Below are 61,598 nucleotides of genomic sequence, written 5' to 3'. Positions count from 1 at the left end.
ACATAATATTTTTATTGGCACTCTTGCAGGTCGGTGGTAGTGTTGCTGGGCTCTTCCAGATGATCTTGGCAGGGTCCAACAGAGCCTCATTAATTGGCAAGGCAATTCAAACAGAGGAAGTTGACTGAAGAATGTTCAGGAGCTTATGCTATCCTCTAAGGGGATCTGTAAAGAGTCTGCATACATTTCATTCAGCCCTGAAATTGTCTGAAATCAGCAGCCAGAGAAGCTGGAGGAGGCATTACCATCTCATCTGGAGATGATGATGAGATATTTGCAGAAAAGCTTCCTTATCTGCTTTAGCCTCTTGCCCTTCAAAAGATTCCTGCACTTGAGGTAATGGAAGAGGGATAGATGGGGTAGGAGAATGTCTCCGTATGTGGTCGCCACATGAAAGACAAGGGACTTGTGAAAATTGGTGTCAACATGCAGCCTAAGGACCCCAATATGGCCAGAGAGTTCATAAGGCATGGGAGTGGCACCCAATGATGATTGAAACAATGTGAAAGGATGTGGGTTAGTCCTTGGTATAACTCCTCTTTCCCCAAAAGTGTCAGGAGGGAGGTCCCTTTGGTGAATATGGGAATCCTGCACTGAGATTTGGAAGTCAGAAGAGAACTCCTCATCTGAAGGAACAACTCTGCTACTCTCAGAGGGCTGGAGAATCGAATGGTACTGAGGAAAGGTCCAGTCTTGGTGACTGCGTCACTCGCAGTACCAATAGACATTCAGTAACCACTAGCAGGGAAGACTCCAGCTCATTTAATATGAATAAGTCCCTGGAGTATCTGAATTCCTGTGGTATTGGGTTTGTGGCACAATGCAAGGTTCCACAGTTGGTACCACAGTTGGTACCACAGGCATAGACTGCTCTGATAAGTCTCATACGATAGAAGTAGCTGGCTCTGACGAAGATAGCTTGGAAGGATTTGCGACAGTATGAGAAGTGTGACGTCTTCCCAGTACTGAGGATGTCTTGGTGGCTGACTTAGTTATGAAGGGTAATAAGGGACCTGTAAGTTTCACGCTTTTAGAAGTAGAGGGCTTAAACTCCTTTGCTGCAGTGTCCTGCTTCTGCAATATGGTGCAGGATATCAATACTGAGGCACGTTTGGTGCATTTAGCCTTAGAAAAGCTTGGAGCTCCATGCATAGGGTCAACACTGACGGAACCTGGAGCCTCAGTGGTACCCAGAGCAGGTCTTGAGGTCTCCAGTATGGTCTTACTTTGAGAAGACTGAGGCTCTCTCAAAGCAGACTCTTTAAAAATGAGAATGAGTCCAAGGCTCTCCTGAGTAAGTCTGAGTGAGTACAGATGTTGACAGGGCACTATAGTTCTCTCAGAGCCTGACGCTTGGATCCAAGGCCAGATGGAGATAACACTACATTATTAAGAGTTTAAGTGTTACTTCAGTTCTTCCTGGCTCTGTTTCTAAAAGCTGAACAGATGGTATGCTTCTGAGGGATATAAGTTTTCCCCAAACTACAGATACACCAAGAGTGCCAGTGACTGATCAGGACAGCTTCCTGGAAAGTCAGGCAATGATTGAAACTCACGACAATGGATCTCAAAAGAAAAAGTCCCCCTAGAGGTGAAGGGATTATAGAACAAATCCCTCTACACAATTTAATGTTATGCTTATTTAAGGAAAACAAAGAGAACAATTAGACTAAGGAAAAGCTTGGAATAGGAAAGCAGACACATTAACACTCTCTCTCTCAGACTGTGAAGGTAGGTTTGCCTGGGCAACCCTATATGTCCTCAGTGCCGGGCATGAGGATGTGTAGGACACAATGGGCACTACCACCAAGTTTTCAATCAAGGTGTAAACACACCTTAACTGGAGCACTCATACGGACACTACTGGAAGAACAACTCTGGGACATGTATCAAGACAGCAATCTATTGATATTACATAATAGACTTTTCTAACACGGACAGGGCCTTACTACTTATATAGCACCAATCCTTGTCATATATAAGTGCTGGTAGCCAAGCTCTGGGACAATGGAAGGTTTGGATGTGTTTACAGGTACAAGGAGTTATTCTTTTGCATACATTGAAAAACACAGGCTCACTGCTTAATCACGAGTTGTCCAACTGAAGTCTGTAGGACTGCTTTTTTAGCTCTAGCCTTCATGCTGTATACTTAGAAATATTGCACAACACATTTCTGTCAAGCCCCATTCAAGAGTATATTGAGGGCACTTTTCTTAGTGACATCTAAGAAACTATTATTCACAGTAGCCACTAAATACTTAAACTGTTTCCAAAGAGCAGCTAAATTGCCTTATATATATTGTTCTTAAGCCTTTTTGCTATATTAAAACTCTTGCAAAATACCGGTTAGAGCTTTTTCTCATGATAAATGAATGGATTACAGAATTTACATTTTGCCAATTCAATCCTCTCCTCACTCTTCCCTGCACCTCATCCCACCCCAAAGAATATTCTTAACACCTAGCGTGTAACACAGTATTTTCACATTGTTCAGAACCATGATAAAAATTCAGATCTTTTAACATACATAGAAAACAATTTAAATGTATTGGATTCTACACTGCGAATATGTGGAAAAGGTATTTAATTGTAAAATAGAAAAAGTAGGCCAGAGTACAGTTTTAAGGGCAATGCCTTTGAATACAGTATAGGCAAACTAGACTTTGTTTAAGTTTACAAACAATATCATAAAAGCAGTGAAACATGGAAAGACAAAGCAAAGCACAAATAAAAGACAAGTTACGTTTTACAAAAAAGGAATCTGCACAATAGTTCAAAGTTGAATGTAACACGGCATCAAACAGTCTTAAGGCAGCCTGACGTAAGGACGGGACTAGGAGCCGAGAACTCTTGAGTTCTATTCCCAGGTCTGCCACTGACTTAATGTGGCCTTGGGCAAATCACTTAACCTCTCTATATCACGCTTACATCAGTTGTAAAATGGGGGCAATAATGTCCATACCATAGGGGACAGTGATGATTAATTTTTTACTGATTATACAACACTTTGAAGATGAAAAGCACTATATAAATGCTAAGTATTTATACAGATCACTGCACAGAGACACATTTATCACAGTGAAGCACAATGATGGTAGGTAACAAGAGCACCAAAACAACATTAAACTTTCAGGTCCACGTGCATAATTTAAATGCAAAAGTCTGTTTATAAAATGTGTCCTTGAGATAATCTGAGGATTACTGGGGAAACAGCTTAATAAGAATATTTAAAAGGAATTGCTAAGTGGGTTCCTGTGGAGACAGTCTTTCATACTTCTGTACTTTAAAAATGTTTGCACATGAAAGTTATAAGACACACAGAAAAGTGAAGTTTCAATGCCCCCCCACTGTCAGCATTTTCAAATAATGTCCGTTAAGTAAATTAAGGTTTTTTTTATTTTTACAAATTACATTCTTCCAAGAAATATACCATTCACAATAAAACTGGCTGCTAGCTTACTTCAAATGACATTTAGGCTAAACATTTTTTCCTCATAATTTTCCTCATCTTTGCTGAAAAACATCTATGCAAGATGTATGTAGAAATTATAAAAACATGCAGCATATGTACAAACTGAAAAGTTTAAAAAATATTAGCTTCATATACATGTAAATCTACTTGGATATATTGGAAATTAAATATAAAATTTTTACTTTCTAAAACAAGGGTTTTCAGAAAATCTAAGACAACTACTTAAAGTTGTACAAAGATTTCCATCAGGACATGTCTTATTCAATAACTATTAATTTATTTTGTCACATAAATCATTTTCAAACTGTCAATCTTTATCAGCAACATCACCCTTAAAACTGTTCTGTTTTTCAGAAATTAGATTTATACTAAAATCGAAACTTTCACAAAAACATTGGCTTCTTGTGTTTCTGGATCCCTTCAAAAAGATTTATCAACTCACTTTGGAACTGTAAAAAAACAACTATTTACAGTATTTCATTTTAAATACTTTTCACAATTTCTAAATTCAGCTTTTATGTTACAAGAAATTCATCAGAGCTCATGGCTTAAGTCCAGTTATCAACCTGTAGCATCTTTGCTATTATGTAATCCCATTTCTGTACCTATACAGTGTACAGTTCAAGATTGTACTGCAGTTTTCTTGACTGAAAGTAACAGACTTTGCAATATGTCCATTTCAATATTTAAACAGCTTCTTTATTAGTCTGGAGCCGGGTCATTGCCTCTAATTTCTGCCGATACGCCTCTGCTTCTTGCTCTTTCTTTAGAAGCTGCTGTCGATACTTTTGTGCTTCTCGATTTGCCTCATCCAGCTGTTTCTGCAGAGTTTCTCTCTCCTATTAAAAACAAAACAGCAATGTTTTGTCAAATGCATGTTAAGTGCAAGATAAAATGGCAGTTTTTGGAGAGCCAAGGTATAAGGCATCATACACGGAATGAGAAGCTAGGAGGTCCAGTCCTGCAGTTTACTCAGGCAAAACTCTCTCTTAAATACTTGTGTGTAAGTAAACAATGAAAGATCGGGTCAGACAATTGCTCACAAGATTTAAAGTGCAAATATACCAAAAAAAATTCGCTCTTTAAGAGTATGCTCTTATGACATTTTCTCAGGGGAAAAAAGCAATCTTTGGAAAATATGTTGAATATTCAGGCACAGATGTCTGACTCAGTTTCCAGAATCTGAATTATTTTTTAAAAAAGTTCAGAATCCCGTGGCACCTTATAGACTAACAGACATTTTGGAGCATGAGCTTTCGTAAGTGAATACCAACTTCGTCGGATGCACCTACAAAAGCTCATGCTCCAAAACGTCTGTTAGTCTATAAGGTGCCACAGGATTCTTTGCTGCTTTTACAGATCCAGACTAACACGGTTACCCCTCTGATACTTAAAAAAGTTCAAACTTCTTCCAAAAAAAATTAAATACACAGCTCATATCCAAGCAAGTTTCCTGTTACGAGTGTGTATATAATTAAAAATAGACACATCAGCATAGAAAGAGAACTTCTAATAGGGACCAATTCTCCTATATCATGATAAAAGTAACTTCTGCCAAGGAGATAGATAGATATATAGATATATCTATATATTAAAAACATGGTTTTTCTCCTACAAAATGATAGAAGCAATTAGACTGGCAACCTATTCTTTCCCCCGGTGAGGTGAAATAGGGGTTTTCCACCTTACAACACACACATCTCTAACTGGAGGGAGAAAAAGCTTGCTCATCAATGAAATTCTTAACTAAGGGCCAATTATGCATCTGCATCCATGCAGGCATAGGGGTTTTCCCACACAGATGCAGCTGTAAGGACAGAGGCTAAGTTACATTTGCAGAATCTTTATTTCTGGCAACAATGCAGAAACCAGAAGAGACACATCTGACTTTCAGATTCACAGCTAATGGGAAAAAAACCAATTTTACTTGTAAAGGGAGCAATCTGATTTAGAAATTAATGAGACGCAACAAACATGGAAATTCACAAGATTACTTCCAGTCATATTTCAGACTACAATAGGTGATCAAATAAAATACTGTGCTGGCTGGGTGTGTACACTGAACAATTAATGAACACTGCATTCTAATGAGGTAACTGTTTTTCAGCCCATCAGAAGTACATTTTTAATCTACTAAATAATTTAAAAGGGACTCTGACACCTTAAATCTTGTTTGAATTTTTTTTTCAAATCTAGTATAGTTACAAGAAAGTTTTGCCTAGAATTCTCTCTTAAGATTACTGTAACTAAAAGGAATTAGAGAAAAATATTTTCTTCTTTCCTCCTCCCCACACCCACCAGCTTGTGCATTTGACAGTGCTTACTATATACAGTTAGTCTGATCAGAATTTAATGTCAACAGCTAACAGTAGCTTGCTGCTCCTCACTATAAATGACAACCAGGCTTTTATGGAAAATAAACTAGGGAGACAAAAGCAGAAGCATGCCAATCAAATACTATTATAATACAACAAAGCTCCTTTACAATTACTTTGAGTGTGATCTGCTTCCCATTGATGACAAAATTCTTACTGACTCTTCAATGGGAGTAAGACCATGCTCTTTATTTCTATTCAGCCAATTGGATAGTATACTTTTAATATTTTAACTAATGGTTCTCCATGCTGTAAAGCGATGGCTGCTCACAATACAATTATCTAACTTCTATATTCTCATTCATTTAGAAAAAAAGACTTGTGTTTCAGTCACTGACTACCTAATCTATAAGAATATTTTGGATTTTTTTCCAAAAGGACACTGTACTTTTATGAATTAACAAGTGTTTGACTAGATTTATTTTTTAAAATTTGTGCAAAGTGAATTATAGTTGGCCATCCTACAAACCAATTGTCTGGCATACCTTGCATCTGCTGTATTTAAATATGATGTCACAGAATGGTTTCAAGGCAAAGTGAGACACTTCATTTCAAAGCAGGAGACATTTCCTGTGTCCTAGGAAACATAGCTGAACGTATTTCTATTGTACTCAGCTATTAATGTAGACGCTGCCATGTTGTTTGATGCAGAAGAGCCACCGTGACAAACTGCATTCTATTGAAAAATGACTGCCTTGAGAAATAGCTTTGTTTTGATCTTCACTCAAGCAGAAGCCATCTTATTAAAATAAGTGCACCATACTTTTATGGATAAGCCAATTTCTGATTCAATCACTCTTTTCACTTTAATCACCAAGTAGTAGTTGTGGAAGTAAGACTCTCAGAAGATTAAGCTGCCAAGCTATCCCTCAGGAAAATGTTGGTCTATCAAATAAGACAAAGACATTATCACCATACGGCCTCATGCTTTCTCCATCACTCTAGCAGCTCAAAACTGTATAACCATTTTAGACTTCAAGCAGGTCTGAAATACTTTTCTTTATACTTAATAAAATACTTCTCTCTCAGCTCAGTAACCCTACTCCTCACCTGTTTGCATGATTAGTACCTAAATGTTAAATAAACACAATACACATAGTATGCCTTCTGCTTCCTATTGTCTCCAATGCTAGAGCTACCTTTAGCTGTCACATGTGGTACTGAATATGTCAGAGTATAATGACAAAGCTAATTGATCAGTGCTAATGTTAGCATCTGTGCAGCAGAAACAATGGGTGAATGAGAGATTTTATTAAGTTTCATAAACATCAGTCATCAAAATAGAGAGGGGAATAAACTACATATACAGTAGTTGCTTTATATGGGGCTTTACACGGTTTTGAACACTGGGCTGAAAGGGAAGATAAAAATCAATAGATTTCAGAGGGGTAGCCATGTTAGTCTGTGTCAGCAAAAACAATGAGGAGTCCTTGTGGCACCTTAGAGACTCACACATTTATTTGGGCATAAGCTTTCGTGGGCTATAACCCACTTCACCAGCATCTGATGAAGTGGGTTATAGCCCACAAAAGCTTATGTCCAAATAAATTTGTTAGTCTCTAACGTGCCACAAGGACTCCTCGCTGTTAAAATCAACAGGTTTGTCTCAGCTGGAGTATGCATGAATAAAATGAGTGCTCCATCTTAAAAGGTGATGATCTGGATCATTCACTTGACAAGATAATTTGGCATTCAACTTCTAAGTTCATCCTCTTTGGAACCAGAACAATGCCTTGTAAGACATCACGTGAACGGTTTAATAGTACATCAACCCATCCAACAATTGGACTGAATAACTATAATTGCCTTTTGCAAAATAAATATTTAAATTCACGTCACAATACATGCAAACAGAAAGGGAAGGTGCTGGAAAAGAAATACTATATACACATGAAATATAAACAAACAGAGCAGACAGCTTGAAGAAAACCTATGGCATGAGAATGAAGCAGGCCCTAAAGGAGGATCTTCACAGATGTCTTCATTGGCAGATCTTTTCTTCCCTGCTATGAAGATGCTAGAGATCTTGTAGCATGCACATGGATTCTTGATACATGAGACTTCTTAAACCTATGCAGGATTTATTATGGCAGTCTTGACTCCTCTGCAAACAGATGCTTTAAAAACTTTCCCGGTGCAGTCCTAAATCAAAAAGACAGCATCAGACTTCTGCCATGGCTATACAGTACTTAAAAGGAGAGAAGAATCATTTCTTTGAGAAGAATGGATTTCTTGATTACAAGAAAATAGAGAATATATGTTGGATTTGAATTCCACTCGTCTTCTTTTAGAAGAAACAGAGAAAAAACATATCTACCTTGCATAGCTATTGTTCTTCAAGATGGGTTGTTCATGTTCATTCCATTCTAGGTGTGCAAATGCACCCATGTGCACAGTCATCGGAGATTTTTGCCTTAGCGGTATTGGTGTGGTCTGCTATGGTGCCCCCTTGAGTGCTGCTCTCATGCGCTAGTATATTAGGTGCCACCGGCCCTATGCCCTCTCAGATCCTTCTTGCCCGACAGAGGGATAGGAGGGCGAGTATTGGAATAAACATGAGCAACACATTTAGGAGAACAACAGTTACGAAAGGTAGATTACTGTTTTTTCTTCTTCCAGTGCCTGCTCATGTTGATTCTATTCTAGGTAACTCACAAGCAGCATCCTTGGAGGTGGGCTTGGTGTTCGCAGACTAGCGGCTTGGAGTACCGCTTTACCGAAGCCAGCATCGTCTCAGGACTGTTGGGTAAGTGTGTAATAGGATGTGAATGTGTGGATGGATGACCAGGTGGCCGCCCTACAGATGTCCTGGATAGGCACTTGGGCTAAGAAAGCTGCCAAATAGACTTGAGTGGGTGATTACAGTCGCTGGAGATGGCACCTTTGCCTGATTGTAGCAGCAATGAATGCAGGCAGTGATCCAAGAAGAAATTCTTTGAGCAGACACTGGATGACCTTTCATCCTGTTGGCCACCACCACGAACAATTATGTTGACTTGCAGAATGGCTTGGTCCTTTCAATACAGAAGGGTAGTGCCCTCCTGACATCAAGGGAATGCAACCTACACTCTTCCTTCAACTTTTACGGCTTTGGAAAAAAGACAGGTAAGTAAATGTCCTGGCCCATATGAAACTGTGAGACCACCTTGGGCAGGAAAGAAAGGGGCAGCTGCAGCTGGACCTTGTCTTTGTAAGAGACAGTATAGGGCGGTTCCGAGGTGAGCACCCTAATCTCAGAGACCGGTGGGAAGATGTTACTGGAACCAAGAATGTGACCTTCCAAGAAAGGAGAACGGAAGAGAAGGAAGCCAGAGGCTCGAGGGGGGAAGGGATCCCCGCAAGCTACACCACCACAAGATTCAGGTCCCATAGAGCAAAGGGGTCCCTGATGTGCAGGTAGAGGCACCTGAGGCCCTTGAAAAACCTGGCAGTCATGTTCTGGATGAAAACTGACCTACCCTTGAGTGGTGGATAGAAGGCTGAGATAGCAGTCAAGTGGACCTTGATAGATGAAAGCTGGACAGGCATTGGAGCTTGAGATGCAGAAGGTAGTCCAGTGTTAACTGCAACAAGGCGCACTTGGGACAAATGCCTTTATCTAAGGTCCAACAAGCAAACCGCTTCCATTTGGCCAGATAGATTGCTCTGGTGGCGGGCTTTCTGCTGGCCAACAGGACCTGTTGGACATTGGCCAAGCACTCCTGATCCTTTGCATTTAACCTTGCAACAACCAAGCTGTCAGGTGCAGTGTTGTCAGGTTTGGATGCAGAAGACTGCAGTGGTTTTGGGACAGCAGGTTTAGCCTGAGCAGTAGCTGTAATGGAGCAGTCACCGAAAGGACAGATGCATGCCGAACCAGTGCTAGCATGGCCAACCTGGAGCTATGAAGATTACCTTTGCCCTGTCCTGCTTGATCTTCATGAGGACCCTGTGAATTAACAGCACTGGGGGGGAAGGTGTACAACAGAGACCCCAACCACGGGAGCAGAAAAGCGTCTGACAGGGAGCCTCTGTTGATCCCCCGAATTGAGCAGAAAATGTGGCATTTCCTGTTCTGCCTGGACACGAACACGTTCACCTGGGGAGTCCCTCACCTCTGGATGATGATGCTGACCACTTCCAGATGGAAGGACCACTCGTGGCAAGATAAGAAGGTCCTGCTGAGGCAATCTGCCAAAGCATTCCTGGCCCCGGGGAGGTGTGTGGCTATGAGATGGATGTCACGTTGTACACAGCAAAGAGTCCTGTGGCACCTTATAGCTTCGCAGACATATTGGAGCATGAGCTTTCATGGCTGAATACCCACTTCCTTGGATCCATGTAGTGGAAATTTCCAGAGGCAGTTATAAATATGCAAGCAAGAATCAAGCTAGAGATAACGAGGTTAGTTCAATCAGAGAGGATGAGGCCCTCTTCTAGCAGTTGAGGTGTGAACACCAAGGGAGGAGAAACTGTTTTTGTAGTTGGCTAGCCATTCAGTCTTTGTTTAATTCTGAGCTGATGGTGTCAAATTTGCAGATGAACTGAAGCTCAGCAGTTTCTCTTTGAAGTCTGGTCCTGAAGTTTTTTTGCTGCAGGATGGCTATTTTTACACAGAAGTCCAAGAGCCTGAAGGCTTCTTGGCAAAGGGCAGACGATCTGGCTCCGCCTTGCTTGTTGATATAGAACATAGCTGCTGTATTGTCTGTCAGGACCTGGTCCACCAGGCTTTCTATGTGAGGTAGGAAGGCTTAGCAGGCCAGGTGAACCGCTCTGAGCTTCCTGACACTGATGTGTAAGGAGCGATCGTGACTTTACCAACGATCTTGCATGCTAAGATCGCCACACCAGGTCCGTGGCACCAGAGATGAGTGTCATCAATGGGGACAGAGCCGCGAAGGGAACTCGAACACCAATGCAGGATTCTGTCACCAGATGAGTGACATCAGTAAGTCATCCGGGACCCTGAACACACAATCCAAGCTGTCTGTTGGTGATGTAGACCGACGCCAGCCACGCCTGCAGGGGCCTGAGGCGGAGCCGCATGTGCTGGACCATGTAAGTGCAGGGCGCCACATGACCCAACAACCGCAGGCATGTGTGGGCAGTGCCAAGAGGGTGGGCTTGCATGCATGAGATGAAGTCTGCCTTGGGTTGGAACCAAGCCTCAAGGAGAAAGGCTCTGGCCTCAGTAGAGTCGAGGACTGCTCCAATGAACTCTATGTGTTGCACTGGAACTACGGTCGACTTTTTCTCATTTATTAATAGCCCCAGGTCACGACAGGTGGAGCAAACCAGATCGAGATGCCGCTGCACCTGATCCTGGGATTGGTCCTTCATTAGCCACTCGTTGAGGAACTGGTAAATCTAAACACCCCAGCGCCTCAGGTAAGCGGCCACTGGCACTATGCACTTTGTGAATACTCTTGGGGCTGACGAGAGACCGAATGGCAACACTGTGAAGCGGAAATGGCGCTGGCCCAGCACAAAACACAGGAAGTGCCTGTGCCCTGGGAAAATGGAAATGTATGTCCTTCACGTCAAGGGCGACGTACCAGTCTCCTGCATCTAGGAAGGGGATGATAAAGGCTAGGGACACCAAGCGAAACTTCAACTTCTTGAGAGACTTGTTGGGGCGACGTAATTCCAAAACGGATCTGAGGCTCCCTTTTGCTTTCAGGATTAGATAGTAGCAGAAGTAGAACCCATTTCCTTTCATGTCCCAAAGGACCTCCTCCTCTGCCCTCAGGTGTAGGAGATTCTCGACCTCTTGGAGAAGAAGCTGCTCATGAGATTGGTCTCTGAAGAGGGATGGGGAAAGGAAGGTCGGCCACAAACTGCAGGGTGTAACCTGAAGATATTACATTGAGCACCCAATGGTCTCAGGTCAGATGAGACAAGGCCGACCAGAAGGGGTTCAGGCAGTTGAGGAAAGAGTGGGAGGGTGGATCCTGGAAAGTAACTGGGGTGCCGTCCTCAAGCACGCCCTCAGAACGTCTCCTTCTGGCCTCCTTAGTTCCTGGAAGGGCCAGGCCAAGCAGACAAATGGGAAAACAACAGATGTCTCCACTTAGATCTCTTGTCTCTATCCTTTCTCCTGTGGATGCTCAGCTGAGTAGTTCCCCGGGACTTTGACTGAGTAGGTGGAGGATGGAACAGCCTCCTGGCCTGCTGAGGCGTATGAAGGCCCAAGGGGCGGAGGATGGCATGGGAGTCTTTAAGGCCATGGAGCTTTGAGTCCATGAGCTCAGAGAAGAGCTCAACTCCCTCAAACGGGAGGTCCTGAATGGTGGCCTGCATCTCCTGGAAAACCCAGAGACCAGGAGCTGCGCCTCATGGCCACCACAGAGGTGATCACCCTGGCCACTGAGTCCATAGCGTCCCAGGCTCGGTCCTGTGAGAGGGCCTGGGCTCGGTCCTAAGGTAGGGACTCCTTGAATTTGCTAAGAGAGTCCCAAAGATTAAAACTGTACCTGCCTAACAGGGCCTGGTGGTTAGACACCTGAAATTGCAGGCTGGACGCAGAATTAACTTTTCTGCCAAACAAATCCAGTCTCTTGATGTCTTTTGTTTTTCGGCGTACCACTGACTTAATTCTGCCTGTTTCTTTCATTAACAGTGGACACAACCAGTGATGCTGCTGGAGAGTGTGTACACAAATATTCAAACCCTTTTGCACGGATGTAGTACTTCTTTTCCACTTTCTTAGAAGTAGACGGAATGGAAGAGGGGGTCTGCCACAGCCTTTTGGCAATTTTAAATTCAAATTGGTAGCCTTTTAAGAGGGCCTGGTGCTCCTTTAAGTCATCGGGGGGACTGCCCATTTGGGAGGGACCTGCCATCGCTTTGTCCAGAGATGACGACGACGGCGGCACTGCTGGGGAAGGGACGGCTCCATAGGTGTTGGAGCCTGCTGTGCTGCGTTGGATTCAGTGCTGTGTTTCAATTCTGGTGCCGACCAGGGCTTGTCCAAGGCAGACAAGGAAGGCTGGTGGGAATATGGGACCGGAATTATGGGTATGCCCGACAGGTTCCAGTATGGATATTGAGTGGACTACTGTCACTACTGCCATGCCGCCACTGCAGATGCCACCCTGGTCTCATGGGTTGGTGGCGAATCACCCCCTCGGGCTGAACTCCCAGTCCAACTCGGACCACTGCACTTCCGGCGACCAGAGCAAAGCCATTGAGGCCTGACTCTGCCAACTGACCCTGGTTGGTGACCAATGAGAAGAGGGAGAGGACTGGTGCCTGATCGATGAGCAGTACTATGAAGGTGGAGATCGGTGCCATGATAGGGAGCGATCCCACCGCGGTGGGGACTGACATCTGGGAGAACGTCTAGGCGAAGGTAACCTGAGATCTTTGGCGGGAAGCTTGCCGGTACCGGAGGTATTGGAACTAGTGCTTCAACTCATGTCCCATGCCTCATAGGGAGAGTGTGCGGCATTGGGGACCTGGGCCTTCTGATCGGAGAGAGGGTGCGATGCCAGGGTCCTAGGCTGCAGAGATGGGGACCAAGAGTTCTCCACTGCACCCCATGGGGTGGTCCCATGACCAGCTTGCCCTCAGGTGTTCAGGTTTTAGCTGAGTCTGGAGCCTGGCACAGTGTTTGCAATGCTGGTCAGCCTGCTTGTTCTTTAGCTGCTGGGGCTGCTTCAGGCAACGAGGGCCCTAGGAAAAGCTAGAGCCCCCTGACAGTCCCAAGAGTCCGATCCCTGGCCAGGCTAGGGGGTCTGACCTCAGTAGTACTCCCATGAAGCCCCGGGGTGGGCACATGGCCTGACACGAGTCCTTTGCCTGAAGCCCCTTTACCTCTGGTGCCAGGGGGCTCTTCTTCTTTTGCCGCTTCTTAGGCATTGGTCAGGGGGAAAGGCGCCAGGCGGAGCATGGTGCCAATGATGTGTTCCGCACAGATGCCGAGGTGCTTGGTGTGGGGTCTGAGCAAGAGGGCTCCGATGCAAGACGAAGCACAACCTCCAACAGGAGGGCACTCAAGCAGATATCCCGCTCCTTTCAGGTGCTAGGGCAAAAGTTTTTACAGATTCTGCACTTGATCTTTTATGGGACTCCTCTAACCACTTCAAACAACAGTCATGGGGGTCTGTAGTAGGCATCGGCCTGTTGCATGACGAGTATGGTTTGAAGCCAAGAGAACGTGGCATGCCCCACTCCAGAGCAAAGTCCCAGCTGGGACTCTAACTACCAAACTATCCCAACATTTTACTTAACAGCTAATTACGTACCTACAAACTATATACAAAGATGATAAACAACAAGTTGTCAAAAACTGCTAATGTTCTTGCAATGCTAGACAAGGCGCTCTGACCATCATGGGCGGTAAGATGGAACTTTGAGGTCATAGGGTTGGCAGTGCCTGATATACCAGTGCATGAGCGCGGCACTCAAGGGGGTGCCACAGCTGACCCTACCAATACCGCTAAGGCAAAAATCTCCGAAGACTATGCATGTGAGCATGCACACACCTAGAATGGAATCAACATGAGCAAGCACTCAAAGAATAGCTCCTTGCAGGAAAGAACTCAGACCATCTCACACTTCTAAACAGGATGATTTCCACAAGAAAGATAACGTGGATTGCTATGAAATATAAACAAGTTTCACTCCTGGGTTTAAAAAGAGCTTTGGTATGAGCACAGAGGTTCAAAAGTAAAGCACCAACAAGCCATCAGATACTTCCTGATACATGATCTTAAACAACTGACAGCTCTGTGGAAGTAGGAGACATGAGGATGTACAGGAAGGGTATATCAACAGTTTATCAGGTTTAGGGCTCCAACAGCTGACATTTGAACCTACAAATAACTGTAGGTAAGTAAGGACTCAAGGATGCTTTGAGTGGCTGGAATTTCTAAAACTTGCACCAAGTACAGTGGCTAAAGGACTGTAGCTTCAATCTTCTGGCTGTTAACTTTAACCTTGACAGGTTCAGGTGAAGAACTAGATAGAGATACAGCTGATCCTTGAAGAATGAGAGAGGCTATGGGCTGAAGATGGATTTTGGCAGCACATTGGAGAACCAAGACCTTCAGATTCAGAAGAGGGCAGTTGGAATAATCTTTGCTTGAAACCTCTTGATATATTCCTGGACATCTTGCTATAAGTAGGGGGAATCCAATACCTACATCCAGGCCCCCAGATAGTTGAATGAGAGGGCATTCACTCTCCAAACACGGGGGTCCCAGTACTTGGTACAACAGAGAGAGAATTGCTGAACTCTAATCCCAACAAACAAATCCACCTGATGAAGAATCCAGTTTTAGAATACTTCCCTTAAGTGTAGATGGCTGAAGTGAACAGGAGAGCCTTTTCTAATTTGGATAGACTACAGAGCAACTTGCTCCTGACTGAGGAACTCACATCACCACCCTGTATGCTGCATATATGCAACTGAAGCACAGTGGTTACATTTTTTCTGAGACAGAACACAGGCCGAGCGGGTGGAGAGGGAAAATCTCATCAGCCAAAATGAAGAGATAGATAGCTTTATGCAGTTTACCAGAGACAGAAGGACCGAGGACTGAAAGGAACTACATCAGTGCTAGGAATCGCTACAGAAGATATGGATGGGTAGTGGTTTTGAGTAGGCAGGTAGTTCATTCTCACAGTTTCCCTGAGATAAAGTGTTTTTCTTACTGTACAATATTTTACATGAGTAGTCATCTGAAGTCTGGCTGTATTTTAAAAAGAGAGACTTAAATTTAAAAGAAAAAAGTGAGTTAGAGGTAGTTTCACTAACTACAAATGCCCCACAACCCCCATCGACAATTTTTATATTTTTACAGAGAGAATTTTGTTCAGTTATAGTTATATTAGGTGTTATTATGGGCAGCACAGATAGTGCTGTGTATAATTAGAAATAATGGAAAATATCAGGTAATATGTAACAGTTGATAAAAAGAAGAAATGTGATCCTTTAAGATGAACTTACAACAAAATTCAATTAAAAAGACTTATGAAATGATAATTCCATTTGCTTGGTGTTTCTAATATGTGTGTCACACTTTTCCCAAGCGACTCTGGGAAAAGTGGAAGTCAAACTCAACGATGAATATGAATCATTGTAAATTAATATATTAAGTTATGGATGGAAGTCAGTATTTAACTCAAGCTATCAAAAAATAAAAGTTTGTGTGAGTTAAATTTTGCCACTTATTAAGTACATTGAAAATGTTTGTGATTTCTGAAATTTTTGACATTCTTCACAAAACTGCAGTTAAGTGAGTTGTATTCTTAGCAATTCAGACTTCGATTAATACACTCTTATTAGAGATCAGAAGTCAAACTGAAAAAATTACCAAAGTCCTCATCCTGCAACCACTAAACAGGAATGCTTCTCATTGAAGTCAAAGGGAGTTTGGTTTACATAAAGATTTCAGAAATAAAGCCAGAGTATATAGATTTGCTAAGAACTTAAAATGGTGAAGAAAGCTGTTATTAGCCTTAAATAATGTTACCCCTTTTTATTTAAAAATCAGATAACTGAAGGCAACGATAAAGATGTTTGCAACATTAAAATCAAGAAGAGATGAAAGTTTTGCTCTTCAGATATTAGGTTATTTTCTTTTCTTGTTTCAAGCATTTATCAGCTTCTGATCTAAAGCTAAGACAACAGCATGAAGTAGCTTAAAGAGGGTCTGACCACTAATTTCCCAATCCTGCAATAAAATGGATGCAATCAAACAACCCCTGTGGTCCTGTCCCCCAAAATCATAGTTCTGTGCAGGTGCAGAGATCTGCCTGTACAACTCTCATTTCATAATCAAGGCCTACTTTTATCCTGATACTTAATTTTTTTGAAAAGATAAGTGAAACACTTAAAAAAATCTAAGTATTTTTAGTAACAGTTAAAAAGGCTTGTTTAAAATATGTAACTTAAGCTAACGGTGTCACTTTAAAAAAGTATTTATATTACCATGATGACCTACTGTATTTAGAAATGAATTGGTTCATTTTTAATCAATCACTTTTTGTCTCTAATAAATCTATTAGGTTATTGAGATCAAGGAACTATAATTTTCTTTACTAAGAAAAATTCAGGCAGATTTTTAGAAAAGTGTGAACAGAAGCTTTGTTTTTATTACAAATCATACATTAAAAAGTGCAGCAAGAAAATCTCAACTATATTGATAGTCTGTAATGATCACACAACTGAAGACAGAATATACTTCATGTGATATATTATGGAGAGAGAAAGTCATTGAGAAAATATGCTAATTATAGCTATTAGTCATGCATGAGGTATCCTTCCACACACTGTACAACAATGAGGTACAAAACAGTATCCAGTATAACAAAACTAGGAGAAATACATTTGTGAAACAAAATACTGTAAGGTTCACAGAAACAAAATAATTTGGCATTTACAGTCTAATCAGGGTAGGCAGCACTTTTCATAGACTTTCAATCAAAGTAAGTAGCAGGGATAGAGCAAGGAGCAAAGAGGTTACCAATGCACAATTGTGGATTGCAGAAAAATGTTTTGGTTTTAAATAAATAAATGTATATAAGAAAAAGATATATCTCACTTTTATTTTAAGTTAGGACTTTTGCACCAAAATTTCAGTATACCAGATGGTGCCATTAGATGCTTTATCCATATTTCTGCACACACAGTCACAAAAAAAAAAAAATTGCCAAAATTTGAAGCTTTTTATAATAGCAAGATAGAATCTTATTGTTTTGTGCTTTCACTCATTAAATACCTTACCCAGATGTCATTAATGGTAAAATCATGATATATTTTCAGTAATCAAATGTGTTTTTTAAGAGAGAAATGAAAGGACATTATTCTCATTCATTGTTTATGAAAAGTCATATCAGATGATGATGTATCAGTATCTAGTTTTACGAATTTACTGGTGACACTAAAAGAAAAAAACTAACCAATTACAAAAATAAATGACATCTATATGCACAAATGGGCAACCTGAGGATTGAACATATATATATGCTATCTATTTCCTATAGCAATTTTGTAAATCACAAGTTCTGATCTAAATTAACAAAGGATATGAGAATACAATCAGGTTATCTTCATTCTGTGGCTGCACAGAAACTCAGCTATAAAACAAGAAACAACAAAACATTCAGTTTTGAAAATTCTAGTTAAAACACATCATGTAATAGACTCCTTACTTCTATTTCTGCAGATTCCACACGATTTTCAACAATCTCAATGCACTGCCTCTTGATTGGTGGTTCTTCACTGATCACGGTTTCTTCAGCAATGTCTGTTGCTGGTACTGTTAATACTTCAATAAAAACATTTATATAGATAAATATGAATACAAGGGCCAGTATTTACATTACATAAAACTATTATGTAAAATTCTACTTTCAAGAGTAAACGGAAAAGCCAGCTTTTCCGACAGAAAAACTACAGCTCAATGAAACACTCATTAAATTCAAAATGTTATACTACTACTTTTAGTGCATCTTCTGTTAGAGCAGGGCTCTCAAACACGTGGCCCGCCACGCTCCCCGTGCCCTCCCCCCCGCGGGATTGCCCCTCCATGGCGCTGCGAGCCCCGCGTCACACTCTGAAGCAGATGGCAGCACGTTCCTTCAGTCTGAGGGGGAGGCTCCTGCACTGCCTCCTTCCAGGCACTGCCCCTCACAGCTCCCACTGGCGGGAACAGGGAACCATGGCCAATGGGAGCTTCGTGGAAGGTACCTTGAGGAGCAGAAAGTGCAGCAGATGCAGGCAACCCTGAGCTCCTCCCCCTCCGACAGAGGCTGCAGGGACACAGTTCCAGCTACTTCCTGGAACAGAGCGGCATGGGACCAGGGGCCAGGGCAGGCAAGGAGCCTGCCCTGGCCCCGGTGCGCGCCGCTGCCACCCCGGAGCCGCTCTAGGTAAGCGGTGCCAGGTTGGAGCTCGCACCCTGAACCCCTCCTGCACCCCAAACCCCTCCTGCATCCCAACTCCCTGCCCTGAGCCCCCTGCTACATCCTGCATCCTGACCCCGTGCTGCACCCCTCACCCTCTTGCACCCCACATACCCAACTCCCTCCCCTGAGCCCCCTGAAGCATCCCTCCTGCAACTCAACTCCCTGCCCTGAGCCCCCTGCCACATCCCACACCCCTCCTGCACTCCCTGCCCTGAGCCACCTGCAGTACCCTGCACCCCAACCCCGTGTCGCACCCCTCACCCTCTTGCACCCCACAGACCAACTCCCTGCCCTAAGCCCCCACCACACCGTGCACATCTGCTGCACCTCAACTCCCTGCCCTGAGCCCTGCTGCACCCTGCACCCTTTTTGCACCCCCTGGGGCAGCGTTGGGGTTGGGACTTGGGGGAAGGCATTGGAACGGGGCAGGGAAGGGGTGGGAAGAGGCGGGCCTAATGGAAGGGGTGGAGTGGAGGCAGGGCCAGAGGCAGCGAGGGGTGTGTGTCAGCGATGCGGCCCTCGGATCAGTGCACTAGTCCTCATGTGGCCCTCGTGGTCATTTGAGTTTGAGACCCCTGTATTAGAGATTTCAAAGGTCTTTTTTAAATTTAGGTTCACAACACAGCAGGGGTGATGATTAGGTGGTATCAACCCCATTGTACTCACAGGTTAACAAGGCATACAGTAACTCCTCACTTAAAGTCATCCCAGTTAACATTGATTCGTTGTTACGCTGTTGATCTATTAGGGAACACGCTCGTTTAAAGTTGTGCAATGCTCCCTTCTTCCTGCTTTGTCTACTGCTTGCAGGAAAAGCAGCCTGTTGCAGCTAGCTGGTGGGGACCTGTAATCAGCTTCCCCCTCCCCTAAGTTCCCTATGTTGCAGCTGCCCAGCAGACTACCAATTGCAGGCTATCAACTGCTGGCAGTTCAGCTGTTCCTCGCCCCACTGCCATGTGTTGCTCTTGCCCTCTGCCTTGGAGCTGCTCCCAGAGACTCCTGATAAACCAAGCTTCATAATCCTCATAGCTGTGAACAGCATTAAATTGTTTGTTTAAAACGTATACCGTGTGTATATCTATATAATATATAGTTTTTTGTCTGGTGAGAATTTTTCCCCTAGAACCTAACCCCCACTATTTACATTAATTCTTATGGGGAAATTGGATTCGCTTAACATCGTTACATTTAAAGTTGCATTTTTCAGGAACATAACTACAATGTTAAGTGAGGAGTTACTGTACATTAAGTGACCAGTCACAAGGTCACAGAGAAAAACTGTGTGGCAGGGCTGGGAACAGAAACTAGATCTCCCTGCTCACAATTCTGTGCTACAAGACTATCTCCTTTTAAATAATTTGTGAAAAGTAACATGGCTTATATTTTTGAGGTCAATCATGTAGGCAATTTGAAAAAAATCTAGCAGTTTCGTAACCCTGAAAAGATTATGGTCATATTTATATCATTGTATACATATTTCCTAACTATTCATTTGGTTGGCTATATGCTCTTCTAAAGGTCAGTTCAATTAGTAACAGTATAGATTCATGTTTCATGATAAATGGCTGTATCTACCCTCACACTGTAGACCAAATCCTGGACCACAATGCATGGTTTTAAGAAGCCATATTCTGCATTGGGAATCCCAGGGGGTGATCTGATGATGGGAAACCAAGAAACGAATCAATTCCATCAGGAGTAGCTGTTACAGGAAATATTTACACAAAACTCCACAACCATTACTGCAGCGTCAGGGCAGCAATAGCTCCCGCAGTAAATGTACTCTTGTTCCAGTGGGTACAATGTGCATTCATGAATCCACCAGCTCTGCCCCTGCTCCTCTCCCAGACCACCCTCAAAAGTCCTGGGTATCCTGGAGTCCAAAGAGGATCCCCACAGAGCAAATCTCCATGGTATGCAAACGCTGTTCCTGGAATTGGGTCCTCAAATTCTGCATCCCACTTTTCAGCCTGAGTTCCTCTCAAGGGTCCTAACTACTGAAAGTTGGTTTGATTGTTGGTGTTCTATATTTTCTATTTTTGATGCTGAATTTATAACAACCTGGACTGATAGAGCTAACTCAGACAAGCATCACCTTTCCCTTCAACATCTTCTCTCCTCCTCCTCATACCTTAGAAATTTTTCTTCCTCCCCCAGTCTTTTCTTAATATATTTACATACTCAAATCTCATTGGTTAAATTAATTTCTTAAACTTTATTTTTCCCCCCTAGTCTATTTTTTATCCATTTTAGTGGACTTACACATCTACAGAAAAATGCAATTCAAATGGCATCTCACTCAACCACGGCAGATCTAGAGAAGTCATTTACTGCGTATAGGAAACGTCAATTCTATCTGCTGTGCACAGAAATAGATCATGTAAAAAGTCCAACGTTTTCCTGAACTATCAATATTTTAAACTAAAATTATTCTTGAAGTTCACATTGAGTATCTTGTTTCCACTCACCTTGCTGTCCATCTGGCATAGTCACAATGATTGGCTGACCTATTCCACTGGTTGGAATTGAATGGAGATTACTAAGCTGAATGCCATCTGTAACTATAGTAATAACTTGTTGACCTCCAGAACTGACAACTTGCTGAATTGCACCATCCACAGATTCTGCAGTCACTACTTCTTCTGTTGCTACAACTGTTGATAAAGTGTAAAGAAGGTCAGAATATTTATAATTTACAAATTGGGACTCAGAATTTAGTAACTATTAGAAGCCTTTTACATGCCACTTCAAATTCAATGTTTCTTCTGCAGCTATAAATCTAATGCATTATTAACACATAAACTATGCTTATATGATCTAATCCAAAGTTCACTGAAGTCAATGGTAATCTTTCATCAGTGCAAGAAACGTGAAGTTTCAAAAATATATGTACTGGTACAAATTCTGTCCTGACTGCAATGAATGGGATTGAACAGGGCAGAATTCAGCCCAAAAGAATATAATCTGATTTTAGTTAGCATTTTTCATACTTTGTAAAATAAATTTGGGATATTCTGAGTTAGGTATTAGTATTGCAGTAAGAGTGAGATAATTTTTTTTGAAGCGCCCAATAGCTGTTGTGTTGTCTGCACACAGCTTTGTACATTAGAAACTCTGAGAAGATTAGTAATGAAACAAATGTTTTACTCAGAGTCTGCTGAAATGTGCCCTGAGATCTTTAAAATTTGAATTTTTTTTAATTCACTAAATTCTTTAAAAAAAGAAGGGTGGCATGGTCTGGTATTGCCACCCTTACTTCTGCGCTGCTACAGGAGGGGCACTGTCTTGACAGCTGGGTGCCCAGCCAATAGCCGCCACTCTCCAGCCATCCAGCTCAGAAGGCAGCACAGAAGTAAGGATGACAATACTGTGACACCGTCCCCCAACACCACCACCACTCCCTTTTGGGTCAGGACCCCCAATTTGAGAAACACCGGTCTCCACTGTGAAATCTGCTTAGTATACGGTAAAAGCACACAAAAGACCAGATTTTACAGTCCGTGACGCATTTTTCATGGCCGTGAATTTGGTAGGGCCCTAACTATATGTTGTCAAATTCCTGTCAGATGTATAAAGTAAAGAAACTGGAAAAAATAATATTTTGTTCTTTAATATTTTCAGTTGTAATAATCTCAGCGTGACTTGTAACAAAAGTTTTGGATAGAAATGCGGGTCTAGATCCTCATGGTATAAATTCATGTAGATCCAATGAAGTCAGTGAAGTGATGTCATTTTACACCAGTTGAGAATCTGGCCCATGACCTACAAGTTATGGTATCTTCTTCCTAGGCAGTAATAGGTAAAAAGACCTCTGTAGGATCTTAAAGTTGTATTGTATGGGTGTTCCACATACAGAAAGCCGAACAATACCCAAATGGTCTTGGTAGAGGGTATGAAGCAGGGCTAAGTGAACAGCATTGGATAATCTTGTCTATTTTCCACAGAAATAAAAACTTGGGAGTCAAATAAAATATTTACTTTGGGAAAGTAATAAGAAGCAAGTTACTTTAAAAAGGTAAATTAAATGTTGTATAACACTTTTACAAGATCAAAAATAATAAAAACAAACTTTTGCATTTCAAACCCATGATTCCAGAATGTATATACGCAATGACCCACTCAAATTCTTCTATATTACATTTATGAATCAAGCTAAAAACCAGCAAAGATATTATTCAGAGCATGGATAAACTACGTGTTATCCATCTCAGGTTGTTTTTATTTGCCCTTTAAATTATAGGCCCCGTCACAGTGTCCCTTATTTTTGAAAATGTCAGGAGGAAAACCCCTATGCCCCCCCCCACCCCGCCAAAAAATCAAAATAATACTAAGGCACAAAGAGCAATGTAAGCACTAGACAATCAAGAACATTTTCAAGCACATTAAACCTATGTTTATGTTCAGCCTATGTTATGTTAAAAGCAGAGGCTTTGATTTAAGCAGTAGACACTAGAAGGCTTTCTATCAGAGTAAAATTTAAAACTACAGCCTATGTCATCTCAGAAATGTCAGAGATCAGATAGATACAACTAAGAAGCTTTCATCTTTCCAATTAATGACAGCACAATTTAAAATGACTGTGCCATTCAAATAATGATTGCAATCACTGCTTTCTGAAGCACTGTCCGTAGAGATCCCTATCCTAAGGAATTACTAATAACACTCTTCGGGAAGTGTTTATGCAAGAAAGCAAAGTAGTATTAACTATATTAAACAATGAGGCTATGCAAGGAAATAATTTAAAATAAAAACTTGGTTTATTTTAAAGAAATGTATAACATAGGCTTACTGCTCAATAATTGCCAAAAACGATGACTCTATTGCCACACAGTCTCTGTTCAGGCTGCAAAGTAAAATGTCTGTTACTTCAGCAAACTGCTCTGACGTTTCAAGGAGCTGGGACTAAAGTTTAAACTTGTGCTTTTGGATGTAAACATCACTGGGGAGCCTGCAGCAGGGACACCCCTTATTAGGGGATGGAAAATTATTTTCCAAGTTGTTATTCTATTTAAAGAGGGGGAAAAAAATAGCCCTTCCCTTGCTCTCCATGTACATAGGTATTTATAATGGACCAATCACCAAACTACCTTAGACACCAGCAGGTACGTTAGTGCCAAGGGAAACGGCAGTTCCATTATCCTGAGAGATGCAGAAGTAATCAAAAGGTAGGATTTCTTTTTGAAGTGCAGGTGTAGGTTAGCAATCCTGTGCACACACTTGGGTTCAACCTCAGATGTGAACAGACCTATAGTTGCACTCCAAGTATTTATTTGGAACCATGTGCTTCTCTGATGTTTTTCCATCCAGGCAGAGCACTCCATGCTCCACCACACACTTAGAAGCAAGACCCCTTTTCACATAGGGGTATTCACTGGAATAGAAATTAAAATAAACAACTATTTGTTGGTCCAGTGAGAAGCATTTTCTCTCTGCTGCTTTGTAAAATATATTATTTTTAATTGCTAAACTATACATGGCTAGTAGGAAGGGACTGGGGGAAGGCCAACCTGGAAAAGAGGGAAAGAAGTGAAAGGTTTGAAATCTACACAGAAGATATGCACCAAACCTAACTCTTCCTCCTTATCTATTCACAGTTGTATATTTTGGAAGCTACAGCAAAGATAAGAGCCAAAAATGAATGCCCATATCTAAAGGTTTGCTAAATTATTTTACATATAATTATGACTCTCTTGTACCCTTTGGCTTGAATATACTGGTGTTGATACACACATAATTAATTACTTCTTTTTCCTGCTATACATTTTAAAAGCCATTGGAGACTTAAGGTTGTTTTATTTGTAAAGCTTTTTTTTTTCCAGGGCTTTGCATCTTTAATGGATTTCCGGCATTTGGCTTGGGTTCTACTGCATCATAGTGAAGGTAAGCCTATGAGAGCTCTCAGCCAGTTATCAAAGAACATCTACCACTGAATCCTAAATACACCGCTAATCTTGTAGATCTTCTCCAGCATTTAAACTCTGAAGTATTCTAAGAATGTAGTCTGATTTATTTGAAAGAGAGAGAATTAACCAGCGCAAATCTCTCCCTATAGAATGCTGCACAGTCAAATGAACTTGGACTGGTAGTCTGCAACTCTACATGCTTCTGATCGCTTAATGCTTTAAGTCTACAACTCTGCATTATTTTAATTTTCATATAGTCAAATGTTTTGACTATAATATTGAAAACTGAAATATGAGTCATGACACAATTTACTTGAGAAAATACCAAACCAAAACGTATAGATATTCCAATGTTCAGAATTATAATTACAAGTATTAGCATTACATCCACTGCAGTTTTAGTTTTTATTTGTACAATCCTAAATTAATCTATGAAGCAGCCACAATTTAACATGTAACTAAGACTAAGTGTAATATAGCGTGCATTAATGAAACAGTTTTTAAAATAGAAAATGCCTTAAACTGGGATGAAGCAGTTTATCCCGACATGCTAAAAACCATGATTTTACCTGGTAAAAATCCCCTCTGGAAAATATCAGGCCATCCCAAGCCTCGTTAAGAGTTCCCGAAAGAGAGAAGGAGAGGGCTACGCCCCTATTTATTTATTTTTTTAAAAGGAATAAAAGATGTAGGCTGTTGTATGTTCAGAGTAATTGGGGATAATGATACTTTATACTATCTCTGCAGTCAACTGATTCTCTGTCCTCCCAAAGCCTTGCAGAGTGAGACATGCTATCGATGGTTGCAGATACTAGCTGAAGATGCATGTTGCTCCTTTTCAGTGCAGCAGCAATATGTGCCCAGAAGAGTGTTCCCCAGTCCTATCCCCACTGGTACGATTCCTAGAACAGTGAATACATTTTCCAGCATCTTTGGTCACACTAGTAGTGCTATCCAGGCAGAATTTAGCTCTACATACGTTATATTTGTAGGCAAGGTGCTTCAGTATTTTATGGGCTGCACTCAAGTTAGTTAACAATTTAATCCAGGGGTCAGCAACCTTTCAGAAGTGGTGTGCCAAGTCTTCATTTATTCACTCTAATTTAAGGTTTCCCGTGCCAGTAATGTTTTTAGAAGGGCTCTTTCTATAAGTTTATAATATAAAACTAAACTATTGTTGTATGTAAAGTAAATAAGGTTTTTAAAATGTTTAAGAAGCTTCACTTAAAATTAAATTAAAACGCAGAACCCCCCAGACCAGTGGCCAGGACCCAGGCAGTCTGAGTGCCACTGAAAATCAGTTCGCGTGCCACCTTTGGCACATATGCCATAGGTTGCCTACCCCTGATTTAATCCAATATACTGAAGATTATTTAGTGGTCTTCACATGATGAGTGTGTTTTGTTTGAATGCTGTATTTTATGGCCATCTTTTCCTAGTTTAAAAAAATATGAAATTAAACAAAATGCAACAAGGAGTATGGTGGCACCATGCATCTGAAGAAGTGGGTTTTTTACCCAGGAAAACTTAACAGATTTATTTGGGCATAGTCCTTAAGGTGCCACCGGACTCCTTGTTGTTTTTGTGGATACAGACTAACATGGCTACCCCCGATACTTTAAACAAAATGTTTAGTGTTCAGATATTAAAAGTTTTTCTCCCAACTAGTAATACAGCAGGTCAGAAACCAGCTTTTGATCTGACTATAGGCTCTTGAATGATGTCATGTTTCACGAAAATGTGTTCCGCCTCCAGTAGATTCAGAAATACCAACTGTAAATGAAGAAAAAAAAAAAAAAAAAAAAGGTCTACTCTGAAATAGTTATGTCTTATATGTGGCAAGTATGATATGATCCTCATACATTGCAGATTTGAGCAAAATGGGTATTAATTTCTTTTCGGTATTCTTAAAATTAATTTCAATCCATTTTCAGACAAATTGTACTGCCAAAAGCTTTATCTCCTCATTCTTTGTGTTCGTTTACTCAATGCAAATAGATTACTTTGCTTTCTAACCTGGTGTTTCCGAAGAGTTGGACAGTGGAGCGGATGCTTCCGCTAAAGCTGCTAATGTAGCTAATACTGATGTTGATGAATTTCCGAATTGTACAGCAGATACTCCTGTCTCATCTAGTAGAAGAAAAAATTAAGTCAGTTCACAAACTTCTATTAGAATGTCACACAAGTCCCTATTTTTCACAGTGAAGATGTATATTGGTCTTGTTATAAACCAAAAGTGTTATTCTGAAGACAAGTTTGTCAGGTTAATGCAGTTTCTGATGAGTTACCTCAATTTACATTATTATTCTAAGTAACTGGATATTTATAATATGCAAAAGACAACAAAGAGGAATAAGGCACCTGCTGCAATCTTACCATCACTGTTCTTAATAGTCTTTGCATAAAATGGCAAATCAATCATGTACAAATTCCCAATAGCTATCCTAAATGCATGTAAATAGCTGTTGCATTTGATACGTCTGCAGAAGATACCAGACCTGTAAGGTTCACCACCCCTCCAGGTCCAATGATAAACTGTGGCGTGGCTGCATGTATTGTCACAGTATCAGGACTCTCTGGATTTGTATTGATTTGGTTCTGCATTGCAATCTAGGAGTAAAAAGACAACAATACTATTCAGTCTGCAAATAAACATTAAAAACAAACATATTATACTTCAATAAAAACGCTGTTGTTTTTTTTTTTAAATGACAGCTTCCTCCACAGGAGAAGGTAAATAAGACTAGATCAAAATGTAAATCTAGTCAGTCAGTCAGCCCCCACTCTCACCCTCCCCCAAAGTAATAATCTAGGAGCTATTTCAGGTAGATTGGAAAGAACAAGGACCGATGAGGACTGAGACCAAATTATGTAAATTGTGGCCAAGAGGCTGCAACTTTAGACTTCATCTTATTTGCTTCATAAAGGCAACATAATCTGAGTGAAGTGAAACAGCAGACTGCCACCAACACCTGTTTCCCTAGCATTTCAATAGTGAATACTCAATACCCTCACTTATTCTAGGCCAAAGCGGCCCACTTAACCATGAAGCTTATATAAAATTACATAATCTCAGCGTCTGAAAAGGTCTGAAGCTACCATGCAAGCGACTGTACCAGTAAACCAAAAAGCCTGGCTGTGTGAATCTGGGCATTATAATGGAACCAATCCTCACTAGTACAGAAAGTTGGGCTGGTGCCTAGTCAACAACAAGAGGGCATCTCCTCCCTCTCTGACCCTCACCAACTAATTTAGCCCCGACACGCGAAGCTTATCTAACACCGAAGCCAGGACATATTGTCAGAGATGTCTTAAAGTTTAGCTGCCATACCCCATCTGCAAACTATCCCAGCTATTCTGTAAATCAGAATGAGCAAGTTAAAAAGCCTAAAGGCCCTTCCTTCTTCGATTGGCAGGGGCTAGAAGCATTCTTCAGCCAATTTTTACACAAATAATATGTATTAGTATCATCTCACTTCTATGCTGTGGACCAGAGAGGAGAAAAACCATGCTCATCACCATGTAACCTCCTACAACTACTAAATTAACAATTTAGATGGTCAGCATCTTTCTGTAAGTTTCATCTGCATCATAAATCAAAAAGTTACCTGTAATATTTCTGCTACATCTTCATTCCCATTGTCTATTGCAATATCTAATGCAGTTTTGCAAAATTTACTTTGTGTGTGGACATCTGCTCCATATTTTATTAAGAGCTCAACCACTTCCTGGTGATTGTGTTCTGTAGCCCAGTGAAGAGCAGTCATCTTTAGCATGTCCTTTGCATTAACATCAGCACCATGCTGCAAACAAAAACATTACATAAATCAAATAATCACAGGCTGTTTTAACTGCAAAATGCTGCAAATGTAATGATGTCCAAGATGATGAAAATACTCTCTTTCACTTGCTTGCTGCAAGGAACTTCCTGCTGTCTTATAATTACTATTTCATTAAAAGTACTTTATAGTAATTACCACACACATTAACTCAAAGGATTAAATAATTCCTAGGACCACATGTGCAGGTTTTAGAAGATTTTTGTTTATACAGTACTGCATTATGAAGAAGTCTTATTTTTGGATGCCAATAAACAATTTGCCTGAAAGCACACTGATTGTAACAAATATTTAAAAATAAAATACAAAACTGAATGGGAAATAGAAAGTGCCACCTGTACCTTTAGTACAGATGTTAAAGTTTTAAAAAGCTCTTAAATTATTTAAAAAATCATTTTCAGCCAATTGAGGGATTAAAGAAAGTTACATCTATGCAGATTTATGATTAAGTAGTCTTCTAGATTCAGGTTCAGTTTCAAATGGCAGATATAAAAATATGTTTCTACCTTAAGTAAGACTTCTACTATGTTTGCATGGCCTTCAGATGCTGCCATATGCAATGGAGTTCTGTCCACTTTGGTTCTCGCATCCCGACTTACACCAGCTCGAAGTAATACTTCTGTTGTTGAATAGTGCCCATACTGTGCTGCTAGATGAAGTGGTGACGTTCCCAACTGTAATGTGGTACAAAAGTGGACTATTAACAAAAAAAAAAACAAAAAAAAAAAAAAAAAAAAAAAAACAGCACGAAGTACTCACTTCCAACCCTCTTGTTTTGTCTCTTCTATCCTGGAGGTACAGAACTCAGGCATCAGTCAACCACTTCTAACTCTATTTCTCTTAATAATCCTACCTTTCTCCCTTTTAATTTCATGGAAAGAAGGAGAAGCAGGTTGAAAGAACAAAATATAAAAAGAAAGAGTCCCAAGTTGAGATTTTCTGCTAACAAGTTCCCATCATCCAGAGAAAAGACCACTGTCTATGGCTTGCCTCTTCAAGGTCACATACACCTCTACTCCAAAATAATGTGATCCGATATAACTAGAATTTGGATATAACATGGCAAAGCACTGTTCGGGGGGGACAGAGTGGCGGCGCGGGGGGCTGCGTGGTCCAGCAGATCAAAACAAGTTCAATATAACATGGTTTCACCTATAACACGGTAAGATTTTTGGCCCCCAAGGACAGTGTTATATCGGGGTAGAGGTGTAAATGTTCCAACTCTACCAACTTCCAGCTTTGGTGTTTGTCATTGACCTACTTCCGTTGATCATCAGCAATTAGAATAAAGGTATTAACTGGGTCCTCTTCCTAAACTAACACATGGTCACGTAATCAGGATGAGCTTTCTCTCTGAATGATGTACATACTTTATTATATTTTCCAAAGTCCACCTGGACTGCTGTTAAAAGATAACTCATTCAGAGTTCACAATCATCAATTACTTCAGAGTGCCCAAAATGGTCCTGGATACCTAATTCCTAGGTCAGACAATACAATTAACTAGCCAGTTTCAATTTGCAATGCTATAGTCCAATGTCCAACCTCAGAATCAATACGGGAATATATATGAACCTCAATGTAGGTTTATGTCATTGTATAGATTTCTGATAATTTAGTTACACTATTTTCCAGGGAAGATATCACAGAGAAACAAAAAGAATGTAAAAACATTTCAAACAAATGAAAAAAATTTATTACCCAGTCTGTGGTAAAAGGTGCTCCATTTGCCATCAAAATGCGAACTTCATCATCTTGACCTGCTCGTGCTGCTTCTAAAAGCTTCTTTCCCAAATCTACCAAGGACATCTTGTGAAATAACATAGGAGGAAAATGATGAAAAGTTTAACAGTAAATTGACACTACTTCTTACGTGTACAAATGCTACCAGAGTTTTTTAAAAATACCAATCATTTTTCTTCTCTTTAATTTTTTTTTGGGGGAGGCAAGACTTTTAATAATTAGATGATGTTTTAGGCATTATAACAAGTTTCCTCACCTGCTTAATACACAGCCAACCCATTCATGCAACCTTTTTTGGAGATTCAAATAGAGTTGAAGTTGAGTGAAGAGTTTAATACTTAATATTCCTTCTTGCATTATTGTCCACAGCTGTGGAAGGTTTTTCTTTTTTTAAAAGTTACTCCAGCCTCAAATTAGACTGAACTAAATAGCAGACTCTAAATAAACAATGATTTATACTCCCTTACTTGGTATTGATTGCAACCTAGCGCAGCAACATTGGTACCAAGGATATCAAACAGTACCGAAGATTTCTGGCTACTTATGTCCCCGTTCATATTTCCCACTGGCATTGCATACATTCAGAAAAGATATTTACTTTGATTAATTAAGGAGCTTCCATGCTAAATACACACTATGATATAGGGTACGTCTACACTGCACGATTATTTCGAATTAGCTTAAACCGATATTACAAAACAGATCTAATAAAATCGGTTTAGCGCGTCCACAGTGGGATCCCGAAATCGATTGTTTGCGTCCATGGTCCAAAGCTACCATCGATTTCAGGAGCGGTGCACTGTGGGTAGCTGTTCCTCAGCTATCCCATAGTTCCCACTTCCGTGTTGAGAGCACAGTGCCTGATGGGGCAGAAAACACTGCCCCGGGTGGTGCTGGGTACAGCCTCACCCCTCCCTTTGTGAAGGCAGCAGACAACCCTTTGGCGCCTTTTTCGCGGAGTGCATTGAGCAAACGCCATAGCACAGCAATCTTTTCCTTTTTTTTTTTCACGTGGTGGTGGGGGGAAATAAACTGAGGAGCTGTTCCCTGAACCACGCCAGACACTGTGTTTGAACCTACAGACATTGGGAGCTCAGCCAAGAATGCAAATAATTTTCAGAGACTGCTGTGGACTGTGGGATAGCTGGAGTCCTCAGTACCCCCTCCCTCCCTTCATGAGCGTCCATTTGAGTCTCTGGCTTCCCGTTACGCTTGTCACACAGCGCTGTGTATCCTGGAGTTTTTTATTCAAACGCTTTGGCATTTCGTGTTCTGTAACGGAGCTGGATACAACAGATTTGTCTCCCCATACAGCGATCAGACCTAGTATCTCCCGTACGGTCTATGCTGGAGCTCTTTTTCGATTTCAAACTGCATCGCCAGCCGTGCTGATCAGAGCTCCACGCTGGGCAAGCAGGAAATGTAATTCAAAAGTTCGCGGGGCTTTTCCTGTTTACCTGCCCGCTGCATCCGAGTTCAGATTGCTGTCCAGAGCGGTCAGTGCTGCACTCTGGGATGCCGCCCGGAGGCCAATAACGTCGATTTCCGTCCACATGAACCCTAATCCGAGTTATCACTATCGAATTTAGCGCTACTCCTCTCGTTTGGGAGGAGTTCCGAAATCGATTTAAGGAGCCGTTTAACTTGATATTAATGACGACGTCGTGTGAACGGATACAGCGTTAAATTGGTATATCGGCCATTAAACCGATTTAAAGTCGCAGTGTAGACCTGGCCATAGACAGGAAGCACAATGTTTTTGATAACTTTTCTACAGAATTCCCTCTAGTGGACTATTACTGTATGGCGACACTAATATGTCAAAAAAAGTTGATTTGTACTGCCAAAAAAGAGAAGACAAGGAATTTGGGGGCAGTTGTGGCTTCACCTTCTAAATACACAAAAGCCAGATCAATTGGCAAAATTAACAAAACAAAAAGATAAAACTTGAAACGGAAATCCACAGCCAAGCACTAGAAGCAGTGGACATGCTCACTATAAGTGACTCAAAATGACTGAACTAAAATTCAAAATAAAACCAAAAATCCAGAATTCATCATTTCAGAGAAATAGTTAAGTATGAAAGAGAATTCCTATCTGATCTGGCAAATGCTCATATAAACACACTCAAAACCCCATGCTTTCTAAAATTTATGAAATTCATATTCAAAACATCTAGCTGTTTCACCGCTTCACACACTACCTTATCTGGACATTCTCTTTCCAGCTGGAAAGGGTTTGTTTGGCAATAGACTTAATTGCTGGAACATTTCTTCAAAGGAGTATTTAAACATTTTTCTATTATCTGTATTAATATATTTCCCATACGAAGATGATCTGTTAAATAGTATTTTTGAAGTAGAAATATGTGAATAGTATTTTATTTTTTAGTGTATATAATTTTTCGGTGATGGCAACAGATAATACTGATATCAATTTGATAATGCTTGTTCAGCATATTATTTTATTGTAAATATTCAGAATTGGTAGAAATAGTAATTTTAGGACATATGGATAAAATTCTGTTTTCAATTTTAGACATTCTGATTTTAATAGTATACATGGTTATATTTCTATGCATGTTTTAGGAGCCTCAACAAGGACACAAGGCCAGTAATATATAGGCAGATTTATGTTGTTTGTGTATACTGTACCCAGAGTGGAGATTTTGTATGACACCTGTAACTTTGAAAGGCTTTGGACTCAATAACTCAATCTTTTATTTCTCCTTTACCACAACCATTTCTGTGACTTCTTCCATGCTCCTTATGCTCAGAGTATAAGTCTATTTGTGATGCCTCCATTATCATTTCATTTAGTCCACCCTAAAAACCTTACGGGTAAGGGAAAAGCCGTGATTATGTGAAAAGCCATTTTTCTATATTCAACACATCTGTTAAGATAATTAAAAGCCACTAAGACAGATCAAGTGCGAAGTTTGTAGGTTAAGTCATTTTGGAGGTAAAAGTGGATAAAAATAACCTAGGAAACTTTTCAAAGATGCTCGATAGGAGCTAATGTTTTAAGTCTGCCTCTACAAAACAGCATGCACAGTTTGGCTGAAACTTTCCATAACAGTTCTACATAAGATATGGCATGTTAAACTACAACTAGTAATTGCTAGTACTAATTGTATTCCTTCCAAATTCACACAGCTTATATAACTTTAAAAAAAAAAAAAGCACTTAATATTCCCCTTCCGTATAAAATGGGTGTCTTTGAAAAACAGCACTTTATTTTAGGTTTCCTTCCATTTAGGTTTTTCAAGGCAACATATGGTCTTTTGCATAACTTTGGCTAATCACTGTCCCAAGACAATGACTATAACATTTTTATTCACAGCAGAAAAAACAAACAGTTAAATTACTGAAACCTGTACAGTTGTAAATATACAGATCTTGCTTTTGAGGAGGAGGGAAAAAAGTAAACCTATGTGGCAAAACATCCCTAAATATGTTTTTTCTACAAGAATTCCCCAGAACAACATCTTTGCAAAACCACTGACTCCTACCTAAGACCCAATATTAAAAATTAAATAATTAGTGTGTCCAGAATTAAACTACCAGCCAAAACATATAACGAACTTTTCATTCTTTTATCAATGATTTCATCTGCAAAGACTGAGACTGGGTTTTACCAATTTACTTTCCAGTCATGCACGACAAAGTGGTCAGATCATATTATATTAGTCATAGTTTATGAGAAGTGTGATGTATGAGTGCACTTCGTCATGCCTTTATCTGTCCTGGGGTGGAATTCCGCAGTACTCCCACACTTAAATCAGGGCCTGGACTATAGTACCCTGCATGTCAACTGTTCTCACCCTGCAGGTTCAACTGAGTTTGGACACCTGAGGTTTTTCCCTTTGGCAGTCCAAGACTGTGATGCCTAGTGTGCGGACAGGCTTCTTAAAAACAAAGTATTATTTATTTATGAATAGGAATAAAGCTTTTAGAGTGAAGGGCACATCGTTGCCTGCTGGTAACTTAGGCAGGCCTTAACTTCTTCAGACGCTCAGTCTAACGGGTGCCTATGTCAGCCTGGTTGCGCTGAACAAGCACCCCCTCACACCTTTGCTAAAGAGACCCTTATTAAATCTGCATAGCTCTTTCCTGAACTGGAATTGCCTCTTAATTCTCAAATATTTGCTCACAAGTGTTTTATCTTGAGCCATTCTTTCCTTCGTTGCCTGCTTTTCCCTACAGTCCCCTACTAAACAAAATCAATACATTCATTCATACAGTAAAAATCTCAAGAGCCAGGTCAATATACAGTATTTATAAATTATTACAAAACAGCTCCAATTCCATCACACAAATGATAGGGAAGTTCAGAAAGAAAAACCAATAAACTATTATTTTCATTTTTTTTAAAATGGAGCCAAAATCAGTCACAAAACCAATGAATTTGTAAAGTTTCTTTGTGACTTCTTTAATTATGGTAGTTCCTGATTGAGAAATGGAGGCGTGAGAACAAGATGACTAGCACTGTAGACATCTATACTACCGTTAGTATCAGGAACTAACCTGTCTTTTAGCATAAGGAAGTAAAACCAGCTCATTAAGAGAGGGGACTGTGTCTTTTCACTCTTGTCAGGAAGAATCTTTGCAATAGAAAACATCAAACTAATAATTTATGAATGGCTGTTCCACAACAAAAGTCAAGAATGGAGAAAAGTGAAGAGTATATTCCTGAAAGGCTACAGTATAATTGTGAAAATAGTTTTCAGGGGGGGAAATGAGCCATTCTATTAATGGATAAAGATGAAACAAAGTGCTTTAACCTTTTATAAGGTCATTTCAATAATTCCAAAACAAAAAATTGTTCAGATATTTTATTTCACAGTAAATTTCAACTTTTCGTTCCAATATGGGACAAAAGGAATTTTGAAATGTCAGAATTCAAATTCCAAATTAGGTTGAGAATTGTTAAATTCCAAGTTTTGACCCACTCTCAACATAATTCATGAACATCTCAGTCTAATTTCTCTCCTTTGATTTTGTGATGGTATTTTTACAGGAGGAACCAAGTTGTACATAAAAAAAAAACTTCATCAGTCTTGCAATGGGGTATCTGAACTCTGATGCAACCTTCTTTTGAGAATTTCCAAGTCCACCCCTCGAGGAGCAAGTAAATAAACTTTTATCATGGTGCCCTGTGGGGTTGCTCCCACTAGATGTTTCAGTCCACACTCTCAAAGATATTTGAAGACACTTTCTCAGGGTTGTTTTGTTCATTTGAATCACTGCTGTGGCATTCCCTTTCAAATTATACTACTTTATTTTTGCTTTTCTTAACATTTGATTTTGATGTCTTAATAATGTTTAACTGAATTGTACTATACTCAATAAGTAGTGTCCCAACCAAGGCAAAGTAAAGAACTTGGAAGGTTACAAATAAAATTAGCAATTTTGTCATGTCATTTATCCATTATATGTTTATTACTGGCTAGGTTAAAAGTTAGACAAAGTATTCTTTTTCAGGAGTTTACATATTGAAATTTCTACATTCATAAACTCATCTAATTTTCAGTGACCTACAAGCACAGTTAATTTTATTTCTCATAGGATACCAAAAGAAATGTTCACGGAGCCATCTTGTGGTGACAAGAGTAAAAACAAAAATTACATTGTCAGCCAGTAACAAAATAAAATCAAATTATATAACTTATAGCAGTGAGGAGCAGTGATACTGTAGTTGTTGAGAACCAACTAGTTCTTTCACCGAAAGGCTTTCTGTGCACTTAGAAACTTTCCATAGACAAAAAACGTATCACTAATGATATTTCTCATGACTACTCAGCTAAAGTTGATATTTTTTTTTAATTAAAAATTACCTGTGAAAACACTGTTCTAATATTACTTTTGGAGTGCTGTTTGTTTGTTGTACTTACACAAACTCAAAATGGGTTATTTTTTAAAATAAACTTGTGTACAACCACACTGGACCTTAAATTATATGATTTTGCAGCTTCTCTGGATGGTACTTCCCAGAAGCTACTGTAGATTTCTCAGCATATTGGTAGCTTTTGGAATTCAGGGCTGTTCTTAGGAGCTGAGAAACGTGTGTGCAATTTTCAGCGGCATCAAGCCCATGCCTGACGCAACTGTGCATGTTCTTATGCCGGGGTGGATATTGGCAAGGGTGGCTCTTCACCATCTTTTATGAACTTTCCTGCTTCTGAGCCAGCCCTGGCATAAAAGTTAGAGCAACCAAAGAGCTGTCCTAATGTACGAGGGCTAAAACAGCCCCCTACAGACTGCTGCACTGGCCCGAAATCTGTTGAACACAACACTACACCCCAGAACAATTCCCCACCACTCCTCTGTCTGCATGAGAGCATCTCAGGAGGGGTTTTATACCAGCAGCCTATGATTTTTCCCCTGCCAGAGAAATCCTCAGCTGCCCCTTTAGGACAACTTTAAGGTCACTTTGTGACACTCCAGTTGCTTGAAGTGACACAAGCAAGACCAAGAATCTAGCCCTATATGCAGTACAGGAATATTACAGTCAACATTGAGTTTTGCACTTAAAACTGGAATCCATTATAAACTAAGTGCTGCTACTGGACTTCCGTAGAGTTGGGACTGAGCATTATAGAGAGTAGGGGGAAGATGGTCCTTTTCAAATGCTGTATACATCCTTTTCATCTGACCAGTATAGTATGGTCTTTGGGCTCTCCAGCTGCATTCCTGAAATTGGAACTTGGAAAAAATGAATCAACAGGCTTGTTCCAGACATGACAAACAAGATGTCAGTAGGTTGAGGATAATATCTTGAGCCTATAACATGAGTAATCGCTACACCAATTGTTTGTTTGCAAAGCCATTTCTACACTAGAAAGGGTATACTGGTATGGCTATACCAGCACACGCTCCTAGTTAACTCAACTCAATGGAAGCTTATTCGGCATCGCTGAAAAATCAAGCTAATGGTTTTTCAATCAGATTTTGTATACATGCCCTGGGAGGTGTCAAAGAAAACACTGAAAATTCCTAACATATATCGATATATAAATGTGTTGGCAAAAATTACTTCATAAATAAAATACAAATATCTCATTTTATATTTCATTATCTAATCAGTGTTAAAATATCGTCACTAAAATCAACTTGTTTCTGATTTTCGCAGTACAGACACAATACCACAATGGCTGAATTCAGGGCAAGGTATTGCCCCCGTCACCACCAATTAAAGAAAACCCTCTTTCATCTAACTAAAAATGGTTTTACTAGTACCTGCATAGAGGCTAAACTACTTGTTTCCATACAGCAATGCTTCTTAAGACCACTTCTGATGCATTAATTTTATTTTCACATGCATATATCTTCTAACATCTAATAATTTAAGGAAATAAATCCATCAAACTGAGTTATTTCCTTGTAAACTGTCATAACTCACTGATTGGTCTGTAATTCCCACACGTCATCATGGGATCAACATAAGTATGCAGGTTGATATTAAAAAGCTGAGCTAGAGTACAAAAATTAAAATTTTATTTTAATATACAGTTTGCCAGAAGCAAACTGTTTTAATTTATGTTTTATAATGCCAGCCTTTTATTTTAACAGTGCAGCAATTCTGCTCCTACTGGTAGCTAACCACTGTTTCTAGATGTTTAACCAAAAATTCAACATAATATATGCTTCAGAAAAAGTTTGCTCTCTTAGAGAACAGGTGATATGAATAGTAAACACTTGCTGTCATGTGGCGAGTCAAAGTATTTAATTTTGTCAGTAGTTTTGTTCTCACCTTTTTAATTTTAAATATGCCCATGTATCAATAAGGCTCCACTGTACAATTCAGAATAATAGAAAATATTTTTTTCCTTGAGCCAGAAAGCATACACTTGGCTCTTACCTACGTTACAACTGTTATTCCCCTAATAAATGCTATCTTGTATTGACAGCCAAGGTCTAGTTATGTTTTAACTATGCCCTGAACTGTACTACAGCTTTAAACAGAACAGGTCTGCAGTATGAATTGAGGATACACGTGTTGTCCCCACTTCAGATTAAAACAGTTTCTTAATGTAGACATCTATAATGAGGACTCTTGACAATTACTATTCTGTGGATAGGCCCAAAGCCTGGAAGGCAAACTGTTTTCAGGAAGAGCATACTTGGCTTATTTGAATGCTAGGTGGCCAGGTGCTACTAATTGAGAACTGAGTCTGATTCCTTACTTTTGGACTTGTCCTTGTTACAGTGCATAAGAGAAACTGGATTGGGAGCAAGAGTTAGATTTGGAGTATATTGGGAATTGAACTTGTGTTGTATATATCCTTAACGCTCTAAAGGAAAGAAGATATCAGTTTACACGGAATTTATTTTAAATTGCACATTTTATTCAAACCAGCTTTTATCCTAATTCAGATCCCTAATACGCACATTGAATTTTAAATACAAGTGAAAACATATAACTATTTAAAAGTTCATTTTACGTAGCTATCCACGTAAATTTAAGAATAATATCTACTGTTTGCTCCAGATTACACCAAACTAGATTAAGCAAAAAACACTTTAGTAGCAGGCATAAGAGATCATTTAAAACTGATTTAAGAGGTAAATTCTTAGAATCTTAGCCTGGGTTTGATATTAACAGCCCTAGATTTGAAATGGGGTTGTCAGTGGTCTGATAGCATGTAAACCAATTTGATTCCTAGAGGTGACAGGCAACTGTTCAAACAAATGCACCTTATGAGAATACCTTTACATGTATAATATACCTTTTATCCCAAAAGATTACAAGCATTTTAAAATGATACACTACAAAATGGGGTAATTTTATCCTCAGTAAAATGTAAGCACTTTAGGGCCTGAAATACTTCCAAACAAGCTAGATACAAACGATAGTAACCTGCACGCCAGCCCAAAGCAAGGCAGGAAATGCACAGTCAGATTGCCATAGTGGGGGCAAAAGAATGGAGCGATGCTGTGCCCTGGAGACAACATCCCTTTGAAAAAGTCCACTGCTGAGCTACTGGAGAAGTCCTGTCACCTGCCCACTAGCCTGCTTCTCGCTATAACATTGTACAGAACAAGTAGATGGGGCCACAGCAGCACACACACAACTGGCCTCTAGAGACAACTATTATGCACACTACACTCACCAGGGACACAGCTCACAAATATTAACCAAGCCAACTTGCTCAGCACTAGGCAGCGAAGGAGATAATGCAGGCACCACCCATCCTCTGGATACACATGGAACATGCATTTCTGCTACACAGTCCCTTACCTCCCCCACACCCCACACACATACAGTGCTAAGCAACCCCCTTCATCCCCTCACAAACCACAGCCTCCCAATTCCCCTGGCACACATCCAATCTGCATCCCACCACTGCTCAAGGAGCATCCTCCCATCCTCTCACACACCACAATCTACCCACCCTCATGGCACACATCCAATATGCACCCCACCACAAACATCCCTTATCTCCCCACCACATATCTATCAGCAAGCCCCTTCATCCCCTCGCATACCACAGCCTCCCAACTGCCACATATCCAACCTGGACCCCACCCCACACATCCCTTATCCCCCAGTGCTCAGCAAGCCCCTCCATTCCCTCTCACACCGCAGCTTCCCCACAACACACATCCAACACACACCCCATCACAGACCCTTTACCTCCCCCCTGCTCAGAAAGCTCCCCATCCTTTCACATACCACAGCCTCCCCACATCCAACACGCACCCCACCACAGACCCTTTACCTCCCCCCTGCTCAGCTCCCCACCCCCACCTCCCACACACACCCCATCAAACCCTTTACCTCCCCCCTGCTCTGAAAGCTCCCCATCCTTTCATACACCACAGCCTCCCCACCCCCACATCCAACACGCACCCCACCACAGAGCCTTTACCTCCCCCCTGCTCAGCTCCCCACCCCTACATCCAACAGACACCCCACCACAGACCCTTTACCTCCACCCTGCTCGGAAAGCTCTCCACCCTTTCACACACCAGCCTCCCCACCCCCACATCCAACACGCACCTCACCACAGCCCCTTTGCCTCCCCACCCCCGTGCTCAGCCACCCCTCATCCCTTCACACACTGCAGCCTCCCCACCCCCACAACACACATCCAACACACACGGCGCCACACAGACCCCTTGCCCCCCCCCGGGGCTCAGAGAGCCCCCATCCCTTCACACATCGCAGCCTGCCCATCCCCACGCCCCTCGTACGTACACCCACCCCCGCCCAGCCACCCCGCGGAGCCCTGCCCGCGCTCAGCCCTCCGGGCGCCCCCCGTGCAGCGGGGTCCCCGGAAGGCTGGCCGGCCGGCCGGCCCGCCCGCTCTCCCCAACAGGAAATCCTGGCTGGGCTGGGCGCTGCGGAGGGAGCCGCGGCGCCGGGTTCCGGGGGAAGTGGAATTATTTTTTACCAGCGAAGAGATCAACTTCCACATCCGGTAACAGGGCCCTACAAAGGCACAGACTGACCTGGAAAAGCTTGGCCGGCCCGGGGGGGTGGGGGAGAGACAGGGCACGCCGATGGGGCCTTACCGTGCTGCCTGCCCGGCTGTCGCCGCCGTCCACAACAACCACCACGGGCGCCAAAGGCCGCCTCTCAACGGCGCCCAAAAGCCCCACACAAAAGTCCCCGCTGCTGCACCTAGCGGAGGGACACAGCGGGCGGGAGGGGAGAGGCGGCTCAGGTCAGCACAGTGCGCCCCCTCTGCGCTGAACCCGGGGGAGCCCGGGCCGGGGAGGCGGCAGCGCTTTGAGGGGCACATGGCACTTACCATTGGGGTGCAGGGATTATCTTATTACACAAATATCCCCGACAAAAGGGGGCTTGGCGGAGGGATACGGCCCCTGTGCAGCCTACAGCGCATGCGCAGATATCGGGAGCAAGGGGGGGAGTTGGGACATGAGCGCCCGCCATGTTCCGTGCCTGCGCTGCTTCCAGCCGGCAGGGGGGAGGGGAAGCGGGCTCGCCGGCCCTGGGGATGCTGCCCTGGCTGGGAGAGGCAGAGGCGGGCGGTGTGCGTTCAGCTGGTCCTGGCCAGGCGGGCGATGACAGCGGCATGGAGGGGGCAAACCCTTGTAAAAGCACAGCACGAAGGGGGCTCCCTACGAGTGTGGCGGGCCGAGGGCATTCGCCACCCGCCCGCCCGCGGACCTGCTAAGGCGGGGTCGGCGTTGCCAGGCTCGGGACCGCCGGAGCGCTCCCCCTACGAGTGCCCACGGACACAGGACGTGGGTAGTTGGCACCTCACTGTACTTGTTGACGCTATGCCAAGGCTCGGTACGTCAAGGCAAAGCCTGCCAGGCATTGTCCGCACTTGGGTTTGCAGTGAGTCTACTGGCTGTAAAAACGCACCGGTGAACGTGCGGTGAAGATAGCGCCTGAATGAGCCTGTCCTGCTACTCCTGCCCTACCCCCTGACTGCTGGACCCAGGGCCCTCTTTAGGATTTATGGTGCCCTAGGTGGGATTATTAAGCTGGCGCCCCTGTTCCTGTCTTGCTCTTAGCAACACAAACATAAGCTTACAGTATTGGAAAACTTGCCCCAGGCCTGTCACGAAAACCAGTTTAACTTAATTAAGCACACTGTAATGCTGATGAACTAGCACTAAAAAGTAGCACTATAGAAAAAATTCTGATTTGACAGAATGACACAAATAATATTTTTTTAATTTGGCAACATTTTATTGGAAATTTATATGAAGAGGTATTGAAACAAGGATTAGTTTTTAATTAAAAGCAATCTTTCTGGCTTTTTTGGCTGCAAAATCAGTTATAATGTCATCGTATGACAAAGAAAAGTGATGTCTTGTTTGACTGTAAGAATAGCAAGACCAATCAAGTGTTCTTGACTCATTGTAGAGCGGAGATAGTTTTTAATGAGCTTTAGTTTTGAGAAACTCCGTTCTCCTGATGCTACTGTTACAGGAATTGTCAGTAGAATATGGGTGGCAAGTTTGCTGGTATGAAGTTTAAACTGTACAATGTCCATCATACGATTTGCATTTGTGTGGCAACAACTCAATTCTTCGTACAGTTCAAGTCCATTTAAATCAAAATGATCACATTGCTGCTTCAGGAGGCTCTCTAGGTCAGGGGTCCACAACGTGGTGCCGGGGGCGCCATGGCGCCCACAGGGGCTTTCAGTGCACCCGCATACTGGCCTGGAGGACGAGCATCTGCCTGAAATGTCGCTGCCTGACAATTCGGCGCAATTTTGGCGCCAACGCCTCTGGATGACACTGCTTGCCGCCGAATTTCGGGCAGGCATTTACGGCGTATGCTCATACCACGCCACCACATGTCCTTCGTCTGGCGCCGCCAGACGAAAAAGGTTGGGGACCACTGCTCTAGGTTCTTGCACTTTGTCATTAGTTGCTCTTGTTTTCCTATTTCATTGAATTTAGTCCCTCTCAGCCCGTTGCCAGCTGAGTGAATGGAACCCAGGCCGACAGCGGGTTGAGTGGCTCAGCTGGGGTCTCAGCCACGGCCTGCTCAGCCTGCTGCCAGCCTGGGGTTCCTGGGGGTCTCCAGGCCAGCAGCGGGTGCTGAGTGGGGCAGCTGGGACCCGAGTGGCAATGGGGCAGCAGCCAGAATCCCAGAGCAGCGGTGGGCTGAGCCATTCAGCCCACCTGCGTGTCATCAAAATCAGCTCGCGTGCCACCTTTGGCACATGTGCCGTAGGTTGCTGACCCTGCTCTATACACTAGTAGGAGATGAGCATATTACAGTTGTTGGAGGGCTCTATTTAGCAGTAACAGGGCTATAGGAAAGTCAGTCAACATTTTTTGTTTCTCTGATGAAAACTGCCCACTCCCTTCCCCATACCAAACTTGTCACAAATAATTGTCAACAACTTAATTTTCTGTTTTTGGCTAAGATATTGATTTTTTTAAAAAAAAAATATATTGAAAATTGAATTCAGGATTCTTAGCAAGCATTTTTGGCAAACAAATTTGTCAATGACAATCAAAATGGCAAACAGTACTGCTTTTCATGCTTGGTCTTCCCCCCCCCAGCCTGCTGGTTTCAACACTGCTGCAGTAGAAGAGGAGATAGGTGGAAAACTGACCCCAAAATCTTGGGTGCAGAGTGGCAACAGCAGCAGCAACCCTCAGGTCGATCACACGCCAATGGGCACCACCGCCAGCTCAACGGACCATGGTGAAGTTAGCACAGCATCTGATCTCAGGGACGGGCACCCATGGAGCCACAGCAGCTGCCATCCTCCCTGTGCAGCTCCCCCGGATGAGATGGATCACTGCCAGTCCGGGGAGAGATGCGCTTCCCAGCTAGGGTGACCAGATCCAGATGTCCTGATTTATAGGGCCAGTCTCGATATTTGGGGCTTGTCTATATATAGGCACCAATTACCCCCCACCTAGGTGACCAGACAGCAAGTGTGAAAAATCAGGACGGGAGGTGGGGGCAATAGGAGCCTATATAGAAAAGACCCAAAAATTGGGACTGTCCCTATAAAAGTGGGACATCTGCTCACCCTACCCAACCCCTGTCCTGATTTTTCGCACATGCTATCTGGCTATCCCCAGCCCAGCTCGTGGTGACCCATTCCAATCCTGGACTGCCTGTGAGGAAGTGAGTATACTTTCACTGTCATTCTCAGCAGGTAGGCAGCCAGCCTCACCTTCCCCCGACAGCACCTCACCCAACACAGCCCTGACAGCCCTCAGCGCCAGGGAAAGAGTCACACTCACAGGTAAGCAGTAGGCGGCAGGTTTGTACAATAATTTTAGGTTGGTGCCCAAAATGGTGGTGCACAGCCCACCCCACACCCCGCTGTCGCCCTGTAAGCCAGATATAAAATGAAGACTACAATGCATCGGCACCACAAGATTACAAGGGTCAATATAAAAGTGTAAAGTCAGAAGCAGCACTTGCCTGCTTCAATATACAGATTAAGGTATTATATTTTGTTGCACTTGTTGTGAAAAAAGTGGGATGTTCTTAATGTTTTCTGGCTGAATACTCTGTGTTTGGGTGCCTCAGTTTCCCCTGCAAATGGGGGGTCCCAATTGAAGGTGCTGGGGACAAAGATCAGAAGAGATCCAGAAGAGACACAAAGGCTACAGTGAGGGAGTGTCAGTTTGGAGCTGGCTGGGGAAATGGGAGAGCCCAGCACTTGGTCTAGGCTCCCCATCCCTCCAAGATGGACCTGCTGAGGGTCCTGTTTTCTGTACCTACAAGCTTTTTTTAGACTGTGATCCTGTCATCTAATATCACCTTCTGTTTTATTGGTCACGTCTGACTGTAGTTGGGGTTCAGGACCTCTGTTGCCCCAGGACCTTGCCTGGGCACACTCGCTGCGGAAAGCGCACAGTGTGGAAGGGCATGCTGGAATGCTCTGAGGTCAGACCCAGGAAGGTGTAAGCGTCTTGCTCGGAGACAGTATGCTCAGTAGAGAAGGAGGCTCCCCAGAGTCCTGACTTGGCTTTGTATGGAGTAGTTCAAGAAGCATCCCAGCATCCTCTTTCCACACCATGACCACTTCCTCGGAAGTCCAAACAGGCACTGACACTCTCTCCTCTGCCTTTTGTCTCTTTTCCAGCATTAGGATGGCCACCTGATCTCTTTGTTCTCCAACACCTTTTCAGTTGGGCATCCTTGCAGGAGAGCGCACCAGGCCATACAGTTGCCTAGAGACAGTGGTTTACGGCCATTCTCTGTGCATGACAGCATCACACTGGCACTCTAGGGCTCTACAATGAATCACACACCTTATCCCACCATCTAGATCCTTGAGAATGCATAGGGGAAACTGAGGCACCACACAGTAGTCAGAGAAAACATTAAGAAAACATTCCCACTTTGTAACACCTGTTATACTTTAAATGGGTGTAAAAAGTTAATCAAGTATTGTGCTAAACACAATGATACTCCAAAACTGACCACCCCAAATTTAAAGTTGCACGTTTTTCCCCTCAAGTGAGGCTCTGGGATGGGCTGGGGATTGAGGGGTCACACTGGCAGCAGCGGTGCTCAGGAGTTGGGTGCTGGGGGGCGCAGGCTCTGGGTGTGGGGCAGGGCTGAGGAGATAAGGAACTTGGGATGCAGACAGGCTCCCCCCAGGGCTAGGGCCAGAGAGGACTCTCCCCTCCTTTACTGGCAGAGCAAAAGCTCCAGGGGAGGGAACCCCTTCCTCTCCCTCCCCTCCCCCCACCCCGGCACACTCACTCTGCACCACAGTCACTGCACATGCTCCTAGGGACTCTCTCAGGCCAGAAAGCCCCACTCGCCTCCCCTAGGATGGTACCAGGGGCAGGGGGTTGCCATCATGTGTGGCTCCTCCCACCTCGCTGCTGCGGCTGCCACTGTGGTGCCGCGGGGGCGGCGGGGATGAGAGCTCCCAGCAGGTGTGTGCCCCTCCTTCCCCCTCCTCTCTCCCCTCTTCCCCTCCCCCTTGGTGCTCCTCAGTGAAGCTGCCTGCCACTGTATTCTCTATAGCCTTAGGGCAAAAGCACGACACAACAAATGGGAGATTGAACACTGGCTGTTTTTCTTTCAGTGCAGGAAAGCAGGGCCTCCGATCGCGGCGGGGCAGAGGGAGTAAACCCAGCTCCAAATATTGGTGGAGCACAGCCCCCAAGAGCCTTGAATATTGCTGATGCTTGGTGCTTCGAGCACCTCAACGGGCCAGCCCCTGCAGGTAGTTTCCTTCCCCCACCCCTTCCCAGAGACTTCCCAGACAGCCTTTCCCTCCCTCAGACTGTGTGCTGCACTTCGGCTTCTCTCTAGGACCCAGCAGCCCTGCTCTTACATTCTCACTGCTTTCCCGTCTGTCTGGCTCCCGCAAGTGTACCTTATGTGGCGCCTATTGTGCCTATGGCTAAGGACGGCCCTCCCCTGCCTCTGCGTAGGCCCCAAAGAGAAGGAACGTGTCCACCAATCTGTAGATTGGTGTTTTAGTTTGTCCCTTAGTGGAAGCATACTCCAGTTATGCCCTTCACACTGAAATTAGAAAGCCTTACGTATAGTTATTTCATGTATTAATTGTGAATATAGTAATGGTTTTAGGCTATTGCACTGAGTGAAGCAAAATTTTCATATGAAATCAGGTAATACTTATCTGTTCCGATTACCAACTCAACTCAGGTTTTCTGAAACATCTGCAAATCTTCATTGAAAATTGGCGAGTTCAAATGGGCCCAGATCATGTTTTGAGCAAGCCTGAGGCAAGTAATGGTTTACGGTGTCTTCTTCTTAGCCGATGCACAATGTGCCTCAGCGGCACATGCCCCAAGATTCATCACCAAATTAGTGTGAAACATGTAAATGGTTATTTTATTCCTGAAATTAGGAAAAACTTGGTGGTTTCTGAGGCAGAGTTTGCTGTTGAGGGTCTTTACTTCAGTAGTCCAGCCCGCTCGGTTACGGCCTCCCCAGCTACTCCCCCCCCCAAACTCGCATCGGTTTTCTACGCCCCATGTAGGTGGTCTAATTCTAACTCGCTTCACACACACATCTCGGGCCACCTTTTCACCCCACCTCCCCCCCGACCTCAGGTCTCGTTCCCCCCAGAATCCAGCCCGCCACTTATCTAACCCACTCTCAGACCACGCGTTTTGCCCCCCTGCCCCAGCCGCCCCCCTTTTCATTGTGCAGAAAGCAAGCTTCACGGGAGGGACCTCCTCCCCCCCTCACAGCAACACATCATCTCATCCACAGTTCAGCTGCATCATTCGCCTCCTAGAACATCTCTCAGTGTACCAGAAAGCCCACTCGCCTCCTAGATGGGTACCAGGCAGGGGGTTGCCATCCATGTTGGCCTCCCGCAGCCCCTCTGCGGCACCTATGTGCTGGGGGGGGGGGGACGAGAGACTCCGCCAACGTAGGTGTGCCCTCCTTCCCCCTCCCCCTCCATCCGCACTCCCCGGCCCAAGAGGTGCCTGCCAACGGATTCTATAGCCTTAGAAAAGCAGCACAAACAAGAGGAAGAGAACCTGACTGGTTTTTCTTGCAGGCAGGAACTCGAGGCGGGGCACGGAGAGGACACCCAGCTCAAACTATTGGTGGAGACACAGACCCCACCTCTGAATATCTTCGTGCTTGACAACCTCTGACCCCATATAAGCTTGCTAGCACCTGCAGTGATTCTTCCCCCACCACCCTCAGAGACTTCCCAGCAGCCAATCCCCTCCCTCAAGACTGTGCTGCATTCGGCTCTCTCTAGGACCCAGCAGCCCTGCTCTTACATTCTCCACTGCTTTCTGTCTGTCTGGGCTCCTGGCAGAGTGGTGCCCCCAGACCTTTTGGTGCCCTAGGCGGCTGCCTATTCTGCCTATGGCTAAGGACGGCCCTGGCTGGACCTCTGCCCTGGGTCCCCAAACTGCTTCTCCCAAAGGCTCCTCCCCCCGACTACTCTGAGTCTTGAGCTCTTCCTACCACAATTGCTCCATTCCTAGCCCCTATAGCAGTGGTTCCCAAACTTTAACAATCTGTGAACCCCCTTCACTAGAATGTCAAGTCTTGCAAACCTCCTCCTAAAAATGAATAGTTCCAGGGATTTTCTCCTTTACCTGAGTATAAATTATAAAAGCAGTGATCTTGGAAATATTAAATTTGTTTTGATGACATGCTTATTACACACTATTTATTATTCATCATTACAGTATTTTTATTACATTAAGAAAATGGCAACACTCTTCAAAGATCGCACTTTTGTAGCTTGTATCAGTTTGAATAAATCTGTTATAGGACAAGGCTTCTATGTTTCATCAAGGAGCACCAGATGTGAAACAGCATGAAGGTATTTGAGAGAGAGAGAGAAGTGGGTGATCTTTTATTGGACCAACTTCTGTAGGTGAGAGAAAAGTTTTTGAGCAACATACCGCTCTTCAGGTCTGGATTAAAAGTACTTAGAGTGTCACAGCAAAACAGATAATGGAACAGATTATTAAGCATAAATAGTTACCACATAAGAGACCATTGAAGGTGAAGTCCCCCGTTAACACTTTGGAAATCAGAATAAAAAAAGGGGGATTAATCGGTTACAGGTTGTTGTAATAAGATATAAATCCAGTGTCTTTATTAAGGATTTATAGTGTCTAGAAAAATTATGAATTTAAGCTCCCAGGCTCATCTTTTAAAGGTGTTGTGCAGGTTTCCTTTGAAGATGAGGCCTGAGGTCAAGTCCACACATAAAATGGTGCATCAGCACAGCTGCACTGATGCAGCTGTGTCTCTGTAGCACTTAAGTGAAGATGCTCCTACACTGTCAGCATAGTGAATCCACCTCCCTGAGAGGAGGTAGCTATGTTGACGGGAGCAGCTCTGCCATCAATATAGGGCTGTCTATATGGTGGGGCTGGGTTGGTATAACTATGTTGCTTAGAGGTACGGATTTTTCACACCTCTGAGTGTGTTAGTTATACCAGTTTAGGTCTAGTGTAGACCTGGCCTGAGAAGTCAGCTATGGAGTGATAATTTTGTGAAAAGTGTTTGCAACTTTATTTTTTGTTATTTTTGTATCCATTAATAATAACTAGATTTCCTTTGTTAAAAGATCATCTTTTTATTGGAATGATAATATTTTTCAGAGTGGTCTTTCTCTTGTCTTATCTTGTCTTGTCTTGTCTTCTGCCTCGGACACCTCAGGGAAAAGTACAAATCATCATGATCCAAAGATCTGAAATCACCTCAGAAACAATGAATTAAACTTCACTATGCCTCTGTGAAATACTGTAGGTCAGTTTAGTATCCCCATTTTACAGATGAGGAACTATATTACAGAGAAAATACAGAGTTGCCTTACTGGCAGATGTGCAAATAAAACCCAAGGGCCTTGCCTAAGCATATAATGCTCAGACTACTACATCATACTGTCAGACTTGCACATTTCCTGCCTGCGGAGTCCTCCACACTTATCCTAGAACCCCAATGAGTCCCATTTTACTCAACACATTCAAAGGCCTTCCATTGTGTTGACACATTCTGATGAAAGAGGACCCAGTTGCTTGTCTTTCATCAGTGCATCTTCATGCATCCGCCAGAAGGGGTCACTACAAAGTAACATGAGATACCCCCCTTCCTTTGGGGGGGTTGCAATGCTTGCAAGCAGAATGAGGAAACAACAGGTCCAACCTTAATTGAATTTTTTAAACTAAGGGCTGAGGGAAAGCTGACAGGTATGGGAAAGCACATGGTTCAGATGGAGACATCCCTTAGGGTTGAATTTATTAAAGAGGGAACTTTATATCCTAGTACAGAGCAGTGGTTCTCAAACTGGGAGCACCGCTTGTGTAGGGAAAGCCCCTGGCGGGCCGGGCCAGTTTGTTTACCAGCCAGGTCCGCAAGTTCAGCCGATTGCGGCTCCCACTGGCCGCGGGTCACCGCTCCAGGCCAATGGGGGCTGTGGGAAGCGGTGGCCCCAGCAGGGCCGGTGCAAGGAAATTTCGCGCCCTAAGCGAAACTTCCACCTGGCGCCCGAGCCTGGCGCCCGAGCCCTGTGGCAGGTCCCCGCCCTCCCCGTGGCAGCTCCCCCCCACCCTGAGGCACCCCCCTGCGGCAGCTCCCTCCCCCTGGGGAGCCGTGCAGCACCTCCCCACCCCAGCTCACCTCTGCTCCGCGCCCTCCCCGAGCATGCCGCCCCCCCTGCTCTAATTCTCCTCCCAGGCTTGCGACGCCAAACAGCTGATTGGCGCTGCAAGCCTGGGAGGTGGGAGAAGTGGAGCAGAGACTGCACGCTTGGGGAGGAACCGCTGTAAAAAAAAATTGGGGGCACCGCTTTTTGGCACCCCCAAATCTTGGTGCCCTAGGCAACTGCCTAGTTCGCCTTAATGGTAGCACCAACCCTGTGCCCCAGTTTGAGAACCACTGGTATAGAGGATAGGAAAGAAATTGGTAAAGTTCAGATAGGAGCTAGCTAGGGACAGTCAAACACTAAAGAGTCCCATTTAAACAAAATATGAAGGCATGCAATTAAATATTGACAAAATGTACAAGTGCTTATATACAAATGCTAGAAGTCTAAATAGTAAGATGGGTGAACTAGACTGCCTGGCATTAAATGAGGATATTAATATAATAAGCATCACAGAAATTTGGTGATCCATTCCTGTCATCCACTCCCAGCTTCTGGCAATCAGAGGCTGACCTGGTATAACAGCGCTTACGTTCTTATGTAAAAATTGGTTTGGGTGTTTGATAAGTGTGTTCTCAAAATCTTTTTGTGCCTCTTAATAAAAATTTTTTCTCATGAACACATAACATTGGTTTACATTTATTCATTAGCTGCTGATTATAGAAAATTGTTATTCCATCCTAACACAGACAGGCAACACTACCACTGCCACCATGGTTTATGATTCAGACAGCACTGGCATCCATGGGATAGCAAAACAGAATTCCTCCTTAATATTATTAAAAATAATGTATAGTGCAGTTGAAGAAGAATTAAATATGCCTCTGGCTAGAAGCCAAGTCTCATTTAAACCGTATGTGAGCTTTCATGTGAAGATCAAAATTTACTACATGAAAGGCACATTCTATTATACTTAGCTGTGCCTCCCCCACCCACCAAGAAATAAACTCTTTTAAAGGAATTGGCAGTTTGTTTTTAAGTTCCTGACACTATCTGTAACCTACACAAATGTAACTAATGTAGACTAATAAAGGAGATTCTGACTGACAACAGAATGACCCATTCAGGACCTTTTTGAGCAAGCTTAGCAGGCGACAATAATTTTTTTGTAATAGTGGTATCTAGAGGCATACACATCTGGCAGAACTCATCACAAAAGTGAGAGAAAGGAGCTTGATGCCTGTAAAAGTATATTCCCTACTGAAGTTATGCAAAGCTTTGAGGATTAGATTATATGCCCATTTTATTCAACTGAGCAGGGGAGTAAATGGGAACAAGCCACTTACCCCACCCAAGTATGATCTATCACTAGCTTGGGTCTGGTGTGGACCAAAGCCCCTGATCCTAGGATACTTCTCCTGTGAGCAAATGAGTGAGGCGAGATGGAGAGGAGGTGGAGCTTTGGCCCATCCACCACCATCTATAGCAGTGGTTCCCAAACTTTAACAACGTGTGAACCCCTTTCACTAAAATGTCAAGTCTAGTAAACCCCCTCAAAAAATAAATATTTCAAGGGATTTTCTCCTTTACCTGAATATAAGTTATAAAAGCAGTGATCTTGGAAATATTAAATTTGTTTTTATGACATGCTTATTATACACTATTTATAATTAATTATTATTTATCATTACAATATTTTTATTACATTAAGAAAACGGCACCACTCTTGAAAGATCTCACTTTCATAGCTTGTATCACTTTGAATAAGCCTGTTATAAGACAAGGTTCCTATGTTTCATCAAGGAGTATCAGATGTGAAGGTGTTTAAGAAGCCAACTCAAAGAGTTCCTCCTACACAAGCATTCAGGTCTTGAGCAGTCCAGGCAAACAACGCATGTTACAACAAAGCTTAAACTTGTTCTTCATAATAATTTTAAAAACAGTACTAGCTGCCTATTTAATTTTAAAAACAGCAAAAAATATCCACTCCCCTTTCCATTACTTATAAGGAGTCTTGTAGTTTAAATCTCCTCAGTGTAATAGATATGCTTGCTTTGATCTGCTTAGCTCTTGGAAGTCCAGACACTCCAGGTTGCTGGCCCCATGCTGCCCAGGGTATCTAGCGACAACTCTGTCTGCCATTAGGGAATTTTTCCCTGAGAACCCCCTGTAACATTTCACGAACCCCAGTTTGTGAACCACTCATCTATTGTGACTGGCCATGCATGAATGGGGGAAGTAAGCATCACCTTTTCAAGGGGTGCAGTAAGTTACAGCCACTCCCCACTCCAAATACATACTCCCTGGAACAAGAGAGGAGCAGGGGAAGAATTATGTATCAGAAGGTTTCTCTGGGACTACACCTAGGATGATGCTGTTTACACACTAACCTTGGTGAGGGATAAAGACATAACCTAAGCTTGACTGCCAAGTCAGTATCATTTTTTCCAAAATAGAACAGCTATTATTCAGAATACACATTGTTCTAGCTGAGAGGAAAATGTTTGTCCGTAAAACATCTAGTACGTTTTGGCTCTTTTTAAATACTGAATTTCAAATGATCTGGCTAACAAAGAAGTTGCTACAGAAAAGGAAGAGGCTTGTAGCACATAAACTGGACATCTTTGCCTGCCTCTTAGTCGAAATATGGACATGAAGAAATTGTGGGTGAATGTTAAGGCTCTTTCCTTTCCATGCCCATGTAATAATTCAGACCTACGTCTAAAATAAAAGATAAAAATAGAAATAAATACAAAACTGAGAAAAGGTTGAGTATAGTAAGTTTCCGCACAATTCACCAGGCTGAATCTTGCTAGTCTGTGGCGGTTCTTTTTTCCATTTTTTCCATTTTTTTTCTGTTAATAAATTAACTGGAATATATTCTACTAAAAAGCACTCTTTGTTCTCTAACTTTCTATGCTCTCTACTTGCTTATTTTTTTTAATGTTATATTTTCAGGGCAGTAATACAATAACATTCTTATAACATAATTTGTCACTGCTATACAAACAACACCAAAGCATGTTATAACACAATCAGGATATTACCATGTTTTAACAGATCGCCCCACATGGTAAAATTAATTATATAGGCAGGTTGTAACATAAGTCCATAACTTGGTTTGGTCATGTCGATGCAAGCAAGACCAAACTTTTTTATATCAGAATTCACAATCCTTCTACATGATAACATTTTTTGTGTAGATGGGCTCTCTTACCCTCTGTAATAAGTTTATTTATTTGTAAAATTAGCATATTATTTCCAGAGATACTGTTAACCTTAATTTGTGTTTTTAATGTGCTTTGTGATTCTTGGATGAGGAATGTTAAATAGCTGCATTTTATTATAGTGTTGCTATCATAACACAGGAGTATAAATTTAATTCAGCAGCATAAGTAATGATGTTTGTGGTTCCCATCAAACTTTATAATGAATGATCTCAGTATGAAAAAGTCCTGCTTCTAATCCTGTTCTGTTACACCTCTACCTCGATATAACGCTGTCCTCGGGAGCCAAAAAATCTTACTGCGTTATAGGTGAAACCACATTATATCGAACTTGCTTTGATCCACTGGAGTGCACAGCCCCCGGAGAGCTGCTTTACCATGATATATCCAAATTCGTGTTATATCGGGTCATGGTATATAAGGACAGAGGTGTATCTCTATTTGGGGGATAGATTATGTCCTGTCCTTTCTCCACCTTGCAGTAAGGAAAGAACGAGAGAGAGAGTAAAGAATCCCCTCCACCAACACCCTTGGCACAACACACAGGAATACGAATGGGAACTAAATCCTACGATCACATCTCACCTATTCTCCCTTTGGGGCTCTCCTTCAATAGATCTATTCGCTGCAGCAAAGAACTGCAAATGCCAATGATTTTGCTCCAGAACAGGACTTGGGACAGGTTCCCTGGGAGACGCATTCCTGCTCCAATGGAACAAGACACTCATGTATGCATTCCCTCCAATTCCTCTAATATACAGAGTTCTCCAGAAGTTTAAGGATGAAAAGGCCAAGGTCATACTTATTGCTCGGGCATGGGCCAGACAGACTTAGTATCCTTACCTCAACCCTAGCTCCAAGTGCCCTACCCATAAGAACCCTAACCCTAACTCCAAGTGCCCTACTCTTAGGAACCCTAACCCTAGCTCCAAGTGCCCTGCACTTAGGAACTCTAACCCTAGGGTGGGAAGCCCTACCCATAGGAACCCTAACCCTAGTTCCAAGTGCCTTAGCCATAGGAACCCTAACCCTAGCTCCAAGTACCCTACCCTTACGAACCCTAACACTAGGGCGCGACGCACCCACAGGAACCCTAACCCTAGCTCCAAGTGCCCTACCCATAGGAACCCTAACCCTAGGGCGGGAAACCCTACTCATAGGAACCCTAACCCTAGCTCCAAGTACCCTACCCTTATGAACCCTAACACTAGGGTGTGGCGCACCCACAGGAACCCTAACCCTAGCTCCAAGTGCCTTACCCTTAGGAACCCTAATCCTACAGCTGGAAGCCTTACCCATAGCAACCCTAACCCTAGCTCCAAGTGTCCTACCCATAGGAACCTAACCCTAGAGGGGCGCCCTACCTATAGAAACTCTAACCTTAGCTCCAAGTGCCCTACCCTTAGGAACCCTAACAATAGCTCCAAGTGCCCTACCCTTGAGAACCCTAACCCTAGGGAGGGAAGTCCTACCCATAGGAACCCTAACCGTAGCTCCGAGTGCTCTACCCATAGGAACCCTAACTCTAGCTCCAAGTACCCTACTCCTAGGAACCCTGACCCTAGCAACAAGTACTCTAACCCTAGGAACCCTAACCTGAGGGCGGGAAGCCCTACCCATAGGAACCCGAAACCGAGCTCCAAGTGCTCTACCCATAGGAAACCTAACCCTAGCTCCAAGTGCCCTACTCATGGGAACCCTATCTCTAGCTCCAAGTGCCATACCCTTAGGAACCCTAACCTTAGGGTGGGTCACCCTACCCATAGGAACTTTAACCCTAGATCTAAGTATCCTACCCATAGGAACCCTCACCCTAGCTCCAAATGCCCTACTCAAAGGAAACCTAACTCTAGTGCGGGAAGCCTTATCTATAGGAACACTAACCTTAGTTCCAAGTGCCCTACACATAGGAACCTTAACCCTAGCTCCAAGTGCCCTACCCTTAGGAACCCTAACCCTAGGGCGGGAAGCCCTACCCATAGGAACACTACCCTAGGATGGAGTGCCCTACCCATAAAAATCCTAACCCTAGCTCCAAGTACCCTATCCTTAGGAACTCTAACCCTAGGGAAGGAAGCCCTACCCATAGGAACCCTAACCCTAGCAACAAGTCTCCTATCCATAGGAACCGTAATGGTAGCTCCAAGTGCCCTACCAATAGGAACCCTAAACATAGCTCCAAGTGCCCTATCCATAGGAACCGTAACCCTAAAGACGGGCGCCCTAACCATAGGAAACCTAAGCCTAGCTCCAAGTGACCAACCCTTAGGAATCCTAACCCTACGGAGGGGCGCCCTACCCATAGGAACCCTAAGCTTAGCTCCAAGTGCCCTACCCATAGTAACCTTAACCCTAGTTTTAAGTGCTCTACCCATAGGAACCCTAACCCTAGCTCCAAGTGCCCTACCCGTAGGAACACTAATCCTAGCTCCAAGTGCTCTAACCTTAGGAACCCTAACCCTAGCTCCAAAATAGCTCCTACCAATAGGAACCCTAACCCTAGGGTGGGGCGCCCTACCCATAAGAACCCTCTCCCTAGCTCCAAGTGTCCTACCCTTAAGAACAGTAACCCTAGGGAAGCAAGCCCTACCCATAGGAACCCTAACCCTAGCTCTGTGTGCCCTACCTATAGGAACCCGAACTCTAGCTCCAAGTGCCCTACCCTTCGGAACACTAACCCTAGGACAGGAAGGCCTATACATAGGAACCCTAACCCTAGCTCCAAGTGCCCTACCCATAGAAACCCTAACCCTAGCTCCAAGTGCCCTACCCTTAGGAACCCTAACCCTAGGGCGGGAAGCTCTACCAATAGGAATCCTAACCCTAGCTACAAGTGTCCAACCGATAGGAACCCTAACCCGAGAGCGGGGTCCGCTACCCATAGGAACCCTAACCCTAGCTCTATGTGCCATAACCTTAGGAACCCTAACTATAGCTCCAAGTGCCCTACCCTTGGAAACTGTAACTCTGGGGCAGGAAGCCCTAGCTATAGGAACCCTAACCCTACCTCCAAGTACCCTATCCATAGGAACCCTAACCCTAGCTCCAAGGGCGGGGCACCCTACCCATGGGCTCCCTAACCAGGGCAGGCTTTAGGAAGTGCGGGGCCTGATTCGAACAATTTCAACCAGGTCTGAGCAGGGAGGACTGAAAAAAAAAACCACACATATGAAAACACGTGGGGCTTGTACTCACCAGGCTGTGCTCCTAGTCTTCGGAGGCGGGCTCTTCACTCACTCCGGTTCTTTGACGGCACTGAAGGACCTGCCACTGAAGTGCTGCTGAAGACCCGGAGCGCCGCCAGGTGAGTAAAAGTTGAAAAGGAGCCTCTAGGCAGGGAATGGATTCTCGGCCACTTGCCCCCTCTGGTGGCCCTGCCACTGGGGGCAGGGCCCTTTTAGGCATAGGGCCCAATTCAGGGGAATTGGTAGAATTAGCCTAAAGCCAGCCCTGTTTACCTGCTTCGCATGTCGATCTGCCCTCCAAGAACTCTCCCAATTAGACCGGACCTTCTCTCCCAGTCTGAGTGACGGTTGTATCCTCCATCCACAACTGGAGGAACTTCATCTGACAGCCTGGCTCCTCCTTCGTTCCAATTTCACAAACTAGCCTGTTTGGAGCAAGTCAGACACATGTTATCACACACTAGACGCGACTCTACCCACAATACTTACCTCCAAAAGTGGAAACAATTCTCGATGTGGTGCTTACAGAAAGCCCTCAGACCCTGCACACATCCCTTTCCGATATCCTAAACTACATTTTAGAACTGAAAAACAAAGGTCTATCACTCAGCTCCATCAGAGTTCATCTCACACCAATCAGTGCCTTCCACGAGAAACTGGATGGCTCCGCTGTCTTCATACACCCTACTACAAAACGCTTTCTTATCAGACTCCAAACCCTCTACCCTGAAGTCCACCCTGCTCCCGCCTCCCTCCCCCACACACACCTGGAATTTGAACCTCGTCCTTAGAGGTCTCATGAGACCTGCCTTTGAACCAACAGCCAACTCCTCTTTACTCCACATGTCCATGAAGGTTGCTTTCTTCGTGGCCACCACATCAGCCAGACTGGTTGGGGAAATAAGTGCACTCATGGCCAACACCCCATACACTAATTTCTTTAAGGACAAGATAATGATGCGACTACACCCTACATTTCTGCCAAAGCTGGTGTCCTCTTTCCACCTTAACCAGTCAATACACCTCCACACTTTTTACCCCAAACCCCACAAAAATCCACAGGAAACAGCACTTCATATCCTCGATGTTAGAAGGGCGATTGCCTTCTACTTGGACAGAACAAAATAAGTACATCACCTAGACTTTTCATATCTAGTGCAGAACACTCCAAAGGAGCTGCTATTTTGCAACAGCATCTCTCCAAGTGGATCTCTGACTGCATTAGGTCCTGCTACCAGATCCACAACGTTGAACCTCCTGACAGCATCAGAACTCATTTCACTCGAGCTGTGTCAACATTGCTAGTATTCGTACTAAAGGTACCATTATTGACATATGCAAAGCAGCTACATGGTTGTCAGACCATACGTTTGCCAAACACCACGCCATCATACAAGACGCTATAGGGGACACTATAGTAAGTCATACAGTACTGTCCGCCACTGTCAAACCTGCAACTCCAAAGTCCCCCCAACCATAGTGGGTACTGCTCTACATTTGCCTGAAGTGGAGCACCCATAGGGACACACATCTCAAAGAACCTCAGTTACTGCACAGGGTGAGTAACTTTCTCCTTCATAGTTTTTCAATGGGATACAACAAACTTGCTTCTAGCCCTGGAAGGCCTTGAGATATTGGACTTTAAAACTGTGATTTTTTTATGTGATTAAAAACTATTTCAGGTAATTTTTTGAAGTATTTAAAAAATATATCAGTTTTATTTAACTTGTGGAAGAAATGAACTCCACTCTCAGGTTGGAAGCAACAAAATCAGAGACAGCTTTATTCAGGACATGCAATTGCAAGGGAAGAACACAGCTGATAGAGAGCATCTCTGCCTCAGTTTCTCCAAAGTACAAGCAAAATCACACATTTATACCTCTTTGTGACACACATTAATTAAAAACATCTGCATTTTATTTAGGCTATTTGCTATCTATTCCAGAATTTTCTCACTTTTTCTTCTCAAACATTGTTATCTCAAGGCTAGGTCACACTGACTATTCTGCCGTTTTCCAGTCGCTTCTGACATGAGTCCTGCTTCTACTGCTCAAGCAATATTAGGCTAAGACTTGACAGAACAGTTGCTCTATCTCTGACACTTGAATGGCTGCATTTAAACCCTGTCTTTCTTTCCCTGCTTCCACGAACTATACTCCTGGTACTAAGGGAACCTGGCTTTACAGACAGACGAATACAAGAACATTTAAAAAAAAATTGTTCTCTAAGGCCTTGATCCAGTAGAGTACTTAATACATTCTTAAGGTAAGCACATGCTTATGTGATTTGCTTAATATATTTGGCATATAGAGAATTCATGTTGCTCTGGTACGAAGGTTTTATTAGCATGCTTTTGGGATGACCTGAACATCTCACTTGTTGCATTGCGATTCATGATTAATTCACTTATCCCAAACCCATGCTAATAAAAAATGCATGCCACATTATTGTATAATTCCTTTTTTCTTTTTCCTTCACTTTGGAAAGTAGATATATTTTAAGGATATATCTGAGCTCTAGAGCAGTGTTTCCCAAACTTGGGATGCTGCTTGTGTAGGGAAAACCCCTGGCGGGCCAGGATGTTTTTTTTACTTGCCGCATCCGCAGGTCTGGCCGATCGTGGCTCCCACTAGCTACGGTTCACTGCTCCAGGCCAATGGGGGCTGTTGGAAGTAGCGTTGGGGCAGGTAAACAAACCAGCCTGGCCTGCCAGGGGCTTTCCCTATACAAGTGGCACCCCAAGTTTGGGAAACACTGCTCTAGAGAGAAGGTGAGCCACAACAGGAAAGCCTTGAGAAAGGGACTAGACTGACAGAGAAAGATTAGTTTTGTGGGGCCTTGGGCCAGAGCCAGTGGGTGCTCCTGCCAGGGAGCAGGGTCGGGGCGTGGGGGCTTGCCCAGCTCCACCCACCCAGCGCTCCTGCTAGGGCATGGGATCGGGGTACAGGGCCTGCCTCGCTCCCAGCAGAAGCACCAGGCAGAGTTGGTCTGGATGTGGGGGCACCCACTTTTCTGGGCCTCCTCCAATTGGCCAGGGCCCCATTGGCCCAGTGGCTAATCCTGCCACTATTAGACTAGATTTTTCTTACTACTCCACTTTGGACAATAGTTAGCATGATATTTATCATTTATTTCCACATAAAAGGCCCAGTCTTAGATGTCAGGAGTTTTGAGATCTATTTCTGTCTCTGCCATAGACTTCCTTTGTGACATTTGCAAAATTGGGATAAGAATATTTATCCACCTCTGCTAAAGTACTTGTAGCTGCTCTTGTAAAAGTTATTAACAGATTCTTTTGAATCATGTTATGGTTCATCAGTCCACATTTCTAGGATAGTGACATCCTCGACTGCACAATATGGGAAAAGTCAGTGCTGCACTCAAACCTTCCATTGGATCCACTGCATATATGTGAATACTGTATGTCACTGGTCCCCAACCTTTTTCAGGTGCCGGGCGCTGGACAATGAGCCACTGAGGACCATGGCTGACTGACAAGCATCCGCCAAAATGCTGCCGAGAAGCGGAAACGTCAAGAGACGTTGTCGCCAAAATGCTGCAGAAAATCAGTGGCATTTCAGCGGCGACGCTGCTTTTCGGCAGCAACTCCTCTTGATTACAACGCTTTTCGGCAGCATTTTGGCGGATGCTTGTCCGCTGGCCAATATGCGAATGCACATAGATGCCCTGGTGGGAGCCATGGCACCTACGGGCACCATACTGGGGACCACTGCTGTATGTCTTAGATGCCATATAAATATATATTTATATACATACACACAAACACAAAGAATTATTTTGGCTATTTTATTGTATACAAAAGGCTTGAATTTCTTTTGAACATTATTTGAACATGTAGTATTAAAAGTAGTCAGTTATATACTAAGGCATGTAATCAAAATGTATATTGACAGTGGGCTGAATTCTCCACAGATGACCAGTGAAGAATTGTTTCTGTGTAGGGGAACTCTCTATGAGCAGAAAGCTGGCAGAGGCATCTCAGGCCTCTACTACCTCCTGTGACAGCTGCATGCCCACCCAGGCATAGGAGGAGGGATGAGAACTTGGGATAGTTGATGAATCTTATGCCTTTCCTCCACTGATATAACCTCCCTGAGGAACTTCCTGCCAGTGCTGTAAGTAGAGCTGCAGGGGAGCAGCTGTAAACATGCACTGGGGCCAGGAAAAAGTGGAGCATCATTTCAATGTTTTAATAGTCATATACACAATGAAGACAATATATCTACAGACACTTTACTTCCTTCTTTGGTAGGCATGAGGCATTGCAAAGCAATGAGGACTACAAAGTGCGCAGAAGTACAAATAGCAGTCAGTGGTGGTGAGATTTGAATTCACGATATCCTGGCTCTAAGATCAGTGTTTCTTCCCCTATGGTAAAGGGTGTCGCGACTGGGGTGGGTGGGTTCTGTCCTTACCTCCACACCCACAATTGCCTTATTTGTCACTGCAGAACAGGTGGTCCAATTCAATTCAGTTGAAATCCTGGATGTCCCAGAAAAAAATGGTACATTTTAGAGCACGGTCTTTTAGCTATTTTGCTTTGGGGACATAAGCAGCTGGAAAACCAGGTGAAATAGCTACCTGGGGATTCTTCCTTTGAAGGGGAACCTCTGAATGGTGCAGAATTGGCATAGTGCTTCTATGGTAACCCTCCTTTCACCTGTAGTTTAATGGGGGTACCTAGGACAAAGAGAGCATGACCAGAGTGCTCTGGCAATCCTGTGCTGCTAACCAAATCAGGGAGTACAAAGGTGGCATGAGGCATAAAATGACCTTTGCCCCCACATATTCTCAGTTGCACTAAATGTATCCTCATGGGTGAAAAGCTAGCCCAAAGAATCCAATCTGTGGTAGCTGACTTGTCTTGAGGTGGTCTACTGATTCCCCCACCCCAGAATTGCAGCATCAGTGACAGACAACAAGTATGAGCGGGCTCAGGCAGCTGTGCTAGGGCAGCAGGCATGAAATAAAATTGCTGCATATATAAAAGGTCACACAAGGAGTGATGTTCTCTTTACTGTAATTCAGAAGTCCAAGTTGGCAATACAGTCAAAGTATCCTGACTCTTAGTGCCCAGCTCTGACCGAACTCCCTCAATATGTCTACACTGCATACTATGCCCAGGACTTGCTGTTTGCAAGTCAATGCTTGTGTGTCCACAGTGCATTGCAAATAGTTTATAATAGCTAGACGTGGGTCTCACAGCTGTGCTAACACGTCGGTATTGCCCTACAAAGACCTTTTGACTCAAGTCTGTGGCTTGAGCTGTGTCCACACTGAAAAATGACAAGGTTCGAACTTGAGTCACAGTTGGACTCGGGCTCTGATCCACTCCTCGAGCAGGTCCTGAGTGCTTCCTAATTTGTGTACTGATTTGTGTGCGGACGGAAGACTTTGTGCTCAAACCTGAATCATGGACA

The 61,598-nt window shown here is 43.2% G+C and overlaps 1 protein-coding gene across 6 annotated transcripts; it reads right to left on the bottom strand.

Moving 5' to 3' along the window:
• Nucleotides 1-2,567: 2,567 nt before the first annotated feature.
• On the bottom strand, nucleotides 2,568-41,043 carry GABPB1 (GA binding protein transcription factor subunit beta 1). 6 transcript variants are annotated; one of them, XM_032790617.2, is made up of 9 exons: nucleotides 40,983-41,043; nucleotides 30,185-30,292; nucleotides 28,990-29,157; nucleotides 28,253-28,447; nucleotides 27,143-27,254; nucleotides 26,661-26,774; nucleotides 21,210-21,395; nucleotides 17,986-18,101; nucleotides 2,568-4,311 (listed from the first exon to the last, which is right to left on the bottom strand). In XM_032790617.2, the coding sequence occupies exons 1-9, from the start codon at nucleotides 40,983-40,985 to the stop codon at nucleotides 4,159-4,161; spliced, it is 1,155 nt and encodes a 384-aa protein (XP_032646508.1). In that variant the 5' UTR covers nucleotides 40,986-41,043; the 3' UTR covers nucleotides 2,568-4,158. The 6 variants fall into 6 exon arrangements, with proteins under 6 accessions (XP_032646508.1, XP_032646510.1, XP_032646507.1 ...); XM_032790619.2 differs by lacking the exon at nucleotides 40,983-41,043 and adding an exon at nucleotides 40,744-40,897; XM_032790616.2 differs by lacking the exon at nucleotides 40,983-41,043 and adding an exon at nucleotides 40,623-40,646.
• Nucleotides 41,044-61,598: the final 20,555 nt, after the last annotated feature.

This window comes from Chelonoidis abingdonii, chromosome 9 (genome assembly GCF_003597395.2).
Source record: "Chelonoidis abingdonii isolate Lonesome George chromosome 9, CheloAbing_2.0, whole genome shotgun sequence".
NCBI classification, from domain to species: Eukaryota; Metazoa; Chordata; order Testudines; family Testudinidae; genus Chelonoidis; species Chelonoidis abingdonii.
This window is presented reverse-complemented; position numbering and strand designations above follow the sequence as displayed.

Coding starts and splice junctions, on each gene's coding strand:
- GABPB1 (XM_032790616.2), bottom strand. CDS start 40,646: ATGTGGAAGTTGATCTCTTCGCTG. Junction 28,448..28,989: donor TAGTAGAAGTCTTACTTAAG/GTAGAAACATAT, acceptor TTTTGTTTGCAG/CATGGTGCTGATGTTAATGC. Junction 18,102..21,209: donor TATGCCAGATGGACAGCAAG/GTGAGTGGAAAC, acceptor TTTTTATTGAAG/TATTAACAGTACCAGCAACA.